Genomic DNA, 72,087 nt, shown 5'->3' on the forward strand with positions numbered 1-72,087 from the left:
GGGTGTCCCATGGTACATGAACCGCCTTCCCTGAAGGACTGTGAGTTCGTTTTTCTGCGAAAAGATTCCCATCGCGCCCCGTTGCAGAGGGTCTATCAAGGGCCGTTCCGGGTTTTGCGTAAGGGAACAGCTACCTTCACCTTAGACATGTGCGGCAAGAGTGAGCTCGTCTCGGTGTCCCGGCTCAAAACTGCACATTTGGATCCGGATCAACCAGTCCTGGTCAGTCAAACCCCTAGGAGAGGCCGACGTCCGTTAGTTCCGCTCAGTCCAGGACCCCCCGTTCCGACAGTTCCTCCAGGACCTCCCGTTCCGGCTGTTCCGCCAAGTCCGGAACCCCCGGCTCCTGTGGTTCAGGCTGTCCCTCTCCGTACTCGTTATGGTCGCGAAATCCGGCTCCCTGCTAGGTTCCGCACCTCGGGTTCTGGGGGGGGTCATGTAGCGACCATAGAGAATGGTCCAGGTCGTCGAACCCTCGGATTGGCCAGCGAGGTCACGTGTGAACGCGACCATGGGGATTGGTCCAGGGAGCGACATCGCTGATTGGCCAGCGATGTCATGTGCGCGTTTGGCGCCCGAAATAGCCAGTTCGGCGAAGTCTTCGAAGAAGACAGTAAGTTTTTGATGGTTGTCCTTTACCTTGTTGTTTAACTCTGTATTCGAATATTGCTGCTGCAATAAACTTCCTTTACAACCAACAAGTTTTCGGACTCGCCATAATAGAGTGCCCATTTAGGGAGTATGGAACTTGTTGTCTAACCATCCTGGCCACCTTTACTAAGACTGTAAAACTATAGAAGGTATTGTCCCCACTCACACTAGTTTTCATCCTCACATTCTCATCCACTAATGTTGGATCATTTACCCTTCCAGTGGGTTTGGAAGATTTTGCAGGAAAAAAATAGCCACGAATCTTTCCAGTGCCTTGAGATATTAGCAGTAGTCAAGGTCCCAGAACAATAGAAGCGGGCAGAGAACACTGCCCTCAAAGGTGACAAGAAGGCTGTGCTGCTGCATTGAATGTGCAGGACAATGTCTCATATTTCGCCTGGGCAGCTTGCAGCCCAGTGGTATGAACATCGACTTCTCCAACTTTAGATAGTTCCTCTGTCCCTCCCTTCCCCTCCCCCTTCCCAGATCTCCCTCTATCTTCCTGTCTCCACCTATATCCTTCCTTTGTCCCGCCCCCCTGACATCAGTCTGAAGAAGGGTCTCGACCCGAAACGTCACCCATTCCTTCTCTCCCGAGATGCTGCCTGACCTGCTGAGTTACTCCAGCTTTTTGTGAATAAACCCCTTTGATAAAAGGTGGTTGTCAAGACATGCAAAGCGGTCCAGTGTTTTCATAGGGTCTCGCTCTGTGCTTTTAATGTCAAAGCGTAAGTTGGTTAAGGACTTTGTCCTGCTGCTAATGAGTGTAACCCTGTCTTCTTGGCCTGGATGGATTGGATGTGGAGATGAGGTTTCCACGAGTGGGAGAGTCAAGGACCAGAGGTCATAGCCTCAGAATAAAAGGACATTCCTTTCGGAAGGAGACAATAAACAATAGGTGCAGGAGGAGGCCATTCGGCCCTTCGAGCCAGCACCGCCATTCAATGTGATCATGGCTGATCATTCCCAATCAGTACCCCGTTCCTGCCTTCTCCCCATACCCCCTGACTCCGCTATCCTTAAGAGCTCTATCTAGCTCTCTCTTGAATGCATTCAGAGAATTGGCCTCCACTGCCTTCTGAGGCAGAGAATTCCACAGATTCACAACTCTCTGACTGAAAAGGTTTTTCCTCATCTCAGTTCTAAATGGCCTACCCCTTATTCTTAAACTGTGGCCCCTTGTTCTGGACTCCCCCAACATTGGGAACATGTTTCCTGCCTCTAACGTGTCCAACCCCTTAATAATCTTATACGTTTCGATAAGATCTCCTCTCATCCTTCTAAATTCCAGTGTATACAAGCCGAGTCGCTCCAGTCTTTCAACATATGACAGTCCCGCCATTCCGGGAATTAACCTAGTAAACCTACGCTGCACGCCCTCAATAGCAAGAATATCCTTCCTCAAATTTGGAGACCAAAACTGCACTCAGTACTCCAGGTGTGGTCTCACTAGGACAACTGTACAATTGCAGAAGGACCTCTTTGCTCCTATCCTCAACTCCTCTTGTTATGAAGGCCAACATTCCATTGGCTTTCTTCACTGCCTGCTGTACCTGCATGCTTCCTTTCAGTGACTGATGCACTAAGACACCCTTTTCGTCCCCTTTTCCTAACTTGACACCATTCAAATAATAATCTGCCTTCCTATTCTTACCACCAAAGTGGATAACCTCACACATCCACATTAAACTGCATCTGCCATGCATCCACCCACTCACACAACCTGTCCAAGTCACCCTGCAACCTCATAGCATCTTCCTCACAGTTCACACTACCACCCAGCTTTGTATCATCTGCAAATTTGCTAATGGTACTTTTAATCCCTTCATCCAAGTCATTAACGTATATTGTAAATAGCTGCGGTCCCAGCACCGAACCTTGTGGTACCCCACTAGTTACTGCCTGCCATTCTGAAAGGGACCCATTTATCCCCACTCTTTGCTTTCTGTCTGTCAACCAATTTTCTATCCATGTCAGTACCCTACCTCCAATACCATGTGCTCAAATTTTGCCCACTAATCTCCTATGTGGAACCTTGTCAAAAGCTTTATGAAAGTCAAGGTACACCACATCCACCGGCTCTCCCCGGTCAATTTTCTTAGTTACATCCTCAAAGAAATCCAGAAGATTAGTCAAGCATGATTTCCCCTTCGTAAATCCATGCTGACTCGGAACAATCCTGTTACTACTATCCAAATGCTCCGCATTTTCGTCTTTTATAATTGACTCCAGCATCTTCCCCACCACTGATGTCAGACTAACAGGTCTATAATTTCCTGTTTTCTCTCCCGCCTTTCTTAAAAAGTGGGACAACATTAGCTACCCTCCAATCCACAGGAACTGATCCTAAATCTATAGAACATTGGAAAATGATCACCAATGCGTCCACAATTTCTAGTGCCACCTCCTTAAGTACCCTGAGATGAAGACCATCAGGCCCTGGGGATTCATCAGCCTTCAGTCCCATCAGTCTACCCAATACCATTTCCTGCCTAATGTGGATTTCCTTCAGTTCCTCCGTCACCCTAGGATCTCTGGCCACTAGAACATCTGGGAGATTGCTTGTATCTTCCTTAGTGAAGACAGATCCAAAGTACCGGTTCAACTCGTCTGCCATTTCCTTGTTCCCCATAATAAATTCCCCTGCTTCTGTCTGTAAGGGACCCACATTTGCCTTGACTATTTTTTTCCTCTTTACATACCTAAAAAAGCTTTTACTATCCTTTATATTATTGGCTAGTTTACCCTCGTACCTCATCTTTTCTCCCCTTATTGCCTTCTTAGTCATTTTCTGTTGCTCTTTAAAAGAGTCCCAATCTTCTGGCTTCCCACACGTCTTTGTTTTGTTGTACTTCTTCTCTTTTATTTTTATGCTGTCCTTGACTTCCCTTGTCAGCCACGGGTGCCTCTTACTCCCCTTGGAATCTTTCCTCCTCTTTGGGATAAATTGATCCTGCAACTTCTGCATTATTCCCAGGAATACCCGCCTTTGCTGTTCCACTGTCTTCCCTGCTAGGGCCTCCTTCCAGTCAATTCTGGCCAGCTCCTGCCTCTTGCCTCGATAATCCCCTTTGCTATACTGTAATACTGACACTTCCGATTTTCCCTTCTCCCTCTCAATTTGTGGAGTAAAACTTATCATATTGTGATCACTGCATCCTAATGGCTCTTTTACCTCGAGTCCCCTTATCAGATCAGGTTCATTACACAACACTAAACCCAGAATTGCCTTCTCCCTAGTAGGCTCCAGTACAAGCTGTTCTAAGATATATATAAGAAAATAACTGCAGATGCTGGTACAAATCTGTACAAGCTGTTCTAAGAATCCATCTTGGAGGCACTCCACAAACTCTCTTTCCTGGGGTCCATTACCAACCTGATTTTCCCAGTTTACCTGCATGTTGAAATCTCCCATAACCACCGTAGCATTACATTTGCGACATGACAATTTTAGCTCCTGATTCAACTTGCACCCTATGTCGAGGCTACTGTTTGGGGGCCTGTAGATAACTCCCATTAGGGTCTTTTTACCCTTACAATTCCTCATTTCTATCCATACTGACTCTACATCTCCTGATTCTATGTCACCCCTTGCAAGGGAGTGAATATCATTCCTCACCAACAGAGCGACCCCACCCCCTCTGCCCACCTGTCTGTCTTTTCTATATGTTGTGTACCCCTGAATATTCAGTTCCCAGCCCTGGTCCTCTTGTAGCCATGTCTCAGTGATTCCCACAACATCATACTTGCTAATGTCTAATTTCTTATACTTCGCGCATTTAATTACAACACTTTAATTTCGGTATTCACCTCCGCTCTCATGAGGAATTTATTTAGAGGGTGTTGAATCTGTGGAATTCATTGCCACAGAAGGCTGTGGAGGCCAAGTCAGTGGATATTTTTAAGGCAGAGATAGATTGTTGATTTGTGTGGGTGTCAGGGGTTACGGGGAGAAGTCAGGAGAATAGGGTTGAGACGGGAAGATTGCTGCCAATACTGTCCATTTAAAGGAATTGTTCCTTTGAGTAGCATGCCTGCTGAATGGCCATGTTAATGCCACACTGCTGGAGGAATGCTACTTCAGGACACAGTTGGGAAGAACACTGGTCAAGAAGCCAACAAGCGCGGGCCGAGTGACCACCCGCTGGCCCCGCCCACCGATCGCATCCTCACGTGATCCAGCCTGCCCCTCGCGTGGCCCTGCCCATTATCAGCAGACCCCGCCCACCAACAGCGCGCTCACGTGACCCCGCACACGTGATCCAGCCTGCCCCTCGCGTGGCCCCGCCCATTGTCCACAGACCCCGCCCTTCTCTGGCTCCAGAAGGCAGCAGCAAAGATAAAGATACTAGAGGAGCAAGATAGACCACTCGTCTCCAAAAAACTGTACCGTAGGGCATGGATAAACCAGCACCATTTTAGTATGCAGATTGTGTGTGCTGGACTGGGCAGCATTCACAGCTCTCTGCGATTTCTTCGTATATAAAATGTTTGCAAACAATTATTTTTGTTCATCTTCATGGGTAGGTTGACAGTTGACATTTATAACTATTTCTTGAAGAGTTGCTGATTCGTGATCTTTAAACTTTGGATGTTACTAATTGACTATTTGCACTAGAGATCCACTCTGTCTGTATCAGGCCAATTGATCATATTTAATGAACTGTTCTTTGCTTTCTCTGATAATTTTAATTTCACCTCCACGAGTTGTATCTCTTTTTCTTTTATTTTAAAAAGTCATGGAAGGAGAGATTAGGCATTGGCAAACAACAGAACTGTATCCACAATATAATTGAAAAGACATTTAACTTTATACTGAGAGCCAAGAAAATTTGAATTGGTGAATCGATTAGTTAAAAACCCTTGACAGCCACTTAAATGACCGATGCTGCCTGACGTGGTACAGAAGCACGAATCCAATTCAAATAGGCACAGTGGTGGAGTTAATCACCGGGTCAGGCAGCATCTCTGGAGAAAAAGGATGAGTGATGTTTCAGGTTGGGTCCCTTCAAACAAGGGAGGGAAGGTGAAGAGCTGGTATAAATCAGGACCTGGTCTTTTCATTGGTTAGCTGATATGCGAAAGAGCAACCCTGTATAACTCGCACACAAAATGATGTAAATCTTACCATGAACGACAGAAATAAATAGTGTTATCCTTGTTTATGAAGCGCATTTTTGAATGATTTAACAACATTTAAAAGACTTGGCAGGTATGTGGATAGAAAAGGTTTCAAGGGATATCGCCCAAATGCAGGCCATAGGGGCCAGCTTAGATGAGGCTTCTTAGTCAGCATGTACGTGTTGGGACAATGGGCCTGTTTCCGTTCTGTATGATTACAAATCTATGACTGCAACTTGCATTGGGGATGGATCATCATGGTGATATTGGGGTACATTAGTGATATATAGGATGGCACAAATGCAGGCAGGTTGCACTAGCGTAGCTGGGACATGTTGGCCGGTGTGGGCAAGTTGGGCCAAAGGGCCTGTTTCCACGATGAATGACACAGTGGCGCAGTGGTAGAGTTGCTGCCTTACAGTGCCAGAGATCCTGGTTCATTTCTCACTACGGGTACTGTCTACATGGAGTTTGTACGTTCTCCCTAAAAGCCTCTTAAACAACATTCTCCTACCCATTCTCCGGGTGATCCAGTTTCCTCCCACATTCCAAAGACATGCGGGGTTTGTAAATTAATTGGCCTCTGTAAATTGTTCCTAGTATGTAGGATAGAACTAGTGTATGGGTGATCGCTGGTCGGCGTGGACTTGGTGGACCGAAGGGCCTGTTTCTGCGCTGTATCTCTAAAAACTGGAACAAAAAACTAAAAGAGGGGAGATATGTGCAACACTAAGATTGGGATGCAAAGAAAAATGGGCATTTGGAGGGGTATGATGGGAGGAAATGAAACACTGAAGGACATTCTAAGTACAAAACGTCCTGCAAGCTGACAGACATTGAACTTCATGGCAACAGAACAGGCAGAACAGGTAATTCACCAGCTGAATTAATGTACAGTAAACCCTCCCACCATTAGTGGGACTAATGGTGTTGAGTGAGTGGGTAGGTCTCAATTAACCTGCTGGACAACGTGGGGTTAGCTGAGGCTTTGAATTGACCAAGGTCTATTGACCAATGAGGAGACTAATTCCTTCCTTACAATAGACTTCACTGAAGAACCTCACCAGGTCAGGCAGCATCTCTGGAGAAAATGGATATGTAACGTTCTGGGTCAGGACCTTTCTTCAGTCTGGAGAGGAGATAGTTGAGGCAGAGACTATCCCAACATTTAAGAAGCAATTGGACGGGTACATGGATAGGACAGATTTGGAGGGATATGGACTAAATGCTGGCAGGTGGGATCAGTGTAGCTGGGACATGTTGGCCGGTGTGAGCAAGTTGGGCCGAAGTGCCTGCTTCCACGCTGTATCACTTTATGACTCTATCTATGACATTAGCTCCACTCTCCGAGGAAGTTGAATTGAATTGAAAGATACAGAATGGAAACACGCCCTTCAGCCCACCGAGTCCATGCCAACCATCGATCACCTGTTTACGCTAGTTCTATGTTATCCCACTTTCACATCCACTCCCTTCACACTAGGGGCAATTTTATAGAGTGTTGGTTAACCTACAAAGCCACACATCTTTGAGATGTGGGAGGAAACTGGAGCACCCGGAGGAAACCCAAGCGGTCGAAGGGCCATTATGTAAATGCCACACAGGCTGTGGATCTTAGTAACTGAAGCAATTCAATGCCAGATATTGGGCTATGTGGAAATATTTTTAGTTTAGGTGGATCATGGCCTTATGCCAGGCCTTGTCCCGCCCCCCCCCCCCCCCCCCTCCCCACCTATTTTCCAGCTCCCTCCTTCCCCCCCCCCCCCCCCAACCTGTATTCAATCTGAAGATGGGACCTGCTGCCTGACCCGCAGAGTTACTCCAATGTTATGTCTTTGCTTGTACTTGTACTTGACACTAGGTGGTGCTATTAGCTACATATGACAAACAAAGTATTGCCTCCTGGAGATGCCATTGATGGTGGAGATTTATTCACAAAATGCTGGAGTAACTCAGCAGGTCAGGCAGCATCTTGGGAGAGAAGGAATGGGTGATGTTTCGGGTCGAGACCCTTCTTCAGACTGATGGTGGGGAGGTCACTATCTGGCCATGACCCTGAACCTTAAAGGATCCTTAGACTTGTTCGCCACAGTCTCTCTGTTCCTTCATATTCCTTGGGACCCATCCATTCATCGTAGCCTCATTAATCTTCAGAAAACCAGACTGAAGAAAGGTCCTGACTCAGAACATCACATATCCATTTTCTCCAGAGATGCTGCCTGACCTGGTGAGTTTCTTCAGTGAAGTCTATTGTAAGGAAGAATTAGTCTCCTCATTGGTCAATAGACCTTGGTCAATTCAAAGCCTCAGCTAACCCCACGTTGTCCAGCAGGTTAATTGAGACCTACCCACTCACTCAACACCATTAGTCCCACTAATGGTGGGAGGGTTTACTGTACATTAATTCAGCTGGTGAATTACCTGTTCTGCCTGTTCTGTTGCCATGAAGTTCAATGTCTGTCAGCTTGCAGGACGTTGTGTACTTAGAATGTCCTTCAGTGTTTCATTTCCTCCCATCATACCCCTCCAAATGCCCATTTTTCTTTGCATCCCAATCTTAGTGTTGCACATATCTCCCCTCTTTTAGTTTTTTGTTCCAGTTTTTAGAGATACAGCGCAGAAACAGGCCCTTCGGTCCACCAAGTCCACGCCGACCAGCGATCACCCATACACTAGTTCTATCCTACATACTAGGAACAATTTACAGAGGCCAATTAATTTACAAACCCCGCATGTCTTTGGAATGTGGGAGGAAACTGGATCACCCGGAGAATGGATAGGAGAATGTTGTTTAAGAGGCTTTTAGGGAGAACGAACAAACTCCATGCTCAAAACCTATTTCTACTCCCTAGCGTTTGAGGCTCATTGAGGAGGCGCTGTGAACTGTTTTGTATGTGCTGTTATGTTTGCGTGCTACTGTATGTTTCATTTTTTCCTTGGTACCTAATCAGATGTACAGCACTTTGGTCAACGTGGGTTGTTTTTAAATGTGCTATACAAATAAAATTGACTTGACTTGACTTGAGTACCTGTAGTCAGGAACGAACCAGGATCTCTGGCACTGTGCGGCAGCAACTCTACCACTGTGTCATACGTCGTGGAAACAGGCCCTTCGGCCCAACTTGCCCACACCAGCCAACATGTCCCAGCTACACTAGTGCCACCTGCCTGCATTTGTGCCGTCCTATATATCACTAATGTACCCCAACACTACACCATGATGATCCATCCCCAATGCAAGTTGCAGTCATAGATTTGTAATCATACAGAACGGAAACAGGCCCATTGTCCCAACTCGTACATGCTGACTAAGATGATGCCTCATCTGAGCTGGTCCCTATTGCCTGCATTTGGGCGATATCCCTCGAAACGTTTCCTATCCACATATCTACCAAGTCTTTTAAATGTTGTTATAGTATGTGCCTCAAATACCTCCTCTAGGCATCATGCTTGATAAAATTTATCTCTCGGACGGCTTTAATAGGCCTTTGCAAAGACAAAGTGGAAGAGTTTAAAAATGTTTTAATAATTTGCCAGCCTGCGTTACTATAACTAATAGACATATTTACTGGTATGTTAATGGAAAAATGTTTATTACAGCCAGCTGACCCAAAGAAATAATTTACATACTTCAAAATAATTTTGTACAAAAACAATACAACTGACCTTGTTAACTTCAGGATACATTATAAGTATTTAATCTGGTTTATACAGTTTTTTAAAATAGTTTATCCTAGGTAATTATAACAATTGTTCATACATTGAAGTCAAATATTTTTTCGGCAGATTACAGGTTATGGAATGGGCATCACACAGCAAGTTATACCTGGTGCCTCTTGCAAGCGGGCTCGGTAGAATATTTCTGTACACTTGCTAATGTGTTTAGGTATACTGTACTGGACTACATGTAAGAAAATAATTTCACTGTGCGTTTGCACACGTGACAAAAAATGCTTCATTTAACCATCGACCTCTGTAAACTGTCCCAGCTATGTAACACAGTGGTAGAATCTGAGAGTAGTTGATGAGAATAATTTGAGATTAAAAAATGGGATTAATGTCAAATTAGGGTAAAGGGGTAGTTTGATGGTCAGTCTGGAATCGATGGACTGAAAGGCCTGTCTACATGATGCATCTCTTTATTTGGGTATCGGGTGAGAAAGCCTAATTGCTCATCAGACATTTTGCATTTGGTTTAATATTCCCTCGATGAAGCAGGGGTGCACAATAGATTTTGCCTCCTCAAGACTAGGCAGAGCTCTTGCCCTTGGTCTTTGTTGGAATCTACTGGATGTAAAGGCGCGAGGAACTAAAGATGCCGGTTTAGCAAAAAAAAGACATAAAGTGCTGGAGTAACTCAGCAGGACAGGGATGCAGGAAACTGCAGTGAATTGTGGATGAAGCCCAGACCATCACACAAACCGACCTCCCTTCTATGGACTCCATTTATAGCTCACACTGTCTCGGCAATGCCAGCAGCATAATTAAGGATGAGTCGCACACTGGCCACTCCCTCTTCTCCCCTCTCTCATTGGGCAAAAGATATAGAAGTGTGAAAACGCACACCTCCAGATTCAGGGACAGTTTCATCCCAGCTGTTATCATGCAACTCAACCATCCTGCCGCAACTAGAGAGCAGTCCTGAACTACTATCTACCTCTTCGGGGACCCTCGGACTATCTTTGATCGGACTTTACTGGCTTTACCTTGCGATAAACGTTATTCTCTTATCATGTATCTGTACACTGTGAATGGCTTAATTATAATCATGAATTGTCTTTCCGCTGGCTGGTAGCAGGCAACACAAGCTCTTACTGTACCTCAGTACATGTGACTATAAACTAAAACTGAATCTACAACCCAATGGTATGAACATTGAATTCTCCAATTTTAGCTAACTAAACTGCACCCCCTTCTCCGCCTTTCGCCCCACCCCATTTTTTTCCTTTCTCTTCACTGTACCCCACTTGGATGGACACCCATTTCTCTACTTCCCCTAGACACAAAATGCTGGAGTAACTCAGCGGGACAGGCAGCATTTCTGGAGATAAGGAATGGGTGACGTTTTGGGTCGAGATCCTTCTTCAGAATCTCTACCTCCCCTTCCTCTTCCCCCATCCCCTTCCAAAGATATTCCTTCCTCTGGCTTCACATTTTGCATCTCTTCTATCCATAATATCCTTATCTCACACAATTTGTCTTTCCATCTCTAGCCTTTGTCCCACCATTTGCCAATGAAAACCCTCCCTTCACCTCTATCCACCTATCACTTGCCAGAATTTGTCCCATCCTCCCATGTCACTTCAGTTTTTTCAGTCTGAGGAAAGGGTCCCGACCCGAAACATCACCAATCCTCGTTCTCCAGGGATGCTGCCTGACCCGCTGAGTTACCCCAGCATTTATGTAAACCAGCACCTGCTGTTGCTTACACCTCTTCAACATTGTTGTCAGGATATTTTCTTCCGTGGCAAATTTGTCTAATTTTTAGCAATTCTGACATAATATAAGTAAAGCAGTAATATTATATGGCTCAATTTTACTTTGTTAAACTTCTTTGAATCAATGTCTAGAAAACACATCATTATTATTTTCATATATTTTGCTCTCTAAAATGAATAACTTTTCAAAAGAACTGTGTCACTCAATAGTTGTAAATCATATAGCAAAAGGAAAACATAAATAAGAATTTCAATAAAGAAGCTTTGATAGACATATAATGCAAGTGAATTACAAACTATGAACCAATGGACAATATTTACCACCTTTGATCAATAAACAAAAACCCTAATCAGTTAGCACCAGAAACGCAAAACCGCAATAAAGAATTAACAGGAACACCATTCCAGGGCAGGAAGAGAAAATATTCTATTCAAATACTTGTGAACATTAACATTTAGATTAAGGTCCAGTTGCGATCTTCAGTTTTTGGTCCAGAAAACAGAAATAAAAGTTTTTATCATTGAAATTGTAACGTGGAAAACAAAATGGAGGTTTTGGACGAATGTGGATACATGCTGTTTCTTCACGAAGAAGGACGTTATTGTCACGGACAACCTACTTCATTACAATGATCAGGAATTTCAACCCGCAAAATTCCGGCTTTAGAATTGGCTTGCCATCTCTGACTCCTCTGTCATGTAGTACTGATTTTGTGCACAATCTCTGCCCCAGTACTGCACGTGTCTCTGTGAAAAACAAGAACAAAACGATAAATAAGTTCATGTTCATAAGTCAGAGGAGCAAAATCAGGCCATTCGGCACGTCAAGTCATTCAATCATGGCTGATTTATCTTTTCCTCTCAAACCCATTCTCCTGCCTTCTCCGCGTAAGCCTTGACACCCTTACTCATCAAGAATCTGTCAATCTCTGCCTTAAAAATACTGAAATGACTTGGCCTCCACGGCTGTCTGAAATGCATGAAATCTGCTTTTATTGTAACAAAAAGACACAAAGTGCTGTAGTAACTGGGTGGGTCAGGCAGCATCTCTGGAGAACATGGATGTGATATTTCGGGTTGGAACCTTTCTTTAGAAACGTCATCTATCCATGATCTCCAGGGATGCTGCCTGACCATCTGCAGTTCCTTGTTTCTACTTATTGTAAAGAAGTTTCAGTAAATCCTACTGCATAGTTTCAGTTCATTTTGTGCCTTATACATTGTAAAGGCAACTGAGATTTAGTGGTGTCAGAAGGGTGCAGTGTGAGAATGCGCTGTCAAAGTGAAGCTTATTCCTTTTGCGATCACCAATTGTAAACTATATAGTTCTTTAAAAAAATCACAAGTGCTAGAGTGACTCGGTGGGTCGGGCAGCATCTCTGGAGAACATGGTAGGTGACATTTCAGGTCAGTCTAACATCTTCTTGTTCCTGCTCTCCCCACCCAAAATGACCAGGGGTGCTGTCTGTACGGGGTTTGTATGTTCTCCCTGTGACTGTGTGGGTTTTCTCTGGGTGCTCCAGTTTCCTTCCACATTCCAAAGATGTACAGGTTTGTAGGCTAATTGGCTTTGGTAAAAACTGTAAATTGTCTTTGTGTGTTGGCACAGACTCGACGGGCCGAAGGGGCTGTTTCCTGCTGTATCTCTAAACTCTAAATTCTAAACTAAACTGTAACTTGAAGAGTTTTAATTATGAGATCTCTGGTGCAAAAGGATAATGTTACATATCCATGTTTGTTATTATTGCATAATTACAATTCAGCCAAACCTGACTCAAATGTACTTATCTGATGTTACAGATCATTTTCTTGATTGATTGAAAGAAAGATGCATCATGGAAATTGGTTCTACAGCTCCCAGAGTCCATGCCAACCATCCATCACACGTTCAGACTAGCTCTGTTATCCTGCCTTCACATCTGCTCCCTAGTTTAGTTTAGTTTAGTTTATTATTTTCACATGTACAAAGATACAGTGAAAAGCTTGTTACACACACTCGGGGCAATTTATAGAGGGCCAATTACAAACCCGTAAGTTTTTGGGATGCGTGCGGAAACCGGAGCGTCCGGTAGAAACCCACACAGTCATAGGGAGAACGTGCAAACTCCACGCAGAGAGCATCCGAGGTCAGGATCGAACCCGGGTCTCTGGTGCCACTAAGCCGCCTTCCTTTATGTACTGATCCAGATGAGCTTTCCTATCAGAAAACCAGACATGTAAAGTCTTTTTGTTGCATCTAGATTAGGAATATGTTATTTGATTAATTTGCAAATTACTGATTTCACAGGTTAAATCAGCAGTAACCCCAAATCTCTTCACTCTATTTCTAGTTTCTGCTCCTCATTGCATGAAAGAGGTTCTTCTATCTTACACTTTGCAGTGCCCTCTAACCTGGCTCTCAGCATTTCATCTAATGTTATGGGCACAACAACAGGATGTGGTTGAGATGTGGACAGTTATTATGAGTCATTATTTGCAAAAATGCTGATGAGCACACATATAACTGTTTTTTTTTTTTTAAACTTGGATTTTTACCCGCATTAAATTGCTGCAACTACAGATCAATTGTCATCAGTTGGAAAAAGTCCATTCAGAACCGAAACAGTAAAGCAGGAAACATGTTCCCAATGTTGGAGGAGTCCAGAACCAGGGGCCACAGTTTAAGAATAAGGGGTAGGCCTTTTAGAACGGAGATGAGGAAAAACTTTTTCAGTCAGAGAGTTGTAAATCTGTGGAATTCACTGTCTCAGAAGGCAGTGGAGGCCAATTCTCTGAATGCATTCAAGAGAGAGTTAGATAGAGCTCTTAACGATAGCGGAGTCAGGGGGTATGGGGAGAAGGCAGGAATGGGGTACTGATTGAGAATGATCAGCCATGATCACATTGAATGGCGGTGCTGGCTCGAAGGGCCGAATGGCCTACTCCTGCACCTATTGTCTATTGATGTGGGCAGCGGCAGAAATGGCGAAACCAAATTGGTTGACTTGTCCATTAAACATTAAACCTTTTTAGTTTTTAGTTTTAGAGTTACGGCACGGAAACAGGCACTTCGACCCATCTAGTCCACGTCGCACATCGATCTCACATTCACACCAGTTCTATGCTATCCCACTCTTCGACCCATCTAGTCCACGTCGCACATCGATCTCACATTCACACCAGTTCTATGCTATCCCACTCTTCGACCCATCTAGTCCACGTCGAACATCGATCTCACATTCACACCAGTTCTCTACACACCAGGGGCAATTGTCAGAGGCCAATTAACCTACAAACCCGCACGTCTTTGGGAGGTGGGAGGAAACCCACAGGGTCACAGGGGGATCATGAAAACTTCACACGGACAACACCCAAGATCAGGATTGAACCTGGGACTCTGGTGCTGTGGGGCAACAGCTCTACTGGGTTTGAAGAGACCTCTGGTGTTTGGGGAGATAGGATGGTCGAGAGACAGGATGGGTTATAGAGGTTGGTAATGATGGGCTAGCAGCAACATCAAAAGTCGATCTGATGCTTGATTAGTGCAGATGTCAGAGGTTATAGGGAGAAGGCAGGAGAAATGGGGTTAGGAGGGAGAGATCGATCAGCCATGATTGAATAGTGTAGACTTACTTGATGGGCCGGATAGCCAAATTCTACTCCTATCCTTTATGACCTTACGATGCTTGGTTGAGCGTAACGAGTTAAGTGAAGCATTAAATGTACAGGAATCCTAATCTGACATTGCAAATACCCAGTCGGCCTGGGAGCATCCAGTTCCCCAAATCAAAGTGGTCCAAGTTCTCCCAGAGGAATTTTGCACAGAGAAGGGCATAATGCCACACAATTGTGGTGCAAATTGTGGGAGGATGAAAACATGATTTAAGGTAACAAGTGCCATGTTGAATTTCTAACGTGATGTTTACGATCTTGAAATGATCATTATTGTATTGCACTCTGAGAAATCCATTTTTCAATTGCACTTTTGTTGCCAAAACTGCCACGCAATTTAAGTTCTCGCCTATTCATTATGTCTACAAATAGTCAAGAACAATGCAAGAAAATTATCACTGTCAGGATATAGATTTTGTTCTGTGGCGTTAAACAAAATTGAAAACAAAAGGTCCAAAATGATTTATTGCATTATCTTAATGAAAGAAATGTGTCCTCATTTATATCCAAAATGCATGAGTTATCAATATTTAGATCAGAAGGTTTAATAAAATTATGGGCAGCACAGTGGCACAGCTGGTAGCAGCAGAGAGCTGGGTTTGATCCCGATCTCAGGTGCTCTATGTGAGGAGTTTGCACGTTCTCCCGGTGACCGTGTGGGTTTTCTGTGGGTGCTCCGGTTTCCTCAGACATCCCAACGATGTGTGGGTTTACGGGATAATTGGCCCGAGTGTGCAGAGAGTGTATGAGAAAATGGGATAAACAGAACTAGAGTGAATAGATTATCGATGGTCGGCATGGACTTGGCGGGCCGATGGGTCTGTTATTTTAAACTAAACGACATTATCACTGAAAAGGTATAGAGTTTGTTCTACAGCGACAAGCAAGATTGATAAAAATGATGACCTATGATCTTTTCTTGCACTAACTTAAAGAAACACAGGTACTCTGATATAAATCCAAAATTCTCGATCATTAACTCATTGAGTTTTCAGTATTTAGATCAATAATATTTTCAATATTACAGATAAAATTTTGCATTGTAGGACCATTCTTCAATTAGAACATAGAACATAGAAAAATACAGTGTAGGGAGGAACTGCAGATGCTGGTTTAAACCGAAGATTGACACAAAATGCAGGAGTAACTCAGCAGGACCAGCAGCATCTCTGGAGAGAAGGAACGGGTGACGTTTCAGGTCGAGACCCTTCTTCAGACTGAAGGAGTTCTCGACCCAAAACGTCACCGGTTCCTTCTCTCCAGAGATGATGCCTGTCCCGCTGAGTTACTCCAGCATTTTGTGTCTATCTTATAGAAAAGTACAGTACAGGGCAGGCCCTTCGGCCCACAATGTCTGTGCCAAACATGAGGCCAAGACAAACTAATCTCCTCTACCTGCACATGATCCACATCCCTCCTATCCATGTGCCTATCTGAAAGCCTCTTAAACAATATTCTCCTACCTGTTCTCCGGGTGATCCGGTTTCCTCCCACATCCCAAAGACATGCAGGTTTGGAGGTTAATTGGCCTCTGTAAATTGCCCCTAGCATGTAGGGAGTGGATGAGAAAGTGGGATAACATAGAATGAGTGTGAATGGTGATCAATGGAGCTTGTGGGATGAAGGGCCTGTTTCCACGCTGTGTCTTGAAATTAAAAAAACTAAAACACTGATTGGGAACAGAGCAGCCAAGAAGATTAAAAAAGAATAAAAGACCTGGATGGGGAAGAGCACACAGTCAAAGAGAAGGGGTTTCCCCCAGGTTTTTGAAACCAGCTGCAGGGAGTTGGACCAAAGGGGAAGACCACGGTACTGTAAGCAAAACCATCAAAGGTTGCTGATGAACAAGGAGCGACTTGTAGTTTGAGAAACAGTAAATGTTTCCAGGGATATGCACCTGGAGAAGATCACCAGTGCAGGCTGTGGAAAGATTTTATTGTCACAAAAAAGGATTTTGAAATGAAAGAAGGTGAAAAAACATGGTGGTGTTGAATCTTATTCGTTGCATGTCTAAGCAGATGCCACAAAACAAAGATGAACTCAAATGACCCTTGAATTTTAATGCAGGCTTTGGACTTTTAAAATGGTTTGTACTGATATCTCTATTGAACACATTATGTCGACACAGATCTCCTTATCTGGGATAAAGCTATACTTCGTTCTTCGTCTTGTCAATGTGCAAGACGATTAATCTTGAGTCATGATGTTAGTCAAATAATCAAGTACTCGAGATCATTTAAGTCTGAAACTTTTTCTTTGAAGGATATTTCTTCCCGATCAACAATTGAAGTATGAATTAGAGTCAAAAAGTCATACAGCGTGGAAACAGGCCCTTCGTCCCATCGGGTCCGTTGATCACCCGTTCACACTAGTTCTATGATATCCCACTGTCTCATCCACTCTCTGCATTCTAGGGGCAATTTACAGAGGGCAATTAACCTGCACAGACCAATTAACCTGCACAAATGCCCACCCCGACCAACATGCCCATCTTCACTGGTCCCACACTGCCTACATTTGGTCCATATCCCTCTAAACATATCCTATGCATGAACCTGCATAAATGTCTGAATTAATTTTGGTCTGGCTGCTTCACTCCATTATTTTTATTCCAGCAACAAATCCCTCACTGATTCCCCCTCCATTTTTGGTTAGAATTGCAGCTAATTATCACTCCTGAGTAGCTGCCCCGGTAATGTTTATATAATTCCTGCAAAATCTTGTTTGTTTCGGCAATCCTTTGACAACTACACAATCATTTGATATACTGTTTCCTGTCATGCCTTGTAGGCTGCAAAGCGTTGTGCCTTTGCATTCATTCAAGGCTGATCTAGTTACATTTACAACAGTCAATATAATGGGACGTAATATAACTACTGTAGGTAATGTAACACCATTCCTAAAATGGTGAAGACCACATTTGCTTGACTTCTAGTTTCAATGGGATGTTTCTCTGTCCTAACATGTTATGTATTCAACTTCTTTAGGCAGCTGATAACACAGCAATTTCTAAGCATGTAACAAAACCCACATGAATTGAGACGAGATGACAACCTGATCAAATACTAACTTGCCTGAACACAAAATCAACTTTCTACTTGAATTAAATAGGGAATTCCCAGGGGATGTTTCGGATCGAGACCCTTCTTCAATAGTAGTTTATCAAGTCTATCAATACGCACAGTGTCTCTTGCCCAGAGTAGGGGAATCGAGAACCAGAGGACATAGGTTTAAGGTGAAGGCGGAAAGATTTAATAGGAACCTGAGGGGTAACGTTTTCATACAAAGGGTGGTGGGTGTATGGAACGAGCTGCCAGGGGTGGTAGTTCAGACAGGTACTATTGTAACGTTTAAGAAATAATTGAACAGGTACATGGATTGGATAGGTTTTGAGGAATATGGGCCAAACGCAGGCAGGTGGGACTAGTGTAGCTGGGACATGTTGGCAGGTGTGGGCAAATTGGGCTGAAGGGCCTGTTTCCACAATGTACGACTATGACTCTAAATCTGACCATCATGTCCTGACCCGAAACGTCGCCTATCCATGTCCTTCAGAGATGCTGCCTGATCCATTGAGTTACTCCAGCACTTTGTGTTCTGCACAAGATTCCAAAACCTGCAGTTCCTTGTGTCTCCAATGAACTAAAAGAAGCAGGTAAAGCCAAATATAATGTCAGTAAAATTAATCATGAGAATTTTTAGTATACAGTTCGGTGCAGTTTGCATTTCAAAGTGGCTTAAAATTGTGCTCTTTGAGTTTAGTCTAGTTTAGAGATACAGCGCGGAAACAGGCCCTTCGGCCCACCGAGTCCGCTCTGACCATATCCCCTTACACGAGCGCAATCCTACACACTAGGGACCATTTTTACTGAAGCCAATTAACCTACAAACCTGTACGTCTTTGGAGTGTGGGAGGAAACCGGAGCACCCGGAGAAAACCCACGCGGTCACAGGGAGAACGTACAAACTCCGTACAGGCAGCACCCCCATGGTCAGGATCGAACCCCGGGTCTCTGGCGTTCATTTACCAGATTTACTGCGCACTTTGAAAATTCATTCGGATGGTCTCACCTGCAAGGGTAGAGCTGGCCAACGCATGTACTGCTCTCTGCTTCTGCTGTGAGATCTCGGACCCCGGAAAGCCCCCTGTCTGTCCAGCGAGTGGGGATGGCCATTTCTCTGCCTGGCCCTCTCATGCCATGACTGAAGCTCTTCTGACACAACATCCTTGTACAAGGTTCTGTTGGGGTACTCTTTAAGTGACGGAGTTCGCACGATCCTGCAGAGAGATGTGGTAATTCGCTGCAGTGGCAGTGAATTGTTCTCATCGCTGTAGTGGCATTCTCGGTAGAGTGGAGGGTTGAAGTAGTGCACTGCATTATACTGGCGATTTGGGTCACTCTCCCACATATGACTTGGTGCATTCCCCTCTCTGTACTCAATGGCTCTATAATGTGAGAAAGGCTGGCTTGGATTACACTGGTAAAATCCATTACCTGGTAAGACAGATGCTTCCAGGTTTGCAGGCAAGTTGCACACTTGCCAGTGTCTGCGTTCTGCAGGTTTATATTTAAGAGGTGACTGAATATATTGTGAAGTGGAGGTACCAGAGCTACTAAACTCAGAGCCGCCATATCTACTCAGAGAATATGGCCTCGTGTGTAAATTCTCATTGGCCTTATTTCCACGATTATTTGGCACAGTAACAGTATCATTTGTCGTTCTTCTCTGAGGAGTCAAAGGGCGACCTCTTTGATCAGGAGTTGCTGCAAAAGGGCTCACATCCAAATATCTGTTTGGCATCAAACAAGGTAAAATAGGTTAAGTTATTAGCTCTACATTGACCCGTCAAACTCTCCAGCCTTTCAGCTGTCAGCTAATCATGAATACAAAATATTAAAGAATTGATTTCAAGCTTAGAGTTTGTTTAGTTTATAGATACAGCATGGAAATAGGTTCACCCAGTCCACAACACCCAACGATCATCCCGTTCACACTAGTTCTACGTTATCTGACTTTCTCATCCACTCCCAACACACTAGGGGTAGGTTACAGAGGGCGATTAACTTACAAACCCGCATATTAGAGTTTAGAGATACAGCGTGGAAACAGGCCCTTCGGCCCACCGAGTCCGCGCCGACCAGCGATCCCTGAACACTAGCCCTATCCTACACATCAGGGACAATTTATCATTTTTGCCGAAGCCAATTCACCTACAAACCTGGGCGTCTTTGAGATATCAGAGCACCTGGTTAAAAACCACGCAGTCACAGGGAGAACGCATAAACTCCGTACAGACAGCACCCATAGTCAGTATCGAACCCGGGTCTCTGGTGCTGTAAGGCAGCAGCTCTACCCCTGCGCCACCCCTTATGACCCACACCACTCTGGCTACACTCTCATCTCGGTACAGGAGCCTGAAAATCATGACATCCAGGTACAGGATCAGCTTCTTCCCAACAACCATCAGGCTCTTGAACACTGCACAACCCTACCTCAGCAACTATTACTCACTGTGGACTTTGTTTCGGTTACACACTACTTCAGTTTAGCACGACTATGGTCTGGTTACCTAGTATTATCAATTATCATTTATTGCATTACCGATTATTGTACATTTATCTGTGTGTTGTTGTGCTAATGGGCAAGTAAGAATCTCATTGTTCTGCTGCAGGAACATAGGACAATTATAAACACAGTTGACTCTCATCTCTTGTGCCTTGTGTAAGGTCAGGCATCGCTGAGGGTTAAGCCCCATCCACAGTAGGGGTTCCAGCACATCACTGGTTTAATGTGTAGAAGAATTTGCAAACCTTAATCCTGAAACAGGTTATAACCTGCACAAACTAGCAATCCCAATCAGAGAATGTTTTAGAGAGGATGTAACAGGAAACACGAAGAATCCTATTCATGAATTGAGGGGAATTATTTTATTTCTATCAGGGTTATAACATCAAGGAGGAAACATACCCAACTCTGCCAGATCTGACCTGGAAGTACTTGATATTAGACACAAAATGCTGGAGTAACTCAGCAGGACAGGTGATATTGTCATAAATCACTTGCTTACAGTGATAATTCCCCCAGCCCCCTTTAGTTTGATTTACACAAAATGAATTGTAGAGCAAATATGCTAGTAAAAGAACACAATGTACTGGAGTAACTCAGCGGGTCAGATAGCATCCTTGGAGAACATGGATAAGTGACATTTCGGGTTGGGGCCCTTCTTCAGACCCGTTCTCTCCAGAGATGCTGTCTGACTTGCTGAAATACTCCAGAACTTTGTGCCCTTTTTTGTAAAATAGCATCTGCATTTCCCTGTTTCTACATCACAGTATAATAAGTTTGCTTTCCAAAACAAGTGTTAATGTGTGTCAGAAACATGTATTGTTGAAACAATATCAGTTGAAACATAAAATGGAAATAATGTTCCACATTGCTGATCAGGTTTGTTATGGACATTTTGTTGCCCAGATTAAGGAATATGATTGAAGTTTAATTGTTTGATTTGGGGTGTAATATTTTGGATGATTTATTACTGCTTCACTCAAATGTCAGAAAGTCATCCTCTAATTGATGTGTGGTGATGATGATGAATTTATGGTTTGTTTGAAGTCCCTTTGTATTTCCACATTCACTGTCTGCCTAGATTGGTTTTGCATGTCCAAATAATTCTGTAGGCATTAAGAACAGATTCAAATTTCACAAATAGGAAATGATTTACCAGTACATCCTTTCTGTGTATGCATCAGTGAATGCAGAGTCTTTTACCCAGAGTATGGGAATCAAGAACAGAGGTTTAAGGTGAGAAGGGAAAGATTTAATTGAAACCCGAGGAGCATCATTTCACACAGAGAGTGGTGGGTACATGGAACGATCTGCAACATTTGAAAAGACATTTAGCCAGGTACATGGATAGGAAAGGTTCAGAGGGATGGGGGCCAAATGCAGGCAGGTGAGACTATTGTAGATGGGGCCTCTTGGTTGGCATGAATGAGTTGGGACAAAGGGCCCGTTCCTGTGCTGTATGACTCCAGTCTTTTGATGAAGGAAGGATGTTGTTAAGCTGGAAAGAGTACAGAGGAGATTTACCAGGATGTTGACAATTTTTAGGGTCTGAGTTATAAGGAGAGTTTGGTCAGGCTAGGACTATATTCCTTTGGAGTGCAAGAGGCTGATCTTGTAGAGGTGTATAAAATCATGATGGGAATAGATGGGGTGAAAGCACCAAGTCTTTTACCCAGAGTAGGGGTATCAAAAACCAGAGGACATAGGTTTAAAGTGAGGAGGAAAAATAAGAACTTTGGGCAATTTTTTTCACTCTGTGTGTGGAAGATATGTGGAACGAACTGCCAGAGGAGATAGTTGAGGCAGGCACTATGACAGCATTTAAAAGCTACTTGGACAGGTGCATGGATGGGAAAGGTTTAGAGAGATACATGAAGCTAGCTTAGATGGGGCATCTTAGTTGGAATGGATGAGTTAGGTTGAAGGGCCAGTTTTCATGCTGCATGACTCTATGACTTTTGACTCTATTCCATAAATGGGTTGTTTCGCTCTCAAAGAGTTTTAGAATATTTCGTTTTGTTGAGTTTAGAGATACAGCATGGAAACAGGCCCTTTGGCCCACCCAGTCCATGCCGACCAGCAATCACTGTACACTAGTTCCATCCAACATACTGGGGACAATTTACCAAAGCCAATTAATCTACAAACCTGCACGTCTTTGGAGTGTGGGAGGAAACAGGAGCACCTGGAAAAACCCATGAGGTCACAGGGAGAACATATAAACTCTGTACAGACGGCGCCCGTCGTCAGGAGTGAACCCAGGTCTCTGGCGCTGTAAGGCAGCAACTCTTCCACTGCTCCCCTGTGCCTCCCTACACCTTTTGAGTGTAGTTTTTGTTCAGATTAGAAATGATTCTAGTTACCAGAGAAAATACACCATAACATTTTGTCATCCTTCTTACCTGCCTGTTGGATGTTGAACACGTCCTCTCATTTCTGGTGTAGAGGGCGCACTTGCTAAGTTTTGATTCTGGCAGTGACTGCTCCTCATTTCAAAGTGCTGAAAGGGTGGCAGATCATTCAGTACAGACTCCACTGGGGTCACTGCTGGGCTGCTGAAAAATGAACAAAAGAAACAAATCAGTGACAATAGAAAAAAAAAGACGCAAAGTGCTGGAGTAACTCGGTGCGTCAGGCGGCATCTCTGGAGAACATGGATAGACGATGTATCAGGTCCTGAACAGACATGTCACCTTTTGAGTCCGAGAAAGGGCCCTGACCCTAAAACATCATCTGTTCATGTTCTCCGGCGATGCTGCCCGACCCATTGAGTTATACCAGCACTGTGCACCTTTTTTGGGGTAAACTAACATCTGCAGTTACTTGTTTCTCCAAACCTTCTTAGATGCTTATGTACAGTATGCCAGTAAATGTATGTCTGCATTATCTTATTTAATGATATCATGACAGGAATCAAGAAATGCATGGTTTGTACGGCAACACTAGGCAGAAATAGAACTAATATTAAGAAAACTATTCACTTCATCTCTGAAAGATTAATTTAGTTTAGTTTAGAGATACAGCACGGAAACAGATCCTTTGGCCATCGAGCCCACGCCGACCAGCGATCACCGTACACTAGCACTAATCTATGGCACACGAGGGACATATTTTTTACAATTTTACCAAGCCAATTCACATACAAATCTGTACGTCTTTGGAGTGCGGGAGGAAACTGCAGCACCGAGAGAAAACCCGCGCAGGTCACAGGGAGAACGTACAAACTCCGTACAGACAGCACCCGTGGTTGAGATCGAACCTGGGTCCCTGGCACTGTAAGGCAGCAACTCTACCGCTGCACCACCGTGCCGCCCTATTTATCAAGGTAAATATGTTAACGGACATTCCATCTTGGTTAGATTATATATCAGTTCAACTGATTCAGGAATCATAATCCTCAAGAATGTTACTCACAGATTCCACCTGAATATACGATTACAAATAAGCTGTCAAGCATGTAAAACTGGTTCACATCTCAGAACAAGCAAACATTGTCAGTTCAGACAGAAACCAATAATCTGTTAGTTTCTATTTGGCGATGCACGTTGTTAGACAAATTTGATGTGATTGGCAATGATTTCCGATTTCCAGAGTTTGAGTTTAGTTTAGTTTATTGTCACATGTACCGAGGTACAGTGAAAAGCTTTAGTTGCCTGCTAACCAGACAGCAAAGGACAATACATGATTACAATAGAGCCGTCCACAGTGTACAGATTCACAAACTTTTAGTGCAAGATAAAGTCTAGTAAAGTCCAATCAAAGATAGTCTGTGGGTCTCCAATGAGGTACATAGTAGCTCAGGACTGCTCTCTAGTTGGTGATAAGATGGTTCAGTTGCCTGATAACAGCTGGGAAGAAACTGTCCCTGAATCTGGAGGTGTGTGTTTTCACACTTCTATACCTTTTGCTTGATGGGAGAGGGGAGAAGAGGGAGTGGCCAGGGTGTGACTCATCCTTGTTTATGCTGGTAGCCTTGCCAAGGCAGCATGAGGTGTAAATAGAGTCAATGGAAGGAATGGTGGTTTGTGTGAAACGTGCGGGTTTGTAGTTTAATTGGCCTCTGTAAAATTGGCCATGGTGTGTAGGGAGTGGATGAGAACGTGGGATAACACATAGAACTAGTGTGAATGGGTGATCGATGGTTGCCGTGGACTCGATAGGCCGATAAGCCTGTTTCCATGCTGCGTTTTTCAATCAATCAATATATTTTTGATCTATGTTCTAACTTTGCAAAATGGGAGTATCAAATGCACTTTGTTAGGTTGAGGGAACCCTGCCAATGATTTTAGCAACTCTCCAATTGAGCACCGATCCTCGTGAGATAATAAACGCAAGCTGTACCTTGACTTGCTATTTAAAGAGCGTCTTTTCACTCTCTCGTAGGGTTTGTCCAGATTAGATTCCATCCATGCAGTGTCCGTAATGGGTGATTTGTCATAGTCACTGCACTGATAACGGCCCAGGTCAAGTCCTTCCAGAGTTTGGGGTGGGGTGGGTCTACGGGACTGCAGAAGAAGCAGCGGTGAGTTACTTCTCTGTAACGGATGGGTCGCAGCCAAGAATTCTGTGGACGAACATTGACTGTGATGCTGTTTTGTGCCTGTGGAAATCAAACAATAGCATGGGTCAATGAAAGAGGAAAAAAAAATAGATTTAGCTTAGTTTAGTTGAGAGATACAGCGCGTAAACAGGCCCTTCGGCCCACTGAGTCCCTGCCAACCAGCGATCCCCGCACATTAACACTACATTTGGAACAATTTACATTTATACCATGCCAAAATTAGCCTACAAACCCGTACGGCTTTGGAGTGTGGGAGGAAACCGAAGATCTCGGAGAAATCCCACTCGAGTTTGTGCGTTCTTACAAACTCTGGACAGACAGCACCCGTAGTCAGGATCGAATCCGGGTTTCTGGCACTGTCAAGCGCTGAAAGGCAGCAATTCTACTACTGCGCCATCGAGCCGCCCGATATTTCAAAGAATTCGATAAACATAGAAACATAGAAAATAGGTGCACGAGTAGGCCATTCGGCCCTTCGAGCCTGCACCGCCATTCAATATGATCATGGCTGATCATCGTACCTGCCTTCTCTCCATACCCCCTGATCCCTTTAGCCACAAGGGCCACATCTAACTCCCTCTTAAATATAGCCAATGAACTGGCCTCAACTACCTTCTGTGACAGAGAATTCCACAGATTCACCACTCTGTGTGAAAAAAAACTTTCTCATCTCGGTCCTAAAAGACTTCCCCCTTATCCTTAAACTGTGACCCCTTGTTCTGGACTTCCCCAACATCGGGAACAATCTTCCTGCATCTAGCCTGTCCAACCCCTTAAGAATTTTGTAAGTTTCTATAAGATCCCCCCTCAATCTTCTAAATTCCAGCGAGTACAAGCCGAGTCTATCCAGTCTTTCTTCATATGAAAGTCCTGCCATCCCAGGAATCAATCTGGTGAACCTTCTCTGTACTCCCTCTATGGCAATAAACAATGACTTCTTTATTTGTTCATGAGATATCAACATTAACAGTGGGCCCAGCATTCAGTGTCCATCCCTAATTTCTCCTGAGCTGAATAGCTATTGCAGAGGGCAGTTAAGAGACAACTTCAACGATGGGGCAAGAGAGGTATGGGTTGGACCAGGCAGATCTTACAATAATTACAATAGGTTTTCATTACCGATACTGCCTATTTATTCCAAAGTTATTTAATTACTTAAATTACTTGCTGCTGCAAGTAAGAATTTCATTGTCCCATTTCGGGACATATGATAATAAAATACTCTTGACTCTTGCCTCTCAAACTCCTTGGTTGCACCTGAATTCAAACTTATCTGTCCAACTCAATATTCCAGGCTTGTGCTGCTTACAAAAGCAAAACACAAAACTGGGCGGCACAGTGGCGCAGCAGTAGAGTTGCTGCCTTGCAGTGCAAGAGACCAAGGTTTGATCTTGATAATAGATGCAGTCTTTACGGAGTTTGTACGTTCTCCCTGTGACCACGTGGGTTTCCTCCCACACTCCAAAGACGTATAGATTTGTAGGTTAATTGGCTTTGGTAAAATTGTACATTTTATTGTAAATACAGGGGAAAGGGTGTCAGATAATGGTGTCATGGTGCCTTTATTCTTAAATGTGCAAACGCACAGTGAAATTCTTTTCATACAAGAGGGAAGCGAAGGTGTGAAATGTAAAGCTGGAGGGAGGGATTTGGGCGCAAGTGGACAGAAAGGATGGGAAAGGGGGGGATAATAGGTAAATGAGGGACTCGGGATGGGAGTTGAGTACATCAATAGACAATAGACAATAGACAATAGGTGCAGGAGGAGGCCATTCAGCCCTTTGAGCCAGCACCGCCATTCAATGTGATCATGGCTGATCATTCTCAATCAGTGCCCCGTTCCTGCCTTCTCCCCATACCCCCTGACTCCGCTATCCTTAAGAGCTCTATCCAGCTCTCTCTTGAATGCATTCAGAGAATTGGCCTCCACTGCCTTCCGAGGCAGAGAATTCCACAGATTCACAACTCTCTGACTGAAAAAGTTTTTCCTCATCTCAGTTCTAAATGGCCTACCCCTTATTCTTAAACTGTGGCCCCTTGTTCTGGACTCCCCCAACATTTGGAACATGTTTCCTGCCTCTAACGTGTCCAACCCCTTAATAATCTTATACGTTTCGATAAGATCTCCTCTCATCCTTCTAAATTCCAGTGTATACAAGCCTAGTCGCTCCAGTCTTTCAACATATGAAAGTCCCGCCATTCCGGGAATTAACCTAGTAAACCTACGCTGCACGCCCTCAATAGCAAGAATATCCTTCCTCAAATTTGGAGACCAAAACTGCACACAGTACTCCAGGTGCGGTCTCACTAGGGCCCTGTACATCTTGTTCGATTTCCCTGTTTTATTCCACCAAGCAGGACCAATGTTACCCCCTTTATGTTGAGAACTTACCATCTTCCAGAGAACTGTCATCAGAAGCACTCGGTTCTAAAAATAAAACATAAGAAACGAAACCTTTTTGCAAACAAATAAAATCTAATGTTTGCAATTATAACTTAATGAAACAAACTAAGTAATCCGAAGATAGAAGGTCTCGACTTGAAACATCACCCATTCCTTTTCTCCAGAGATGCTGCCTGTCCCGCTGTGACTCCAGCTTTTTGTGTCTATCTTCGATTTAAACCAGCATCTGCAATTTCCTCTTACACAAACTAAGTAATCCGATTGTAATTTTGTGAAACAGTTCCTCTTCACTTCACGTTTACATAGTTATATAGAGTAATGGCAGTACAGCAGGAAAAGGGCCCTTCGGCCCATCAAGTCCATGCTGACCCGCTAGCCCAAGTCCCAAAAACCTACAGAGTATCAGAGAACACAGCTACCCAATAAACTGTGATATTTGTCACTACTTGTGAAAGGAGAACCAGCTAATATTTTTGATATGGATCCCAGGCCTAAAATATTAATTATTTCTCCTTCCACAAACTGAAACAGGCCCTTCAGTCCACTGAGTCCATGCTGACCATCAAAAACCCATTCACACTAGTTCTATATTATCCTACTTTTCACGCACTCCCGATATGTTGCAGGGCAATTTACAGAGGCCAATTAACCCCCAAACCCACAGGTCTTGGGATGTGGGAAGAAACCGGAGCACCCAGAGGAAATCTAAGGGAGAACGCGTAAACCCCACACAGATGGCACCTGGGTGTTTTGACATCCTCCCACATCTCATGGATGATTAGTATGTTAATTGGCTGCTGTAAATGGTGTGTGGTATGTAAGTGAGTGTTAGACGTCAGGGTGTTGAGGGCATTCATTGGAGACACTAATCATTGGATTCAATGATTAGTGTAAATGAGTGCTGATTACTTGATGGTCAGTGTGGACTTGGTGGGTTGAAGGGGCTGTTTCTGTGCTGTATAACTCTATGGTTCTAAGATTAGGAAAGTGTAAAAAAGTCAATTCATTGCAGCCCAAAGAAAATAACATCTCTTCTATCAAAGACCAACTCTAGTAAGGATTGGACCAGAATTGTTTACTGTGTATTATATTTACATATCTGTTGTGCTGCAAGTAAGAATTTAGTTGTTCCGTTTCTGGACATATGACAATAAAACACTGTAGACTCTTCACCCATGAGAAGAGTCAGTAATGTTTCTTGGGCCCACAGAAGGAACTTGGGTTGTTGGAACCAAGAGTTCCTTTGGCCATCTTCCAAATTCCAGGAATGACTTCTCAAAACTCAACTACACCCAACAATTCCCCGTATACGTGTGAACTTCCCATTAACCGGGAACACCCCAGCATTACGGTACAAGGTCAGACTCTGAGAGTCTTGAATCACTATATCCATCCCTAAAGAAATACTTATAATTATTGTCAGCCACGTCCATTATAGAAAGCCCTGAGTATGGTTACATTGGTCAGTTGTCTTACTATTACCTCTCTGTCTACAAAAGCAGTCCTACATTTAAATCCAGGATGCCTAACATTACAAAATGAAACAGTTATGAACTGACTGTTCACATATCTCATAGAGTCATGAAACTACACAGCATGGAAAAAGGCCCTTCACCCCAATTTGTCCATGGCGACCAAAATGCCCCATCCAAGCTCATCCCACTTCCCCACGTTTGGTCCATATCCCTCTCAATCTTTCCTATCCATGTGCCTGTTTTAAATGCTGTTATTGTACCTGCTTCAACTACTTCATCTGGTAACTCTTTCCATATACCCAATGCCCTCTGTGAAAAAGTTGCCCCTCAGCTTCCTATTAAATCATTCTCCTCCCACCTTAAACCTATATTCAAGGATTCCCCTACTCTGCGTAAAAGAATGTGCATTCACCCTATCTATTCCCCTCATGGTCGTATACACCTCAATAAGATCGCCCCTGATCCGCCTGTGCTCCAAGGAATAAAATCGTAGCCTGTCCAACATCCTCATAAATCTTCTCTGCACTCTTTCCAGCTTAATGACATCCTTCCTAAAGCAGGCTGACCTAAACTGAAGGCAACACTCCAAGTACGAACTCTTTAATGTCTTGTAGAATATGTTTACAGAAAAGTTAAATCTCTTCATTTGTAAAGTAGTCATACTGAACAGTATAAAGAATATTAGTTAAGCATGTAATAAAGTTTGTAATGTGACAATTTTTCAAAACGGGCAGCACGCTGGAGAGAAGGAATGGGTGACCTTTCAGATTGAGACCCTTCAGACTGATCGAAGATAGACACAAAATGCTCGAGTAACTCAGCGGGACGGGCAGCATCTCTAGAGAGAAGGAATGGGTGACCTTTTGGGTCGAGACCCTTCTTCAGACTGAGTTACTCCAGCATTTTGTGTCTATCTTCGATTTAAACCAGCATCTGCAGTTCTTTCCTACACAGTCCATCTTCACCCTGCTCCTGTCTGGAACTGTCTATAGAACTGATTTGTTACAATGCTGAGAACTATATATCCTGCACTCTATATCTTCCACTCTGCTCTATCTATTGCACGAGTTTGACTTGATTGTATTTATATATAATATTATCTGATCTGATCGGATAGCATGCAAAACAAGTTTTTCACTGTACCTCGAATAATAAACCTAAACCCAAACCTTCAGCTGAAACATTAGCTCCCAATTTGTTGCACATCTGATTTATAGTGTTCATAGATTCTGCCATCTCTGTTCAGATGGTTTTCCTTTACAAGCATACAAAATCTTGACAGCAATAATTTGGGTAAACGCAGAGTCTCTTGCCCAGAGTAGGGGAATCGAGAACCAAAGGACATATGTTTAAAGTGAGTGAGGAAAGATTTAATAGGAACCTGAGGAGTAACTTTTTCACACAAAGGGTGATAGGTGTATGGAACGAGCTGCCAGAGGAGGTAGTTGAGGCAGGGACTATATCAACGTTTAATAAACATTCAGAAAGGTACATGGATAGGGCAGGTTTAGGGGGATATGGGCCAAACGCAGGCCGGTGGGACTTCTGTAGATGGGACATGTTGACCGGTGTGGACTATTTGGGCCCTGTTTCTACGTTGTAAGATTCTGTGACTCTACACGTCTGTTGGAAACTAAAGTGTTAATAAATATCTTGCAACATGATTCAAGAAAGTTCTACCACCAAGAATAATAAACGGCACAAATTGGACTAATTAGTTGGTTGCTACATTAATCATCACATCAACACTGATATGTTTATTCCTGTTGGTACACAATTATGGTACGATTGAGTTTAGTTTAGTATAAAGATAATGTGTGGAAAGCAGGGCCTTTGGCCCATCGAGTCCGCACCTACACACGAGAGGTCATTTACAGAAGCCAATTAACCTACAAACCTGCACATCTTTAGAATGTGGGAGGAAACCTGAGCACTCAAGAGAAAATCCACGCGATCACAGGGAGAACGTACAAACTCCCCGTACAGACAGCACCCGTAGTCAGGATCGAACTCAGGTGTAAGGCAGCGGTTTTACTCCTGCACCACCCTGCCCCTCCTAAAAGGGTAATGCTTAAATGAGATGTGCTGAGCAAGTTTTATTACATGGGGGGGGGGGGGGGGGGTGAGTTCCTGGAATGTGCTGTCAGGGGTGGTGGTGGAGGCAAATAACATAGTGGCATTTAAGAGACTTTGGGACAGGCACATGGATGTGCAGGGAATGGGGGGATATGGATCATGTGCAGGCAGATAAGAGATGGTCTTGGCATTATGTTTGGCATAGACATTGTGGGTCGAAGGGCCTATTCCTGAGCTTTACTGTTCAAAGTTCTATGTCCTATGACTCTATGGATTCTCGTCCTTGGCTCTTGAATCCACACTGTCAGATGGATCATATAATGTGTATGAACACTGATGTTTTCAAATATGAGCTGATTTAATGTTTCCTGCAGAAAATCTATCCAAAGAAAGATTCGGACATCCACTGTCTGTTATCACAAACCTGCCCCTATTAGCAATACCTGAGGTAAAACTGTTCCACCAGTATGACAGAAAGCACTTAATGATGTTTGCCGTGACAAGTAACATATTCCACATTTATATTAAGAGTCAAAGTCGTAACTTACCTTCAGCCACATTACTTGTCTGTGCTGCTCTTTCATCAGGTATAACTTTAAGTTCATTTAATGCTTTTTTGATTTCATTTAGTTTCTTTTGTTCTTTTTTATACTCGTGTTTTCTGTGATTTCTGATGTGCCTGTTCAGATTTCGTTCTTGAGAAAGGCGTTTGGCTGCCTCCACAAACTGTAGCTGTAAAGTAAAGTCTCGTTCCAGATAGTCCAGTTCAGTGTCCTATCAAGTAGTAGAATTAAAACAAGTTTCAACCTGACCAATATTTGCACATGAAAATCCAACTTGCTCCATCAGGTGTCCACAAACCCTCCTTGTAGGTGAACAATATCATATCATATCATATATATACAGCCGGAAACAGGCCTTTTCGGCCCACCAAGTCCGTGCCGCCCAGCGATCCCCATACATTAACACTATCCTACACCCACTAGGGACAATTTTTACATTTACCCAGCCAATTAACCTACATACTTTGTGATTATATTCTACTCTTTTTTTAATATAACAAACTGTCCATTGGGTTATAAGAACTAGAATCCCAGAGACTTTAGACTTTATTATACACCTTAGACTTTAGAGATAAAGCATGGAAACAGGTCCTTCGGCCCATCGAGTCCGCACTGACCAGCGATCCCCATACACTAGCACTATCCTATATACTAGGAACATTGGAACAATGTACAATTTTACAAAAGCCAATTAACGTACAACCTATACGTCTTTGGAGTGAGGGAGGAAACCGGAACAAACCCACGTGATAACAGGGAGAATAACAAACTCCATACAGACAGCATCCGTAATATGGATGGAATCTGGGTCACTGGCGCAATGAGGCAGCAACTCTACCACTATATATACTCTGTAAATACCATAATTACCAACAAAGTTCATTATATATATATTGGACTTTGTTGGTTATTATGGGATTTACAGAGTAGATTTAGATTTTTGTTTTTTAGATTTTTTAGATTTAGAGATACAGCGCAGAAACAGGCCCTTCGGCCCACCGGGTCCGCGCCGCGCAGCGATCCTTGCACACTAACACTATCCTACACCCACTAGGGACAATTTTTACATTTGCCCAGCCAATTAACCTACATACCTGTACGTCTTTGGAGTGTGGGAGGAAACCGAGGATCTCGGAGAAAACCCACGCAGGTCACGGGGAGAACGTACAAACTCCGTACAGACGGCGCCCGTAGTCAGGATCGAACCTGAGTCTCCGGCGCTGTATTCGCTGTGAGGCAGCAACTCCAGCGCTGCGCCACCCGCTATGTTTACATATCTGTTGTGCTGCTGCAAGTAAGAATTTCATTGTTCTGTTTCAAGACATATGATAGTAAAACCCTTGACTACCTCTCCTGTGGGAGTGATTGCCAGCTCGTCCAGCTGGAAGGTTGTCCCCACACGGCGGCGAACGCTGGGCGGCTCCTCATCCTCAGCTAACGGATACTCCTTCGGCAAATACCCGGTCAACTCCTGAAGATTGAACACAGTGAAACATAAACAGAGTAATCCATGCCAATAATGACTGCAGGTATTAATACCATTCATAAAGCAAGGAAATATAATGGCCTCAACAAAATCAAATCAAATCAAATCAAATTGCTTTTATTGTCATTCAAAAATAAATTTGAACGAAATTGTCATTACCATGCAGTCACAAACAATAAAGAGCACAAGACACACAACCACACAAGTTTAACACAGACAACCATCACAGTGATTCCTCCAGGCACACCCTCACTGTGATGGAAGGCAAGAAAAGTCTTATCTCCTCCCCCATTCCTCTCCCGCGGTCAGGAGTCAGACTGCCGCCTCAAGGTGATCGAGGCTCCCGACTCCCGAAGCCCCCGCCGGGCGATGGAAGGTCCCAGGCCGAGCCGAGCAGGCCGATGAAGGTCCTGAGCCCCCGCCGGGCGATGGAAGGTCCCAGGCCGAGCCCAGCAGGCCGATGGTCCTGAGCCCCCACCGGGCGATGGAAGGTCCCAGGGCCGAGCCGAGCGGGCCGATGGTCCTGAGCCCCCGCCGGGCGATGAAAAGTGCCGCGGCCGAGCCACGCCTGATGAAGGTCCTGCGAACGGGTCGATCGAGCCTCGCGGTTCAGGGCAGTCAAAGCTGCTAGGGCTGGAGCTCCCGAAAGCCGGTCGCCAGCCAGGGACCTGCGAGCTCCCGATGTTGGGCCCGTGGCTGAAGCCTCCGAGATGGTAAGTCCAGGCCCCACGACCGGAGCCTTCAAGGTCGATCCCAGCTGGAGGCCACTAACTCCCCATTCTTGTCTTTAAATGCATTCTTGTCTTTAAATAATATCGTAAGCAAGATGAATTTTTGCTGAGTGATATGCCCTAAAGGTTACTTAGTTTAGTTTAGTTTATTGTCACATGTACCAAGGTACAGTGAAAAACTTTTAAAATATTTATAATAATATAATAATTATTTACATAATTTTTAAACACAGCATAATTTATTAACGTGATTTGAACACTTATCATTGTTCAATCTAGAAATTAAATATAATCTAGAAATCAAATATAATTATATATATATATATAAAGTTCTCAAATGCATAATTTGTCTTTGAACAATAACATAAGCAAGATGAAAGTTTGTCAAATAATATGCTGTGCCGGTTATTTTTATAATACAGGTTGAACAGAATAATTCATTAATGTCAGTTAGATACTGATATCATTGCTAAATCTAGAAATTAAAACCACTGCAATACCAATACTCACTGATTCGCGTAAACACAGTTTTTTCAGTTCAGTCAAACAAGCCTCAAGCGTTTCCTCCAGCACTTGTTTACGTAAAATGAATGAAGAATAGCGATCTTTCATCATGGATTGTGGACTGTCTGACCCTGTAAATACAATGTAAAGCAAAGTGATGAGCTAAATTAATACACTACATCATTTCAACCTAAAGAATCCAATATGAATGATGATTATACTACAGAAACAAATACAAGTTAGCTAGATAGCTAGATAGATAGCTAGATAAATAGCTAGACAGATAGCTAGACAGATAGCTAGACAGATAGGTTGATAGACAGCTAGATAGATAGCTAGCTTGATCGACCGATTGATCGATCGGATGATTAATTGATTGATTGATCGATCGATTGATTGATTGATTGATTGGTTGGTTGATCACCCATTCCAAAATAATTTGGCTAGGCACAAGCTGTTAATCATTAGCTAATATTAATTTAAAAACAAGGCATTGAAAGTGGACAAATGTTGGCTTGACTCGGTCTCAAAAAATGGAATATTCTTCTGTTATTACTCTATGAAGTCTCATCAACAGCAATTGCAACTCTGAACTTGCAACCATCTTGAAATAAGTTCAGTATCCCCCCGAGGGTGCTAGATGGCCGGCATGGACTCAGTGGGCCAAAGGGCATGTTTTCATGCTGTATCTCACAATAAAAAATGTAATCCATATTACGTTAATTGAACTCAATCAATTTAATAATGGCAGCCAAAATAGTATGGCTTGGTGCAGGTGGCGAATTAGCAGTTAATATTAATTTAATAACTAGATATTGAATGAATACAAATGTTGCCTTTATCTCTCGAAAATTGAATAATCTTCTGACATTTATTGCTTTATGAAGTTTCATCGACAGCAATTGCAACTCTGCAATTACTTGACCTTCTTGACCTAAGTTTTAGTTTAGATTTAGTTTAGAGATACTGCATGGAAACAGGCCCTTCGGCCCACTGAGTCCATGTTGATCATCGATCATCCGTTCACCGAAAATAGACACAAAATGCTGGAGTAACTCAGCGGGTCAGGCAGCATCTCTGGAGAAAAGAAATGTGTGACGTTTCGGGTCAAGGCCCTTCTTCACACGTTCATCCATTTACACTAGTTCTATTTATCCCACTTTCTCATCCATTCTCACACACCAGGGGCAATTTACAGAGGCCAATTAACCCACAAGATATTGAACTTTATTGAAAACCTAAGGACTTAGAACAGTACAGCACGGGACAGGCCCTTCAGCCTATAATGCCTGTGCCGAACATGATGCCAGGTTAAACTAATTTCCTCTGCCCATTGATATTGAAATTGGAGCACCTGGAGGAAACCCACGCGGTCACGGAGAGAACGTGCAAACTCCACACACAGACAGCACCCGCGGTCAGGATCGAACCCGCGGTCTGTGGCGCTGTGAGACTGCAGGTCCACCTGCTGCCGCCTCGAGTTCTGCTCCTGTGCTGTCACTTACTGACATTCAGTCTGAAGAAGGGTCTCGACCCGAAACGTCACCCATTCCTTCTCTCCTGAGATGCTGCCTGACCTGCTGAGTTACTCCAGCATTTTGTGAATAAAGACATTCTAGTTCACTACTATTCTGATTGCACAACCAGCACTGCTCCCAGCAGACGAGTCAACAATAACAGCTAAGAACACACAGAAAACTGATGACAATTTATGTATCTTTTATTTATAATGAATGATCTCTTGCTCTCTTGCTATCCAGTTTGCTGCTGTAACACTGTAAATTTCCCCGGTGTGGGACGAATAAAGGAATATATTATTATTGCAGAATCGTCCTCCACTCCCTGCCATTCCAAACTCCATGCTCTACACAATCTTGAGTACAAGTCACAGCATGTTCCCACTGCCCTTCCCATTATCTCCCCTTGTAGCCACAACTTACTTGCACTTTGTAACCTTAACACATTCCGGCTAGCTACACGTCTCTGAGCTCCAGAAGTGGCTTTGAACTCTAAATCCTTCATCATGCCTTCCTGGGCAGCCCCCAGTTGCAGCTAAGTGAACGACTACCTCACGTTCGAGTTGCTGTATAAATGTTACTGCCGCAGCAACTGCGTGCGTGCTAAGCTTCAGTGCTACACGTTTCACCGCTGCCTCCAGGTGAGGAGGGGAGAAGGCAATGGCAAATTAGGAACTTGAAAACAATGTTCAGCAAGGTGACTGACAAAGGCAGCATTTACAATGCATTCCGGTGAGAATGTAATGTGTTCTGAAATGACTCATTGTCTTCATGCCCTGCCCTGTTGTCTGAACATTTCTGGATGTTGTCATGTCTGAGCAAGACAATTTTTTTTTTTTTTTTTTTTTTAAATGGTCAAACGTACTATTTTAATCCGGTACAAATCAATATATCCATAGTAAAACAAAAAAATACTATAACATTAATGACAATAATGGTCCCCGAGAGGAGCCCTGGCACAAGAGGGCCCCAGTAAAGACCCCGCATCGGGGAGCAGACGGTGCGGGTTGGTCCCGGGTTGAGCTGGTCCAAGGTGGGCGACGCCACCTTCAGTGGCAGCAGCTGCACTTGTCGCCGGCTCCTTTGCAGACGCAGCCTTGGGCGCATTTGCTGCAACCCGCGGGGCAACAGGAGCAGCAGCTCTTCTTACACGATGTGCATTTGCAGTCTTTGCATTTACAGCTGTCTCCGCAGGAACATGAGCCGCCCTGGTTACACGTGCACGGAGCGTCAGACATCTTCTGGGTTTCTTTCCTCGGCCGTTTCTCTGGCAATTCGCTTCTGTTCACTCAGAGACAATGGCAGCTCTGCTCAGAGTCATCGGCCAGTAGGAACTCAGTCAGAAAACTTCAGCTTTTTATATCACAAGCACCACTACCTGGCGCTTCCCCCCTCCCCACCCCCTTCCAGATATATTCCTCCTTAGGCTTCACTTCACTCCTCTTCCCTCCTAATCAACACCCTTTCATATCCTTGACTCCTTTTCTTTCCAATACGTTTTCAGTGAGTTTCAATAACTCATCCGTCCAGTAAGTACAGGCCCAGAGCCTTCAGACACTCCTCATATGTTGTCCCATGGCAGGTAGGTTGAAGGGATGGTTCTTGACCAAGAGCGGCCCATGAAGGAGGTCTCGATGGTGGAACAGGCGGAGGATGGAACACGACACAATGGTTGAGAAGGTGGGAAGAAGTCTACAGCAAGGAGAGACTCCAAACCATGGTGGAGTCCATGCCTTTGGACCTGGGCCTGTCTCTGTCAAGGACTGTGTGGTGGCTACCTGTGTGCCAGTTTCCCCACGTTAGAAGATGTCACACATAGGCGTCCATCTGGAGGGAGATAACACACAAGGGACACACCCGTCGGAGGGCGTGGAGGGCCGTTGGAGAGCGAAGAGGGCTGGCTTGTATGAGGAGGAGCCGCGGCGGGGGGAGGGCCGCCGTGAACAAAGAGGGGACCTGGCAGGGTGCTGCCGAGAACTTTGGGGGACTAATGAAGGCACGTGGCGGCGGCGGCCATTGGATAGAACTGTTCGGTGAACTTTCGTAACTGTCAGTGGCAAAACGTGGTGACACCTGTGCACTGCCCAGGTGAGGTCTGCTACATGATTTTCTGGGTTGTATGCAAAACAAAGGTTTCTGCTGTACCTACTGTAGGTACATGTTACAATGAAGTATCATTGAATCATTGAATTGAGGATGGACAATTATACTCAACCTCGAGTGATTGCAGACGACGATGAATTCATTCACAAATAATCACTGCATTCATGAAAATCATTTTGCCCCAATTTAGCAACCAACAGTAGTTGTAATCGGATAAAAATCTCTTAAAACAGCAGACATTTCATATTCTTCTGCTAATATTTGCCTCTGTTAAATTAGAACAAGTTAAGTTCACATTGTAATTTCAGGATCAACATTTAGCTGATGACAGGAATTTAGATTAGTTTCTTAGTTTAGTTTAGAGATGCAGCATGGAAACAGGCCCTTCAGCCCACCAAGTCTACGCCGATCAGCAATCACCCGTACACTAGTTCTATCCTACACATGCTGGAGACAATTTTTTTTCACCGATGTCAATTGGCCTTCAAGCCTGCATGCCTTTGAAGTGTGGGAGGAAATGGAGCACCCAGAGAAAGTGCACGCGGTCGCAGGGAAATCGTACAAACTCCGTACAAACAGCACCCAGAGTCAGGATCAAACATGGGTCTCTGGCGTTGCGAGGCAGCAACTCTACCGCTGCGTCACTGTGCTCCCCATTTAATTTAATTCTTGTGCAGTCAGAAATCCAGAACATGCCAATTCTAACATATTTGTGGTTGGCTTGCAGGTTAGAACACAGAACTGAAACAAACAGGACTCTACTGGCTAATCTGTTGACAGATCAAACTGTCTTTCATATTACATATGATTGTAAAAACAAGGACGTGCTCTAACTTGTATGTATTGCAAATATGTTAAGGTGATCAGAAGATTCTCAGTTGTGAAATGAATTAACGAATTGCATAGTTAATGAAAAATTGGGGATTGATTAAGGCATGGTAATTATCACTTAATTACGAACCCAATTTTGCACGCCCAACACAGTGCATCATCCATGGTGGAGTTTGCACCTTCTCCCTGTAACCACGTGGGTTTCCTCCAGGTGCTCTGGTTTCATCCCACATCCCAAAGACGTGCGGGTTTTTTGGTTAACTGGCCTCTGTAAAATTGCCCCTAATGTGTAGGGAGTGGATGAGAAAGTGGATAACATAGAACTAGTGTGACTGACCATAATGTGATTGATGGTCAGCGTGGACTTGGTGGGCCGAAGGGCCTGTTTCCAAGCTATATCTCCTGGGTTCCACTCATCTCAATCACTGGCTTCCCCCACTCCTCGCCCATCTGCTACACCCCCCATAATGGTTCCTATTATCACCGTCATTACTTGTCAGAGTCCAGCATTGGCAGCCTTTGTGTTCCTGCTTATTATTTTACATCTTCAATAAACTGCCATCCCCTCACCCATCTCCATCTGCTTCCTTTCTTTTATCTGATTGATGTGCAGAGGGATCTTGGGGTCCTAGTCCACAGCTCACTGAAAGCGGCAACACAAGTAGATAGAGTGGTAAAGAAGGCATATGGTACGCTTGCCTTCATCAGTAGGGACACTGACTATAACAGCCAAGAGGTCATTTTGCAGCTTTATAGAGCTTTGGTTCAGCCACATTTGGAGTATTGCGTGCATTTCTGGTCACCCCAATACAGGGAGGATGTGGCTTTGGAGAAGGTGCAGAATTGGTTTAACAGGGTGCTGCCTCTATTAGAGGGTATTAAGCTTAAGGAGACTCCCCCTTCAGCTTCAACTCCCCCTCCCACTCCCAGTCTGACCTTTCTGTCATGGGCCTCCTCCAGTGCCATAGTGAGGCCCACCGGAAATTGGAGGAACAGTACCTCATATTTCGCTTGGGCAGCTTACAGCCCAGCGGTATGAACATTGACTTCTCTAACTTTAGATAGTTCCTCTGTCCCTCTCTTCCCCTCCCCTTCCCAATTCTCCCACCTATATCCTTTATTTGTCCCGCCCCCCCCCCCCCCAACATCAGTCTGAAGAAGGGTCTCGACCCGAAACGTCACCTATTCCGTCTCTCTAAGATGCTGCCTGGCCTGCTGAGTTACTCCAGCATTTTGTGATACCCAAGCTTAAGGAGAGGTTGGACAAAGGATTGTTTTCTCAGGAACGCCGAAGGTTGAGGAGTGATCTGCTAGAACATGGGCAGCACAGTGGCATAGCGGTAGCGTTGCTGCCTTAAAGCGCCAAAGACCCGGGTTTGATCCTGACTATGAGTGCTGTCTGTAGGAAGTTTTACGTTCTCCCTGTGACCGCGCGGGTTTTCTCCGGGTGCTCCAGTTTACTCCCACACTGCAAAGACGTACAGGTTCATAAGTTAATTGGCTCCAGTAAAAATGGTAAATTGTTCCTAGTGTGTAGGATAGTGCTCGTGTACGGGGAGATCGCTGGTCGGCACGGACTCGGTGGGCCGAAGGGCCTGTTCACGCACTGTATCTCTAAAGTAAAGTCTACAGTATATAAACATGAGAGATATTGATAGGGGGATAGTCGGAGCATTTTGTCCCAAGATGGAAATATCAAACACTCTCGGCATAGCTTTAAGGTGAGTGGGGCAATGTTTAAAGGAGATGTGCGGAACAAGTTTTTTTTACAGAGGAAACAAAGACATCCTCTCCATCTGCTCTTACAAGTGAGATTTCTTAAGCTGTGACCAGATGGAGTTGTCAGGCTAATTAACAAGAAAGGACACCCAGCCATTCTCAGTCCCTCTGTAGCAGAAAGCAAGGAGTGTGGTAAGTAATCCCTCAAATATAGTCTACCAGACAATGAAATCATGTCTCAAATCCTCCTTTGATCTATCTCCCCATTTTAAAGTGTTTCATCCATACCAAAAATCAATTATCTAAGGCTTAAAACTGATTTTTGACCTAGGGTCAATGGTCGTTTCCAAAAGAGAATTTCAAATTCCACCGTTCTTTGATCATCTGTGGTCAGCTCTGTTTTGTTCTGGCCTTTTCTTACCTCCAGTTCCCTCCCCTCTACTTTCAGTCTGAGGAAAGGTCCCAACCCAAAATGTCACCCATCCTTTTTCTCCAGAGATGCTGCCTGACCCGCTGAATTACTCCAGCATCTTGTGTCGACGGTTTAAACCAGCATCTGCAGTTTCTTTCTACACATCCACATTTCTCACAAGGTTTGCGTGTAGACTGGTTTCCAAATTTCACTCCTTGCTTGTATTTTTAGGCCATGTTCCAGGCTCCCATAAGGATCTCTGCCTCACAGCGCCAGAAACCCGGGTTCGATCCTGGCCTCGGGTGCTGCCTGTGTGTGAGGTTTGCACTTTCGTCCTGTGACTGTGTGGGTTTACTCCAGGTGCTCCGGTTTCCTCCCGCTTCCCAAAGACTTGGGGGTTTGTAGGTTAATTGGCCCTCTGTAAATTGCCCCTAGTGTGTAGGGAGTGGATGAGAGAGCGCGATAACACGGAACTTGTGTGTAATAAAAATGAACTACTGGTGCTGGTTTATACCAAGGATAGACATAAATGTCTGGAGTAACTCAGCGGTTCAGGTAGCATCTCTTTGGGTTTTGGGTCGGGACCATTCTTTGAACTGATAGAATTAGTGTGAACAGACAGAACAGATAGGACTAGTGTGATAGGGTGATCGATGGTTGGCATGGACTCGGTGGGCCGAAGGGCTTGTTTCCCTGCTGTACCTTACAATCTTTCAACAACATTTTCTAACTAGCAAAAAATAATTTTCGTCCATCAACCCCATCAGTATTCCCTGAGAATAATGAGAATTCTGAGTAAATCAGTTTTCAATCTTCCAAACTCTGGGAGGTACAACTCTGTCTTGTGAAATCCCTCTTTATGACTTCACCGACTGTTACTGTGGTGATTCTGCGTGGCACACCTTCCAAAACCAATGTACTTGTTGAACAAGGCGTGGTGGTCATTACACAATGCAATATTCCAGGTGTGGCCTGGGCTTGGCTGCCTGTAGCAGTAACATGACTTCATGTTTCAGCTGTTAGTCGGAAAAACACTCACACGTCCTCCATCCCCCCAACCCCCACTTACATCTATCTTTCAGTCTGAATAAGGGTCCCAACCCGAAACGGCACCCATGACAACATCTGTCATGATTGAAGAGTGGCAAATTGTGAAGCTAGAGGAAGGAATGTGGGTGAGGTTAGAGCGGGAGGGGAGAAATAGGAGTGAGTCCAGATGGGATACATGGGAGTGGGGTTGGGAGGGGAAGGGGGGGGGGGTGGACACCTACAATCAGTCAGATGAAGGGTCCCGACCCAAAGTGTCCATATTTTCCAGAGATGCTACCCGACCCACTGACTTTACTAAAAACATCTTGTGGGATGGAACTGCAGAAGCTGGTTTAAACCTATGATAGAGACAAAATGCTGGAGTAACTCATGGGGACAGGCAGCATATCTGGATAGAAGGAATGGGTGACGTTTCGGGTCGAGACCCTTCTACAGGCTCCAAAAATTCAGACTCTTAAGACTAAAAAATCTTCTTGATTAGTACGGGAGGCAAAGATTATGTGGAGAAAGGGGTTTATAAGAAAGGATAGATCAGCCAGGATTGAATGGCAGAGTATACTTGATGGGTCAAATGGCCTAATTTAGCACTAATGACTTATGAACTTATGAAAGCACTTTGTGTCCTACTCCTAAGGTCTGATGCAGGCGGCTGTTTTATGCATCATGGTTTCTATGTCATGTGCAAAATCAAAACATTACCCTCTCTATTCAACCCCATACATAAAATGAGCATTGGAACTAATATGGCCCATTCAGTTGTTTATATTTCCATCACTGTTTCCTGACTCTGATCATAATGCTAATTTTGCAGCCAGGTAACATGAACACAACAGGATTCAATTTTCAGAACGTCGTTAATGTGAGATAGATCATCGAGCATAAAACGCCTAACAGTACAGAAAAGGACACCAAGTGCTGGAGTAACTCAGCGGGTCAGGCAGCATATCTGGAAAACATGGGTAGGTTATGTTTCCGGAAGACCCTTCTTCAAACTGGCGTCATCTAAACATCACCTATCGATGTTCTCAAGAGATGCTGCATGACCCAGAGCCAGAGAGTCATAGAGATATACAGCATGGAAACAGGCCCTTAGGCCCAACTTGCCCGCGCTGACCAACATGCCCAATCTACACCAGTCACACCTGCCTGCATTTGGCCTATACTCCCCCAATCTTATCCCATCCATGTACTTATCTAAATGCTTCTTAAACGTTGCATTATTACCTGCCTCAAATACCTCCTCCGGCAGCTCGTTCCATACATCCACCCTTTGTGTAGAAAAGTTACTCCTCGGGTTCCTATTAAATATATACCCCTAAATATATCCCCCCTCATCTTAAACCTATGTCCTCTAGTTCTTGATTCCCCAACTCTGGGCAAAAGACTCTGCGTTTACCCGATCTATTCCTCTCAAGACTTTGCATAAGATCATTGTACTGCCGAGTTACTCCAGCACTTTGTGTCCTATTTTGTATTAACCAGCATCTGCAGTTCTTTGTTTCTACTTAGAACAGTGCAGCACAGGAACATGGCCCACAATGTCTGTGCCGAACATGATGCCAAGACCAACTCTTATCTGCCTGCACATAATCCTTCCATTTCCTGCATATCCATGTGCGTATCTAAAAGTCTCTTAAACGCCACTCTGGTATCTGCCTCCAACAAACCCCCTCCCCCCCTCCCCCCGGCAGCGCGTTCCAGGCACCATTGATCACAAAGGTTGCAGCCACCGTACCTGCCGTTCTGCGGCCTGCCCTTTATCACGGCACCATGCAGTACAATGCGGACACAATGAAATCGTTGTTGTCACTCCCCCGCTGGAGATAAACCAGCCTTCACTCCCCTGGCACTCCCAATAATACCGTGTTTCAACTTATTTTTACAGAAAAAATATCTTGGACACATATCAAGCATTTTTTGTGATGAAAATAGTTTATAGAAAAAAACTATTCTAGCTTGTTACACATCCCTCATCTAGAATGATATACCCCTCATTGATAAAGTCTTTAAAATTATAATATGGGTTCTTAATATCTGAATGTTAAGACTTTTGCCTGGAGTATCTTTTGATGAAATCATAGCCTTTGTCAGAACATGGAATTTCAATTTCTTAAAGCTAAGCTTTGAAAATAATCATGGATACAATGCAACGGCAAAATTGTTCATACACTTCTTGCTAAAAAAATGTACTGAATGAGTTTAAGTAGGCACTAATATATATATCCCTTACATTAAGAGAAAACAAGCCCTCTGTACTAATGCAATACAATAACATTGATGTGGAGAGGATGTTTCGATTAGTGGGGTGGTCTAGGACTAGAGTTCATAGCCTCAGAATTAAAGGACGTTCCTTTCGGAAGGAGATGATGAGGAATTTCTTTAGTCAGAGGGTAGTGAATCTGTGGAATTCTTTGCCACAGAAGGCAGTGCAGGCCAAGTCAGAGGATATTTTAAGATAGATTCTTGATTAGCATGGGTGTCAGGGATTATGGGGAGAAGGCAGTAGAATGAGGTTTTGCAGGAGAGATAGATCAGCCATGATTGAATGGCGGAATAGACTTGATGGGCCGGATGGCCTAAATATGCTCCTATCACTTATGACCTTATGAACACCATGTCCTGTAGACTCTGCACAGGTTGCAAGAGAAGCTTTCTATTATGTTAACATCCTTAATCACAGAGTGAATTACATGTGCAGGAAGGAATTACAGATGCTGGTTTAAACCAAAGATAGACATAAAATGCTGGAGTAACTCAGCGGGACAGGCAGCATATCTGGAAAGAAGGAATGGGTGATGTTTTGGGTCGAGACCCTTCTTCAGGCTCCAAAAATTCAGACTCCCAAGACTAAAAAATCTTTTTGATTAATACGGGAGGCAAAGATTAGGTGGAGAAGGGGTTAACAGAATCAACAGAGTGAATAACATGTGTAGGAAGGAACTGCAGATGCTGGTTTAAACCGAAGATAGACACAAAATGCTGGAGTAACTCAGCGGGACAGGCAGCAACTCTGGAGAGAAGGAATGGGTGATGTTTCGGGTGGAGACCCTTCTTCAGAAGTGATTCTTCAGAAGTCTGTCAGAGTGAATAACACATTTTGTCTTTGCAGAACAGGAGGTCATAATTTGATGTGCAGGTCCACCACCGATTTTCTGGCCACTTTGCTTCCAGAGCCTTTACTGGATTATCCGTTTTGCTGGGCCAACAGAGGTCACGGCCTTGGGGGGCTGAGACAACGGCCTGCACAAGTCGACAATGGGAGTGGATCTGCTGGCTCCAGCCTGGCCGGAGTTCCAGAGCCCTGGCCGCAGGGGGCAGGTTTGACCCGCTGATGGGCTGCAGAAGTCCTGATGTGGTCAAGATCGGCTGCCTCACCCGGTCTAGGCGAGGCGCCACATTTTCGGGGGGACTTCGAGGGGGGATTTCAAGGGCACTCTCGTAATTTTGTCCGGATTAAAGGGGGTGCCGTACTGCCAGTTGGCAGAAAATCAGTGGTGGACCTGTATTTATTTTGATTTTTCAACCTTTTTTTGAATGACTTTGCATTTCCATTTGCAAATGACCATCGCATCCAATAATCAGATTTCCACCCCATTTTAATATTTGTGGACGAAATATCAAAACATCTAACCGAAACCTAACCAGAACTCTGCACTGAAGGTAAAGGTTGTTTAATAGAAACTGCTTATTTGCTACTGATAACAGTTATTGACGTGCAAATAGTTAGCATTGTAAATGCAATGTTAATCATGTGCATCCATTCCTAATATAGTTACGTGTAGGAAGGAATTGCAGATGCTGGTTTAAACCGAAGATAGACACAAAAAGCTGGAGTAACTCAGCGGATCAGGCAGCATCTCTATAGAAAAGGAAGAGATGACGTTTCGGGTCGGGACCGTTTTTCAGACTCACTTCTGATTTTTATTTCTGATAATTACTGATTTACAGAGTCATAGAGTCACAGAGTGATACAGCGTGGAAACAGGCCCTTCGGCCCAACTTGCCCACATCGGCCAACATGTCCCAGATACACTAGTCCCACCTGCCCGCATTTGGTCCATACTCCTCCAAATCTGTCCTATCCATGTACCTGTCTAACTGTTTCTTAAATGTTGGGATAGTCCCTGCTTCAACCACCTCCTCTGGCAGCTTGTTCCATACACCCACCATCCTTTGTGTGAAAAAGTCACCCCTCAGATTCCTATTAAATCTTTTCCCCCCTCACCTTAATCCTCTGGTCCTCGATTTACCTACTCTGGGCAAGAGACTCTGTGCATCTACCCGATCTATCCCTCTTGTGATGTCTGCATTTATTTGCACAATCCTAATCTATCCATAGTAATACAAGGTAGTAAATTTATAATAACTAACAACTGAATCTTTCTAAATTCGGAAGATTGATTGATTAATTGATTGATCTACGATCGTACATGAAGAGAGAATTAAATGGCAAGGAAATACTAACAAGAGTTAATAAAGGAACAATAAAGGGATGGTTTGCTCTGATCAAATAATATTACAAAGGAAAACTAAATGGTTTACCTGATTGAAGAATAACTCCACTATCAGAATCACTGATTTCATCTTTGCTCTCCATCTCCAATGGATTATTTCCTGGTCTTCCTTTAGTCTGCAATGATTAATTTAATAAAAATTCAATTTAATTATGTTTCAATTGTAGACATACCCAAATTGAAAACACACTTTTATGTTCCAAACGTTCTGTATAAAACATATGAATGCCCTCTGAACATTGCCCCTCATGTGTTGGGAGCGGATGTGTAAATGGGATAACATAGAGCTTTAAAAAGCAACTTTCAATAACCATTTTTCTTATTTCTCGCCATATTAATCAGCCTCATGTCGATCTGATTACCAACCTCAACAACAAATGCCCTACAAACTAACAACCAGACAGATGTTATATGAGAAATCAGTGTCTTATTTGTGCTGTAGGATTTTCATCTTGCATCCAAACAAGGGAAATCACAATCCTTTGAAGTGAATGTAAAAATAGAAGATAGATAGACCATGGTATAGCACAGGACCAGGCCCTTCAGTCCACAATGTCTATGCCAAACGTGATGTCCAGATAAGTTAATCTCCTCTGCCTGCAAGTGATCCATATCTCTCCATTCCCTGCATATCTATGTGCCTATTTAAAATATGAATATTGATTCATTAAACATCAAACAACCCATGCTTTCCCTCTCTGTCCGTCCCTCCCACATCCGAGGTCTCCAACTAGTTTCACTGTCCTGATTAAATTTTACTAATTGTATGCCTCGTTATCACCTTTTGCTCAGCTAACAATGAACTGAATGAGCCACATTCTCCTTGACCATCGTCCTCATTTGATCTGTGTTTTCACACCTTACCCTTCCATATCTCTATGCCTCCCTCTCCCCTGACTCTCAGTCTGAAGAAGGGTCTCGACCTGAAATGTCACCCATTCCTTCTCTCCAAAGATGCTGCCTGTCTTGCTGAGTTACTCTAGCATTTTGTGCCTATCTTCTGCCTATCTAAGAACCTCTTAAATGCTATTATCGTAGCTGTCTCCACCACCACTGGGTGAAGGCGTGTAAGGCACCCACCCACTCTTTAGACTAAACTAAAAAACTAAACTAAACTAAACAAGAACTGTAAGAGAGTGAGGTAATAATTTGTTTATTCGAATCAGTAATGATAGTTTAGTTTAATTTAGAGATACAGCGCAGAAACAGCCCCTTCACCTTCACTAACACCATCCTGCATCCTAGGGACAATTTACAGTTTCTTATTGAAGCCAATTAACCTACAAACCTGCACGTCTTTGGAGTGTGGGAGGAAACTGGAGCACCCTGAGAAAAACCACGCGGTCACAGGGAGAAGGTACAAACTCCGTACAGACAGCACCCGTAGACAGGATCGAACCCGAGTCCCTGACATTGTAAGGCAGCGACTCTACCGCTGTGCCACCGCAGGCCTTGTCTGTCTTCACCACAGGTATTTATTCTCCATGCTACGGATCTGTCTTCTGTCAAATTGCAGGAAGGATTGAATTCCTAGAAGCATGTTATTGTGTGAGATCGTTCAACATATTTAATTGTCAGCAAAATCTGGCTACCAATGTTTGTTATTGGTTGGAAATGACTACTATTGGGGTGCACAATTATTTAAACTGAAACCCCTTTATTCTGAATGCACTTTAACCTTTAAAAAACGTGCCCTTTTTTTGCGTGGACAGTGGACTCTGCAAACGAGAAGTGATGGGAAGGTTTTGGGTAAAGGTTTAGGTTTATTATGAATCCAGGCCATAAAATTAGTAGGTACCGATCTTATTAATAGAGTATTTTTAAAGTCAATTCAAACAACTTGCTAATCCAAAGAACAATCTCTTTAATGTTTTGTGATTATTACATTAACAACTACTTGCACATAATTTTTAGTTTAGAGATACTGCATGGAAACAGGCCCTTCGGTCCATTGAGTCCATGCCGACCATCCATCACCCGTTCACACTAGGCAGGAAACATGTTCCCAATGTTGGGGGAGTCCAGAACAAGGGGCCACATTGGGAACATGTTTCTGAATAAGGGGTAGGCCATTTAGAACTGAGACGAGGAAAATCTTTTTCAGTCAGAGAGTTGTGAATCTGTGGAATTCTCTGCCTCAGAAGGCAGTGGAGGCCAATTCTCTGAATGCATTCAAGAGAGAGCTGGATAGAGCTCTTAAGGATAGCGGAGTCAGGGGATATGGGGAGAAGGCAGGAACGGGGTACTGATTGAGAATGATCAGCCATGATCACATTGAATGGCGGTGCTGGCTCGAAGGGCCGAATGGCCTCCTCCTGCACCTATTGTCTATTGTCTATATTATCCCACACTCTCATCCACTCCCTACAACACACTCGGGGCAATTTAGAGGACAATGAACTTATAAACCCACGCATCTTTTGGATGTGAGAGGTAAAAGGAGGACCCAGAGAAAACAAACCCTCGCGGTCACAGGGAGAGCATGCAAACTTCACACCGACAGCACCCGAGGTCAGGTTTGAATCTGGGTCTCTGGCGCTGTGAGGCAACAGCTCTACCCGCTGCGCCACTGTGCCGCCCTACCGACCTGGTTGTACCTTCCCTGCTGCAGAAACAACCGCTTCAACAACTAAAACGCAGTAAAATGTTTGCTCTGTTTACAGACTGCCCTTTGATGTGTCTGTGGCAGCAAATGCCTGTTGGTATTTGGACTTCTGTGAAACAATTAACATTAAGTGTCAGGCACGTAACCTGGACGTACTACCAGTGATAAGGACTTATGAATAATTTACCATGAAAAGTGTAAACGGTGTCTGTTTGACGCCTGATGTTTTGAACATTCAAACACTCCCCTGCCCCCTCCCCTCCTTGCTCCCCTTCCTCTATTATAAGCCCATTAACCAGTTCCACAGTTCGCAATGATGTATCTCTCAGGATCACACTGTCCCGAGCCAACAATCGGCTTATCAGGGAACCACCCTACCCGAGGTCATCTGTTGTCGGCCCTGATTTGCCCTGGTCACTTAATACTTCCAATTCACCCCCTCCCCTACAATCAGTCCAAAGCAGGGTCCCAACCCGAAACGTCACCAATCCATTTTTTCCAGAGACGCTGCCTGACCCGTTGAGTTACTCCAGCATTTTGTGTCTATCTTTGAGGCCCGATGTTTATTTGGTTAAGAGGCCTTTGCTAAAATGACTCATTCACAAACGTTAACAAGATTTGTTATCTGTATTAGTGTGAGACAACATCAGGCAACAATAGTCCCATCTGCAGCACTTCATGAGAGTCATGCAGCACGGAAACAGGCCCTTCAGCCCATCTTGCCCATGCCGACCAACATACCCCATCTAACCCAGTCCCATTTGCCTGCGTTTGGCCCATATCCCTCAAAACCTTTCCTATCCATGTACCTGTCCAAATGTCATTTAAATGTTGTTATAGAACCTGGCTTATCTGCCTCTTGATAGAAATACAAATCATAAAAACGCCCTTTGGCCCACTGAGTCCACGCCATCCACCAATGCCCCTTTCACACGTTATCCCACTTTCTCACCCACTCCCTACACACAATTTTACAGAGGCCAATCAACCTGCAAACCCGCACGTCTTTGGGTTGTGGGAACGTTCCTGGAGGAAACCCACGCGGTCACAGGGAGAATGTGCAAACTCCACACGCAGACTAGTAAGGGTGCCAAGGGTAATGGGAAGAACGCAGGAGAATGGGGTTGAGAGGGAAAGATAGATCAGTCATGATTGAACGGCAGAGTAGACTCGATGGGCCGAATGGCATAATTCTCCTCCCATGACTTGTGAACTTATGAACCATGACCTTTCAGGTAGTTCAGTGCCAGCTGTTTCTTAACTACATGCACATCTATCATGCCCACATGAACATCTGTCATGCCCACATGAACACTCCAAAATGTCCTTAAGTGGAATTCTAAGATAATTTACTCATTCATTTGAGTCATTGTCTAGTCAGTGACTTTAACTTCACAGTAATGCAGAAAGTAACTAACCAACCCCCCCTCCCCCCCCCCCCCCCCCCCCCCCCCCCCACTCATTCTTCCCCTCCCTTGCCAGTTTGTAGATTCATTGGTTTCTGTAAATTGTTCCCAGTGTAGGATAGAACTAGTGTACGCAATGATCGTTGGTCAGCACAGACTCAGTGGGCCAAAGAGCCTGTTTCCACACTGTGTCTCTAAACTAAAGTTATAATCTAGGTCATGAAATTAAGAAGTTATGTTATTTGGTTTTTCATAGGCACATGGAAAAGCAGGTATTGGAGGGTTGTGGATCATGTTCAGGCTGTATAGATTAGTCTAACTTGCCATCATGTTTAGCACGTACATTATGGACTGAAGGGCCCGTTCCTGTGCTGTATTGTTTCGTGTCCTGTGTATTTCTCTGAAGATGATGGATAAGGATAACTTATATTCATAAAGGAGACGAGGAGGAATTTCTTTAGTCAGAGGGTGGTGAATCAGTGGAATTCATTGCCACAGACGGCTGTGGAGGCCAAGTCATTGGGTATTTTTGAAGCGGAGACTGACAGATTCATGACTAGTAAGGGTGTCAAGGGTCATGGGTGGGAAGGCAGAAGAATGGGGTTGAGAGGGAATGATAGATCAGCCATGATTGAATGGTGCAATAGGCAACGGGCCGAATGGCCTAATTCTGCTCCTATGACTTATGAACTGTTGAGCTCACCGTTCAACGGACAGGGAGATCCATTCAGTCGCTCAGCCAAGAGAACTGTTACTCTTAGATGGACACAAAATGCTGGAGTAACCCAACGGGTCAGGCAGCATCTCTGGACAGAAGGAATAGGTGACGTTTTGGGGTCAAGACCCTTCTTCAGACTTCAGGCAGAGATGCTGTCTGACCCGCTGAGTTACTCCAGCTTTTTGTGTCTACCTTCGGTTTAAACCAGCATCTGCAGTTCCTTCCTACACGAACTGTTACTCTTGGTGAATAAAGATCCCTGTAAGCCTTTGGGTTAGTTTACACCGCTGCTTTATGAATCATGTATGTTTAGGATTAAGAAACAATACTTATACAAACATGAACCACACCAGTGAAAATTCAAGACCACATTCATACCAAATTCCCAAGGAATCAAGTGGACCAAACTTAAAGAACTGAAACGGGCCAACCTGGAATTCTGAAGAGGGTTCCCCAAACCCCTCCATGTCCTCCACAGATGCTGCGTGACCCGCTGTGTTACTCCGGCACTTTGTGTCTTTTTTTGTAAACCAGTTCCCTGTGTCTACTCTCTAAAATGTAATGGTTGTTCCAACACTAACATACCATTCCTTAAACAATAATCCTCCTTTAAGTTGTCCCCCTTTCAAAGCACACTTGTGAATAATTCGAATTTTTCCAAAGTTCACATGAAATCCACACCCTTATTGTCTGAAGAAGAGTCTCGACCCGAAACATCACCCATTCCTTCTCTCCAATGATGCTGCCTGTCCTGCTGAGTTACTCCAGCAATTTGTGTCTATCTTCGGTTTGAACCAGCCTGACCTGCTGAGTTACTCCAGCATTTTGTGAATAAATCTGTAGTTCCTTTATAGAAACACCCTTATTCTTAAATCTTGTCACTGTAAACTTCTTTGCCACAAATCAGATTTATTTTATTCTCAGTTTTATTCTGACCTTTTGCTATTGTTTTAACACAGCCCTTAAAACACGAGAATGATTCCTGACTGCTGATCTTTCAAGGTGCCTGCACTGTAAAATGTCCAAAGTTATTTTATCTGCTTCAGGCTGAAGCACTGAGGTGAACTGGCAGAGACATAGTTACACACCCTGAAGGTGTGCCCGATTTGTGAAGGCAAACAGTCTTTAGAAGCCAACGTGAACAGGGATAAGGCAAATAAATAGACTTACCTGCTATGGGTAAACCGTGGCTTTAACAAAAAAATCTTCAAATAATGTATTCCGGCAGGAAAAGAAAACTAGACAACTTTTTTTCTCTCTGAAGAGTAGTTCTACATTAATCCTGGGCAAATAAACAATTGAGGCGTTCTAATTCACTGTCCCTCGTCTGTACGCTTTTGAAAGTCGGTAACCTGTTTCAACTTGAGTGGGAGGGAGGAGCAAAACGTAAAATGTTATCAGTACTAAATCATCCAACTAAAACTGCAGGATTAGGCAGTGGGATCAGCCAGTAATATCCAAGGACTTTGTCGTTCCTTTCTTCGTGGAACAGCACAACTCCGACAAGCTCTTTATCACACTGTCTGCTGCATGTCACAAACGCACCTTTAAAGGGAGAAGGTAATCCAAACAATCAGCCCTGTACTCAGGTGCTGTGTCATACATTCCGAGCTCTGTCTCTCTCCCCAAATCAGCAAACTTGCGCAACGCCATGCAGTCAGTGAACACTGCCAACTAGAAGACTATAATTTTTTTTCTCTCCACAACAGGATAATAGCTACTGTAGAGTTTATTTAATGAGTGTGGATTTCTTTTCAGTTTCAGGTAAGCATCTACACACATGGAAGGCGGTGGCAAAGCTACACTCCCACAACCAGACGCCTAAGGAGCATCAGACATTGAGAGAAAGACCAGGTGTGTGATTCACTGAATGTCCATGAGCAATGCTGTGACGTTATTGCAAAAGCAAATAGTATTAAATGACAGGAGAGTTAAATATTATATAATATTTTTAACCTACGACGATAAGGGCAAAGATAGACACAAAGTGCTGGAGTAGCTCAGAGGAGTCGGGCAGCATCTCTGGAGAACATGGATGGGTGACGTTTCGGATAGAGAGCCTTCTTCAGACTCATTTATCTCCAGAGGTTCTGAGATCAGAGATAGACCTGGAGATAATGGCCTGGTGCTCATCAGTGGGGTCATGGTCAAGGGGTAGGTGAGAGGAGGTGTCCGAGAGCTGGCGTCTGACCTCAGAGCGGTAGAGGTCAGCCCGCCACACTACAATGGCACCTCCCTTGTCGGCGGGTTTGATAATAATGTCGGGATTGTTGCGCGGTGAGCAGAGGGCTTGGCGTTCAGAGGAGGTGAGATTAGAGTAAGTCAGGGGAGTAGAAAGGTCACGGAGGTTGATGTCTTGCCAGTAGTTAAGAGATAAAAAGCTGCAGAGAGGACTGATGGCCATCTGGGGGTCAACCACGACAAGGGCAATCCTTGAGGTCTGATGCTGCCCGACCCGCTGAGTTACCCCAGCATTTTGTGTATGTCTTTAGCCATAAGGAGAGATGGGACAAACTTGCATTGTTTTAACGGAGACAGATATTTATAAAAATTATGAGGTGTGTCAATAGGGTAGACAGTCAGAACTTTTCTCCCACGGTGGAAATGTCAAAGACGAGAGGACATTGTCAGAAGGTGAGAGGGGAAAAGTTAAAGGGGAAAAGTTTAAGGGGATGTGCGCGACAAGATTGTACAGAGCATGGTGAGTTCCTGAAACGTGCTGCCTGGGCTGGTGGTGGAGGCTGACATGACAGTGGTGATTAAGAGGCTTTTAGGATATGCAGGAAATGGAGAGATACAGATCACTTACAGGCAGAGGAGATTAGTTTAACTTGGCATTAAGGACATTGTGGGCCGAAGAGCCTGTTCCTGTGCTATACTATAGTATGTTTATGTTAAGTAAATTGAATAAAATTGATATTAATGCAGCTTTTTAATACACCATTTTAGACAATGCTTACATGACCTGTAATGTAATCTCATTTAAAATCTTCTGCAACTTCTGCCTTATTCTAAGCCATGAATGTTAGTTGTATTCTTGCTCATCAGTGGGGTCATGGTCAAGGGGTAGGTGAGAGGAGGTGTCCGAGAGCTGGCGTCTGACCTCAGCGCGGTAGAGGTCAGCCCGCCACACTACAATGGCACCTCCCTTGTCGGCGGGTTTGATAATAATGTCGGGATTGTTGCGCGGTGAGCAGAGGGCTTGGCGTTCAGAGGAGGTGAGGTTAGAGTAAGTCAGGGGAGTAGAAAGGTCACGAAGGTTGATGTCTTGCCAGTAGTTAAGAGATAAAAAGCTGCAGAGAGGACTGATGGCCGTCTGGGGGTCGACCACGACAAGGGCAATCCTTGAGGTCTGATGCTGCCCGACCCGCTGAGTTACCCCAGCATTTTGTGTCTGTCTTTAGTCATAAGGAGAGATTGGACAAACTTGCATTGTTTTAACGGAGACTGCAGGGGAACTAACAGATATTTATAAAAATTATGAGGCGCATCAATAGGGTAGACAGTCAGAACTTTTTTCCCACGGTGGAAATGTCAAAGACGAGAGGACATTGTCATAAGGTGAGAGGGGCAAAGTTAAGGGGGATGTGCGCGACAAGATTGTACAGAGCATGGTGAGTTCCTGAAACGTGCTGCCTGGGCTGGTGGTGGAGGCTGACATGACAGTGGTGATTAAGAGGCTTTTAGGATATGCAGGAAATGGAGAGATACAGATCACTTACAGGCAGAGGAGATTAGTTTAACTTGGCATTAAGGACATTGTGGGCCAAAGAGCCTGTTCCTGTGCTATACTATAGTATGTTCATGTTAAGTAAATTGAATAAAATTGATATTAATGCAGCTTTTTAATACACCCTTTTAGACAATGCTTACATGACCTGTAATGTAATCTCATTTAAAATCTTCTGCAACTTCTGCCTTATTCTAAGCCATGAATGTTAGTTGTATTCTTGCCTTTTGGAAGGTAACCTTTTTACCAGATCGGTTTGAAGAAGGATCTCGACTTAAAACGCTACCTATCCATGTACCCAAGAGATGCTATCTGCTGAGTTACTCCAGCACTTTGGTCTTTCTTTGTAAACCGGCATCTGCAGTTCCTTATTTTTCTATCATTTTACCAATTATTCTGTCGCTCTCCACATGCGTTTGAAGTATTCACAGTGGCACAGTTGCTCGGGTTATAAATTGAAAGTTGTACGGGTTTGATGCATGCTTACATTAGACGCTAGTGTGTAGTTAAGAACTACCTTCATCCGAAAAAAATGTTTTGTTTACAACTCTACCTCTTTATTTGCAAAAAAAGCAATAGACTTACAGACTCTTAGAGTCTCTTAGAGACTTACACAGTCTTACAGACTCTCCAAATTGATGGCATTCTTGTCTGTGAGTTTAAAGACTGGGAAATTTGAGAACCAAATTCCCAGCTAACTTTATTGTATTTCACTGTTGAAATGAGCTTTCAGATCTGAAACCTGTTTGTTCAGATTAATGTAAAATATCCCAGGCAGTATCGCAGTACAGAGATGATGGGGTCCTATCCCCATTGTCTTACGAAATAGACATCCTTAACTTAACATTATTGAAACAGATTATCTTTTCTCTATCTCCTTGCTACCACATTGCAGATGACTATCTGCGGCACGGTAGCGCAGCGGTAGAGTTGCTGCTTTACAGCGAATGCAGCGCCGGAGACTCAGGTTCGATCCTGACTACGGGTGCTGCACTGTAAGGAGTTTGTACGTTCTCCCCGTGACCTGCGTGGGTTTTCTCCGAGATCTTCGGTTTCCTCCCACACTCCAAAGACGTACAGGTATGTAGGTTAATTGGCTGGGTAAATGTAAAAATTGTCCCGAGTGGGTGTAGGATAGTGTTAATGTACGGGGATCGTTGGGCGGCACGGACTTGGTGGGCCGAAAAGGCCTGTTTCCGGCTGTATATATATGATATGATATGATATCTACACTTCACGCTGCCACGACAAGGCCACCAGCATAATCAAGAACCAATCTCACCCTGGACACTCCCTCTTCTCCCCTCTCCCTACCATCTGCCTCATTGGAGACCCTCGGTCTATCTTTAATCTGACTTCACAGGACTTTATTTTACACTAAACGTTATTCCCTTTATCCTGTATCTGTACACTGTGGTCGGCTCGATTGTAATCACGTACAGTCTTTTCGCTGCCTGGACATGTGATAATAGTAAACTAAACTAAACTAAACAAAATAGATCAAATGTGTAGGAAGGAACTACAGATACCGGGTCACACCGAAGGTAGAGAGAAAATGCTGGAGTAACTCAGCGGGACAGATAATACGTGGAAATAATTTCAGTGGGGCAGGAACAAAAAGCTGGAGTAACTCAGCGGATCTCGACTCGAAACACCACCTGCTTACTTTTCTCAGAGATGCTGCCTGACCCATTGAGTTACTCCAGCTTTTTGTGTCTATCTACGGTTTAAACCAGCATCTGCAGTTCCTTCCTAAACACGAGTCTGCCAGGGCAGTTCTGTTTGTGGGTTCTGGGGAGAAGGTAGAACTGGGCTGTGTGGGACTGGGGAACGAAGAAGGGTCTCGACCCGAAACATCACCTATTCCCTCTCTCCACAGATGCTGCCTGACCCGTCGAGTTACTCCGGCATTTTGTGTCTCTAAACAAAATAGACATTGTTTTTCTCAACATTGAAACAGATTAACTTGCCAATATCAGGTTGCCATTTGTAACATGCTGAGATGTACAAACATTTGCCATGTTTCTGAAAATACCGCACCTTTTCTCTTTAGCTGTGAAGTGCTTCAGGACATGCGGAATGTTATGTGAAAGATAATGCATATTCGAGCAAGATTGAATGCAATCACCAGATGATCAGACCTGGCTTAATGAGGACTGGGGAAGGGTGTGTCAGACACGACACCAGGAGTGCCTGCACACAAGGAAATGCTGATGCCTGTTTACACTGAAGATGGATACAAAATGCTGGAGTAACTCAGCGGGATAGGCAGCATCTGTGGAGAAAAGGAATGGGTGATGTTTTGGGTCGAGACCCTTATTCAGACCTAAATCTTCAGATTTAGTTTAGTTTAATTTAGAGATAAAGCGTGGAAACAGGCTCTTCGGCCCACTGAGTCCGTGCCAACCAACGATTCCCATACACTAGCACTATCTCACACACACTAGGGACAATTGTCTTACAATTTTGCCAAGCCAATTAACCTACAAACCTGTACATCTTTGGAGTGTGGGAGGAAACCTGAGATCCCAGAAAAAACCCACGCAGGTCACGGGGAGAACACACAAACTCCGTACAGACAGCACCCGTAGTCAGGATCGAACCCGGGTCTCTGGCGCTGTGAGGCAGCAACTCTACCGCTGTGCCACCATACCACTTACTGTTGTACTGAGGAAAAATACACAAAATGCTGGAGTAACTCAGCAGGTCAAGCAGCATCTCTGGAGAAAAAGCCTGAGCCACTCAGTTACTCCAGCACTTTGTGTCTATCTTTGGTATAAACCAGCATTTGCAGTTCCTTGTTTCTACAAGTGTTGGAGTATCTCAGCAGACCAGACAACATCTCTGGAGAATATGGATAGGTGGGCTGGGGGTGGGGGAAGGAGTGGAGAACGGAGGGCTTGTTTCTATGTTGTATCTCTAAACCTATAAACTCTGCACTGCAGGCTGATAATTTGCACTAGTAATAACAGTGTGCTTCAGATTTAACTTTATTTATTAACGCAAAATTGTGAAGTGATTTATTTATAAGAATCCAAACTGGAATGGAATATTATAAGATGGCTCACATTTAAGATGTAAAACACTGTATATATTTTGAACGGGTAACTTTATAATTTGTTATTTGAGGAACCTAAAGTAAATTATTACCCATTAGATTGCCATCAATCAATAAGCATCTGCCAACTTAATAGAAGAAATTACAAACCAAAGTCTCTCACTGTCTCTCACTGTCTCTCGGTACACGTGAAATAATAAACCCTAAACCTGAACCTAATATAAGTAATATTTATTATGTAAGAAATTACCTACTTAAACAGAATAAAAAATACTGCACATTATCATTATTAAGAACATTATCTCTCTTCTTTTGTCTTCTGTTGATAGCTTAACTGGGAATATTCGAATACAACAGGTCACAAGTTTAGTTTAGTTTAGTTTAGTTTAGAGGAAACAGGACCTTCGGCCCACCAAGTCCGCAACGACCAGCGATCCCCGCACATTAACACTATCCTACAAACACTCAGGACAATTTACACTTATACCAAGCCAATTAACCTACAAACCTGTACGTCTTTAGAGTGTGGAAGGAAACCGAAGATCTCGGGGAAAACCCAGGCGGTCATGGGGAGAACGTACAAACTCCTTACGGACAGCACTTGCAGTGGGGATTGAACCCAGGATTGAACTCTGGCGCTGCAAGCGCTGTAAGGCAGCAACTCTACCACTGTACCACCGTGCTGCCTTACAAGGACAACTTTGTTCCAAATTCACTACCTATCTTTCCGGTTCTGGTTCTGGTTGATTACTGCGCAAACACCTCATAAGTGGTTATCTCGCACAGATTTCTCGAAGGTCATGGGCTACAAGTGACCCAAGATAACCACTGTATTTCAGTGAGTCGAGAGTACAAGACCCCCTTTGTTCAGTATTGAAACAGAGAGATACAAGTAACTTTCCTGCAGCAACACAATGACATGCACTAAGTTACACGGAGAACTTTTACGTAATAAATACTACTTATTCCAGAGAAATATGTTCAGGTTCAGGTTATTGTCATGTGTACCGAGGGACTGTGAAAGGTTTTGTTTTGGAATTTCTTCTTTTAAGTTGGCAGATGCTTATTGATTGATGCCAATCTAATGGCTAGTAATTTACTTTAGGTTCCTTAAATGACAAATTATAAAGTTATCTGTCAATACTCGAATAATCAAATAGGTAGTGTGACCAACCCTGTTCAGGGCAGCACTGTGGTGCAGCATTAGAGTTGCTGCCTTGCAGCGCCAGACACCTGGGTTTGATCCTGACTACGGGTGCTAACTGTACGGAGTTTGCATGTTCTCCCTGTGACCGTGTGGTTTTTCCCCCGCTTGCTCCGGTTTCTTCCCACATTGCAAAGACGTGCAGGTTCGTAGCTTAATTGGCTTCTGTAAATGTTGTCCCCAGTGTGTAGGATATAACTCGTGAATGGGTGAAGGTTGGTCGAAGAGATTGGTAAATTAAAAGAAACACAGGAAAGATGAATGCGTTAGAACATTTTAGATTTTAGTTTTAGGGATACAGCATGGTTACAGGCCTTACGGCCCACCGAGTCTGAGGCCACCAGCTATCACCCACACATTAGTCCTTTCCTATACACCAGGGACAACTTACAGGGGCCAATTAACCTACAAACCTGTACCCTCATTGGGATGAGGGAGGAAACCAGAGCACCCGGAGAAAACCCACGCGGTCACAAGGAGAACATACAAACTCCGTACAGATAGCACCTGTGGTCAGGATCCTACCCGGGTCTCTGGCGCTGTGAGGCAGCAACTCTACCGCTATGCCACTGTGCCACCCATGTTTCAGAAAACAAAACAGACTTGGGCCCCGTAGATTAACAGTGGAGAAACACGATGGGCTGATAAACAAACTAATAAGTTGCCCATTTAACAACCAAGCTATTTAGACTCAAAAGTAGCAGCATTAAAGAATATCCATGTCTTCCAAAGAGGCTGCCTGACCTGTTGAGTTATTCCAGCACTGGGTGTGGGTATTAGAGAATCCCTGTGAATGTGTTTGTCCGTGAGACTACAGATCTTAAGTACTTCACTGTGGGTTAAGAAAAAGCTGTCTTTGTTTACACCCCCCCTCCCCTCCCCCCACCCCCCTCCCCCAGCTCTGTGTACACTGACTGATCAACCGATATCATCCACAAACTGATGTGCCTTCAGGGCTTTTCAAAGGTCAGCTTTACTGATATTCCTTCTCGGTTTTAATGGAGCTCTGTCAAGCCAACGTTCTGCCAGCCCACCTCCCCCAGTAAGCCACAAGTGAAAGACAAAAGGGCATTGTACTTGCACAAAACTTTCAACGGCTGGACAATAAAAATATCTTTTAGTTTAAGAAATGCTGAGATATCTGCACCAACTGAAACTTCTCACAAACATCTTTGTCGCTTAAAGATAAACCTGGACTTGAAAAATGTGGGTAATATTTATAGTTAATTTTCTGAAACAATCAGATCTTCTCTATCACAGTCACGCATTTAGTTTCCATTCATTGATTACCAGCGAACAGCACTTTCTCCACAGGCAAGAAAATGTCACCGTGGAAAAATGTCTCGACTCTGACACACTTACCTGACGCACTTACGATATTAGTTGAAGGTTGCCATCGAAGTTTTGTTGAGGGGAGAAGAAGCTTTCACATCACTGAGCCAGGACATTGGAAGCGCAGTTGTTCCTATGCTGCATCCCAAACTGGTATATGACTCCAGACATCTGTCTCTGGAATGCACCTTGTCCCAGAGGGAGGGGGATGGGACCTTGTGTGAGTGTGGCTATGCGTGCAAACTTGTGCACACTCACGGTCGAAAGGGCAACAGCCCCAAGGTCACCACTTCATTAACATTCCACAACTTGTCGGAAATGCATCCCCGCCTGAGGAATTGCCAGGAAACCTGTCCCTCTGCGTTCACTAAAAATCTCCCGCTCCACAAGAACACGACTCGCTGACTGAATGACCAACCCTCCAGGCAGCACTTGGGTCCCCTGGGCAGAGTTGTTCAATGCAAAAAGAATGACATCTCACAGGACCATTGAAAGCTCTTCCCTCTGTGTATGTGTTGTGAGATGTGATTGGGTTCAAGAAAGACTCGACCAACATCGAGAGCTGTATAAGAAAATAACTGCAGATGCTGGTACAAATCGAAGGTATTTATTCACAAAATGCTGGAGTAACTCAGCAGGTCAGGCAGCATCTCAGAAGAGAAGGAATGGGCGACGTTTTGGGTCTCGACCCGAAACGTCGCCCATTCCTTCTCTCCTGAGATGCTGCCTGACCTCGAGAGCTGTATACATTTCTGTGCCCTTGTGCAATATATCTTTGTGGATGATTCACAAAGTAATGCATGCCGTCGTAATCCAGAGATCACAGCGGTACACTGACCATCCCAGTGGCCCTTCAGAAATCTAACGTTGCACTTTTAGTGACGTGTAGTGTCGCTGTGTTCTTGCAGTTAGAAATGCATCAGCGGGTCAGGGCTGTGGCCAGAGTGGGCGACATCAAAGCACACTCACGCTGCCCCAGCAAGGCGACCAGCTTGTTCAAGGACCAGCCTCACTCCCTCTACTCCCCTCTCCCTTCAGGCAAGAGGTACCCTGTGGATGGCTCAATTGTAATCGTGCACTGTTTTTCTGCTGACCGGTTAGCACGCATCAAAAGCTTTTCACTATACTTCGGTACACATGGCAATAAACTGAACGAAACAGCTGTAAATAACTAAAAATTAAATCCGGAATAATTTTGGCAGCCCAGTGGCGCAGCGGTACAGCGCCAGAAACCTGGGTTCAATCCTGACCACGGATGCTGACTTTATGGTGTTTGTACGTTCTCCCTGTGACCGTGTGGGTTTTCTCCGGGTGCTCCGGTTTCTTCCCACATTCCAAAGAAGGTGCAGGTTTGTAAGTTAATTGGCTTTGGTAAAATTGTAAATTGTCCTTAGTGTGTAGGATAGTGGTAGTGTAACGGGTGATTGCTGGTCAGCACTGATTTGGTGGGCCAAAGGGCCTGTTTCTATACTGTATCTCTAAAGTCTAGTCTAAAGTCTTAATCATTTTCCATCACAATAATTAATTTATCTTTCTTGAGAAAAAACCTGGTGGAAATAACTTTATAGTGAACATCAACTTATTCATCCAATTATAACTTCACAGTGTGTTTTGTTTTAAATATGGAGATAGGGAATTCTAGCTGATTAAGAAATTTGGCTACATTTTGTGTCTTAATTGGTATTTGGTTCCTTGTCCAGCTGGAAACATTGTGAACAATATTCACTGCACCAGTACAATTATCTATTCAAAGCACTGAGGCATCAAAAGGGAAGTGGAATGGAAAATCAACTTCAAGTGGATGCAGAATTTTCTCAATATGTTTAAGCTAAATCAGACACAAAGTCCTGCCTTACAGCGCCAGAGACCTGGGTTCAATCCTGACTACGCCTGCTGTCTGTACAGCGTTTGCACGTTCTCCCTTGGATCCTGTGGGTTTCCTCCGGGTATTTAGTTTTTTAGTTTAATTTAGAGATATAGCGTGGAAACAGGCCCTTCGGCCCACCGAGTCTACACCGACCAGCGGTCCTTGCACATTAACACCATCCTACACACACCAGGGACAATTTACACTTATACCAAGCCAATTAACCTACAAACCTGTACGTCTTTGGAGTGTGGGAGGAAACTGAAGATCTCTGAGAAAACCCACGTGGTCACGGGGAGAACGCACAAACTCTGTACATACAGCATCCGTAGTCGGGATCGAACCTGGGTCTCTGGTGCTGCAAGCACTGTAAGGCAGCAACTCTACCGCTGCGCCACCGTGCCACCGTGCCACCGTGTTCCGGCTTCTTCCCACATTCCAAAGATGTGCGGGATTGTAGATGAATTGGCTTCTGTAATTTACTTTAATGTGTAGGATGGAACTAGTGGTTGGTCAGTGTGGACCCGCCCGGTGGGTCGAAGGGCCTGTTTCCATACTGTATCTCTAAAGTAAAGTGAATTAAACTCAACCAAACTAAACGAAACAAAACAAAACCAAACGAAACTAAACTAAATTAAACTAAACGTACGATCGAGATGTTTAAAAAACATTTAAACAGGTACATGGATAGGGTAGGTTTAGAGGGATATGGGCCAAAAGCAGGCAGTTGGGACTAGTGTAGATGGGGCATCTTGGTCAGTGTGGGAAAGTTGGGATGAAGGGCCTGTTTCCACGCTGTGTGTCTCTATGACTAAACTAAACTAAACATTCAACTGAAAAGTCAGCCCAAGTAAAACAACAAACATCACAATACATATTCGCATGGCATTCATTACATTTAATATTAAACCTATCAACTACTTCATGCAGCATAAAATACCCATCCAGTTGAAGTTATGAAGGTTGTAATCACCAAGTTAAATTAAAAAATCAGCAAGATAATGAACAAGTTCCTAAGAGCACTGCCAGAACTCTCCACACTTGCTGATATTCAATCTTTCATTAACAGCAAGCTGGAGACTGATTACATTTTTTAGCACAATGTAGACATTCACAGTATGGAACATAGCAAGTCATCTTCAGCATGCACCTTGTATGTATGCGGGCTTTGCGATGCATACAAACTTGTTATTCAGAGCAGACTCCAGTTCCCCAGCCTGCATGTCCCAGTTTCCCCTTCTCCCCAGAATCGTCAGGTCTCCGGCACCTCCCCCGACTTATCCCTGGACCATGACCCCACAGATGAGCACCAGGCCATTAGCTCTCACACCATCTCTGATTTTGACACTTCCGGCTGTTTTCACTCCACAGCCTCTGCCTTATTATTTCCCAGCCCCGCACGGCCCGGTTTTACCTTCTTCCTAAAATCGACAAACAGAACTGCCCTCCAGTTCAGGCAGTTGTGACAAACTCTTTGCTTCCAGAAAACTATCTTGCTTTAAACTAAACGCCAAGTGTTGGAGTAATTCAGCGGGTCAGGCAGCATCTGTGAAGGGAATAGATATGCGATGTTTTGAGTCGGAACCCTTTAGTTATGTTAAGTTCAATTAGAGACTGAGTTCACGCCAACTATCGATCATCCGTTCACACTATTTCTGTTATCCCACTTTTTCATCCACTCCTTACGCACTAGGGACAATTTACAGAGGCCAATTAACCAACAAACCCACACGTCTTTGGGATGCAGGGCAGCACAGTGGCACAGCGGTCGAGTTGCTGCCTTACAGCGCCAGAGACACGGGTTCGATCCTGACTACGGGTGCTGTCTGTACGGAGTTTGTACATTCCCTCTGTGATCATGTGGGTTTTCTCCGGGTTCTCCGGTTTCCTCCCACACTACAAAGATGCACAGGTTTGTAGGCTAATTGGCTTTGGTAAAATTGTAAATTGTCCTGGAACTAGTGTATGGGGGGTCGATGGTCGGTGCGGACTCAGTGGACCGAAGGGCCTGGTTCTGGGCTGCTTCTCTAAAGTCTAAAGTAAAAGTCTAAAGAAACTGGAGAACCTGGAGAAAACCCACGCCGTCACAGGGAAAATGTGCGAAATCCGCACAGACAGCACCCGAGGTCAGGATCGAACCCGGGTCTCTGGTGCAGCAGCTCTACCAGCTGCGCCACTGCGCCGCCCACAATCTGAAGAAGGGTCCTGACCCGAATCATCGCCTGTCCATTCCCTCCACAGATGCTGCCTGACCCGTTGAGTTCCTCCAGCACTCTGTGTTTTGCTCGATTCCAGCATCTGCAGATCCTTGTGCCTCTGCTATCTTACTTGGTTTGCCAAATTGTACTTCTTTTGTTCAATCTTCCATTCATGCTGTGGCACAGAACGGTGGAGCAGCGGTGGTGGTCACCACCGACAACATCGCCAGGCCAGGCCGACCCCTGCAACTCCCACCCAGTGCCGTCACCAGGACAACGGGCCTTTACAGCCAAGTTAAGAACCGATATCGTTAAGAACTTGCCACTTGGAAGGTACAGGATGGGAACATGGCGACTCTTTGCATACTGCCTTTGAAGAATTCTACTATTTTCACACTACTATTGTTGCACTTTTGCACTTATTTATGATTGTACTTTTGCACAGAGTAAGATTTTACTGCATTGTCTGCAAAACAAAACATCTCACTGTATCCAGGTACATGTGTCAATAGAGTAAGATTCAAGATATCTTTATTTGTCATCCAAAAAACAAGTTTTTTGGACGAAATTTAGTCACCCACAGTCCAACAATAAAAGCAATAAAATAAAACATTTACTGGGTTTAAGGGATATGGGCTGGGTTTGGGCTAATGGGACCAGCTTTAATGGGGCATCTTGGACAGTATGGACGTTGGGCCAAAGGGCCTGTTTCTGTCTTCCATGACTGTTCAACTATTGAACTATTGAACATGTAGATGTCTGTGTCAAATGAAGAACTTGTAAAGATTGAAAGCTGAAGGCAGCATCAGGATTCCTGCTTAACTTGGCTGCACCTACTGTCAACACTGGGATAAATCTGCAGCCTTGTTATCTCCTCCTCAGGTTGAAACTTGTGTTTGCTTTGCAAAATTAAAATTATGGGTCTCAATGTGGCAAGATCAACTTAATATATATATATTTTAATTTGCAGTATCTAACCCAGCAGAGGAATGGGTGATTATTGTCTATCTCAACCCCTGATGCCTTCGATTCCGAGAGGACAATTTCCTCACGAGCAGGAGTCTAGACCTTTACGGCACGCTTTGAGAATTAAGAGGGTCACCTATTTAAATGTAATCTTCCCTTAAAGACCCAGGAATCTCTGGAATTCCTGGCCGCAGAGAGTTGTGACGGCCGACTCGTGGAATAAATATTCAAAACTTTGGGAGTTTTACTATTGCAACATTTAAGAAACATTTAGACAGGTACATGGATAGGATAGGTTTAGAGGGATGTGGGCTAAAAGCATGGAGGTGGGATTAACAGATGGGGCAAATTGGTCGATGTGGGCAAGTTGGGCCAAAGGGCCTGTTTCTACATTGTATGACTCTATGACTCTAAGACTAATTATAAACACCGGATGTCGTCCCAATCTCCCTATCTACCTCACTGTGGCCCTTTCACTTTTTTTTACCTGCACTTTCTCTGCAATTGTAACACAATAAAGATGCAAAACTATATTTTTGTATTTTTCTACTTACACTATTGTTGTACTTGTGTTTGGCTTGGTTGTACTCAACATGTTTTGACCATGTAGCTTGCAGTACTCAGTATACATTGCTTCCTTCTTTATCTCACACCTTTAGCCTTTTCATCTCTGGCCTTTGTCCAACCATCTGCCTTTCAAAAAAACCATCACCTCTATCCACCTATCACTTGCCAGGCTTTGTCCTGCCCCTCCTCTCTTCCAGCTTTCTTCCCCCCGACTACAATCAGTTTGAAGAAGGGCACCAACCCAATACATCACCTATCCATGTTTTCCAGAGATGCTGCCTGACCCACTGAGTTACTCCAACACTTTGTATCCTTTTTCTTCCTTCCTTCACCCCCCCCCCCTCCTCTGGGATGCCCCATCTGGAATTGTACCCATTTCTCCTCTTCCCCCCTCACTCTAACACCTTCCACCTATATTCCATCCTCTGACTTCACAATTCACACCTCTTTTCCCCTTATCTCACCCCTTTTGTTTTTTTCATCTCTGGTCTTTCTCCAACCATCTGCATTTCAAAAAAAACCCTCACCTCTATCCCTTACACTCGCCAGGCTTTGGCCTGTCCCTGCTACCTGCAGGATTCCCTCCCCTTCACCACTACAATCAATCTGAAGAAGGGTCCCAACCCGAAACGTCACCTATCCAGCTACTCCAGAGATGCTGCCTGACCCACTGAGTTACTCCAGCAATTTGTGTCTATCTGCAGTTCCTTGTATCTCACAAATCTGTTCAACTCCCCAATTTTCTTTTCTCTTTTACAACATTCTTTACTCAGACCTTTGGTCATTGCTAACATCACATGTGCCTTGATGCCAAAAATAGTTTGGTGACTCTCTTTGTAAACAACCTGGGACACTTTGTTAGGTTAAAGGTGCCATCTAAGTACAAATTGTTGTTGTTTAATGATTTAATTCTATCTTGCAGTCTTTGTAACATCTTGTTATTCTGGTCAGCTTGTCACTCGGTAGCTGTCCACGTTTAAACTTGGAGAACAGATGGTTCTGTTTCCATTCCTTTGTCTGGCTTTGTAAAGACTTGAAGGGAGTTCTCCCCCGATCTTTGCAAGTCAGCAGTCTGTCAGAATTAGCATTTCAATGGTTACTGGGAGAGTCTTCCAACATGTGCTCTGCTCCAGGTTTCTGAATAAAATAGGGTGAGAATGGAACATTTAACGAAATTTGTGTTTTTAGGAGCAAAACCTGAGATTATTTTTGTAGACAGTAAGATGCCAGTGTGTACCATTAACACACATATGTGTCATGTTGAAATACAGTGAACCCTCGTTATTGTGGACCTCTTTATAACGTTTGGTTACAGCGGACGTTCGCCGCCAGGCTGGGCTGCCATCACCACCCCCGGCCCACACCACCTCGCCGACCACTTCCAGGCCAGACCCACTGCTGCCACTGCCACCGCCCCCACCGGCCCACACAGCTTCCCCAGCCACTTCCACTGCCACCGCCAAAACCACCCCTCACCTGTACTCCAGCCGCCCGCCGGTCCGCAACCATTGACTCCGCCGATCCTTGCCATCAACTCACTTGGATTCCAGGCCCAGTTCCAGACCGAGAGTCTGAAGAAGGGTCTCGACCCGAATCGTCACCAATCCATGTCCTCCAGAGATGCTGCCTGACCCGCTGAGTTACTCCAACACTTGGTGCCTTTTTCTTTCGTAAACCGGCATCTGCAGTTCCTTCTGTCTCCATATGAACTATGAACGGTCTTGTTGCACTAAGGACCCTCTGACTAAAGAAATTCTTCCTCAACTCCTGTCTAAAGGGACGTCCTTTTATTCTGAGGCTGCACCCTCCGGTCCTAGACTGTCACACAAGTGGAAACAGCCTCTCCACATCCACTCTATCCAGGCCGTTCACCATTCAGTTAGTTTCAATGTGGTCCCCCTTCAACCTTCTAAACTCCAGTGAGTACAGGCCCAGTGCCATCAAATGCTCATCACACTCTTGACTCTTGAAGGCAAGACTGTACTAAGAACTTCTGAAACTTTGTCAGTGTCAGAAACGTGGTGACTCTTTGTCAAGTCAAGTCAAGTCAATTTTATTTGTATAGCACATTTAAAAACAACCCACGTTGACCAAAGTGCTGTACATCTGATTAGGTTCCAATGGAAAAAAAATGAAACATACAGTAGCACGCAAACAGTTCACAGCGCCTCCTCAATGAGCCTCAAACGCTAGGGAGTAGAAATAGGTTTTGAGCCTGGACTTAAAGGAGTCGATGGAGGGGGCAGTTCTGATGGGGAGAGGGATGCTGTTCCACAGTCTAGGAGCTGCAACCGCAAAAGCGCGGTCACCCCTGAGCTTAAGCCTAGACCGCGGGATAGTGAGTCTAGATTTGTGTACTGCCTAGGTGAGTTCTGCTGGATGGTTTTACTGGATTGTGTGCAAAAACAAAGAATTTCACTGTACCTGGGAACATGTGACAAGATCTCATTGAATCATTGAATTGAATTGAATTATTCTTAGTGGTTTAAGTCGTAGATTTTGTGGCTGTGTCTGTCTAAATGAGGCAGCTGATGTTGCAAAAACAAACATTCAACGAGTCACACCTTAAATAACTGGATCTACCATTTGGATTACTGCAGGGTGAACACGTCAGATACTTTTTTAAATTCAGTTTTGATATACAGGGCGGCCCACCGAGTCCGTGCCAACCAGCAATCCCTGCACTCTAGCACTATCCTACACACATTAGGGCCAACTTACGATTTTACCCAAGCCAATTAACCTTCAAACCCGCACGTCTTTGGAGTGTGGGAGGAAACTGGAGCACCCAGAGAAAACACACATGGTCACAGGGAGAACGTACAAACTCCGTACAGACCGCGCCCGTAGTCAGGATCGAACCCGGGTCTCTGGCGCTGTAAGGCAGCCACTCTACTGCAGCGCCACCGTGCCGCCCCTATTTGACCTAAAGCTGGTAAAGTGAACACCAACAATGAAACAGCTTCAGATGGTGTGCAGGCCCCACTTCATCGGCAAAAGAAACAAATACTTCATAATACAACGTCTGAGCCTGCCGTGCTTAAATTTGCATTGAGAATAATACCGTCCTGATAGTTTGGCTGAATAGCAAGCTAAAATATTCTGTGTATTTACGTACAAAGATTAACTGCTTGGATAAGGTGCAGCAGAGTGTTGAAGTAATCTGTCCAGGCATGTGAATGAGGAAGGCATTTTGAATCACAACCTCCCTTGTACTCAAAGTAAAGTCCAGGTTAGACTTCCATGAGGTGATGCAATCAGACAGGTCTGAACCAAGTCATATAGTCGTAGAGTCATACGGCTCATAAACAGGCCCATCGGCCCAACTTGTCCATGATACCCCGCCTCACCTCGTCCCATATGGCCCATATCCCCATAAACCTTTCCCATCCATGTACCTGTCCATCTACAGTCTTTTTAAATGCTGTTGTACATTTTTTAATGTATTCTGAAGACCAGAATAATGTATTCTCTTGCCCAGAGTAGGTGAATCGAGGGCCAGAGAATGGGTGACATTTCGGGTCGAGACCCTTCTTCAGACTCAGAACCAGAGGACATAGGTTTAAGATGGAGCGGTGAAGATGTAATAGGAATCTGAGGGGTAACTTTTTCACACAAAGGGTGGTAGGTGCTCATTCCATGTATCCACCACCCCCTGAGTGAAAAAGTTGCCTCTTGGGTTCCTATTAAATCTTTCCCCTCGCACCTTAAACCTAGGTCCTCTGGTTCTGAGTCTGAAGAAGGGTCTCGACCCGAAATGTCACCCATTCCTTCTCCCCAGAGATACTGCCCATCCCGCTGAGTTACTCTAGCTTTTTGTCTTCCGTTTAAACCAGCATCTGCAGTTCCTTTCTACACACTGTACTGTTCTATCTTCTGTTTCAGTGCTGCATGACTCTGACTCAATGGTGACCAAAACGACCCCAGACGCAGTCTTACCAACATCCTGTCCAATTACACCGACTAGTCCTCGTTCATACCTCTTCTCCTTATCAATAAAGCCACACACACTATTCCCTTTCCTCATTATTGTTGCATTGGCATTCTGACCTTCTGTGTGTTATTTATAAGGGATGACCTGTCTATTGCAGAATCCCTGATCTCCCTGTTTACATAAACAAATCTGATCTGAAGAATATCCATCCATCCTATCAAAATGGCTAATCTCACATTTAGTTTATAGATACAACATGGAAACTTCGACCCACTGAGTCCACACCGACCATCAGGTAGTATAAGAAAATAACTGCAGATGCTGGTACAAATCGAAGGTATTTATTCACAAAATGCTGGAATAACTCAGCAGGTCAGGCAGCATCTCGGGAGAGAAGGAATGGGTGACGTTTCGGGTCGAGACCCTTCTTCAGACTGTGGATAGTGGTTTGTCTCACACAGTTTTCTAGCTTCGTCTTAAAGTGTGGGAACATGCTCGCTTGTGGAGGGGAATAGTTTGTGGCCTTTGCAAAGATTTCTACCACTTCCTGCGCTGATGAAGAACGGCCCTCAGACGATCGATCACCTGTTCACACTAGTTCTATGTGTTATCCCACTTTCTCATCCACTCCCTACACACTGGGGGAAATTTACAGAGGACAATCAACCTGCAAACCCATGTGTCTTGGGGATGCGAGAGGAAACCGGAGCACCCAGAGGAAACTCCACACAGACAGCACCCGAAGTCACAATCGAACTTCAGTCTCTGGTGCCAGTGGTTCTACCAGCCTCTTCTCCCCCGTATTGTAAGGTTTTCGTTTTTGCAAAAACCTCAAAGGTTGAAACAAATGTAATAAATACATATAAGACTTGCAGGTTTGTAGGTCTCTGTAGAGACCCTATTGTCCCTGGTGTGCAGGGAGTGGATGAGAAAGTGGAATAGCATTAAACTAGTGGGCGGCACAGTGGCGCTGCGGTCATGCTGCACCAGAGACCCAGGTTCGATCCTGACCACGGGTGCTGTCTGTATGGAGTTTGTATGTTCTCCCTGTGACTGCGTGGATTTCCTCCGGTTTCTAGGTTAATTGGCTTCTGTAAATTGCCTCTCATGTGTAAGACATAGAACTAGTGAACGGACGATCGATGGTCGGTCTGCACTCAGGGGGGGCGAAGGGCTTGCTTACATTGCTGTACCTCCAAGCTAAGCCAAGGTAACCTAGTGTGAATGGGTGATTGATGGTCAGCGTGGACTTGGTGGGCCGATGGGCCTGTTTCCATGCTGTATCTCTGAGCTAAACTAAGCTAAGTTAGTGTGAATGGGTGATTGATGGTCAGCGTGGACTTGGTGGGCTGATGGGCCTGTTTCCATGCTGCATTTTTCAATCAATTCAATTTTAAAAAGATGAAAAATTGCCCAAGAAAGTGTCCTGATTTTGTCTCTACCCACTAGACTATACTTTGATGCCTGCAAGTTCAGTAACTGGTGTTTCGTACTGATTGCTAAACTGGTGTTTCGTACTGATTGTAGATAGTAGTTTGTCTCACACGGTTTTCTAGCTTTGTCTTAGAGTGTGGGAACATGCTCGTTTGTGGAGGGGAATAGTTTGTGGCCTTTGCAAAGATTTCTACCACTTCCTGCGTTGATGAAGAACGGCCCTCAGACGTTGGTGAGAACGTCTGGGAACCTTGCAGTGAGTGGCACAGCTTAGAGCCGAGATGACTAATTGCCAATCACTTTGTTTCACTAAGGGAGACAGATAGTCAGGAGTTCAAGAGTTCATCAGTCTGTGGAGCACCTCATGTTAAAGCTGTACAGAAAAGGAGAAAATGCTCCACAGAGATCTTGATTGGATGGAGAATACTCCAGTTGCCATAGAAACAGAGTATTACATCTTAAAATAAGACCAAGGAAGTAATACTCCTGCACTTTAAATAGCCTTCAAATATACATCAATCTCAGTTATCACTCGACCCTCCTGAGTCCAGAGTCTAGCACTTGTAATACTATTTACTTTAAAATAGAGACTAACATTGAAAAGTATACAAAAGTACAATGTGTTCACTAATAGGTGAATTTAACATTACCACCATCAAAAGGTAAGACTGTTGAATTTTTATTTCCATGAAA

The 72,087-nt window shown here is 44.3% G+C and overlaps 2 protein-coding genes across 2 annotated transcripts; both read right to left on the reverse strand.

Annotated features, from left to right (window-relative positions):
* Nucleotides 1–11,751: 11,751 nt before the first annotated feature.
* On the reverse strand, nt 11,752–60,599 carry LOC144605290 (innate immunity activator protein-like). Its single transcript, XM_078420396.1, is given in 11 exon segments — nt 11,752–11,957; nt 18,933–19,653; nt 22,832–22,984; nt 24,771–25,029; nt 27,383–27,418; nt 31,494–31,719; nt 32,857–32,979; nt 34,236–34,360; nt 46,404–46,491; nt 60,455–60,556; nt 60,558–60,599. Coding segments are annotated over 11 exon segments (1,959 nt in total). The 3' UTR covers nt 11,752–11,873.
* Nucleotides 36,605–37,038, reverse strand: LOC144605279 (metallothionein-1-like). Its single transcript, XM_078420379.1, has one exon. The coding sequence runs from the start codon at nt 36,982–36,984 to the stop codon at nt 36,796–36,798; it is 189 nt and encodes a 62-aa protein (XP_078276505.1). The 5' UTR covers nt 36,985–37,038; the 3' UTR covers nt 36,605–36,795.
* Nucleotides 60,600–72,087: the final 11,488 nt, after the last annotated feature.

This window comes from Rhinoraja longicauda, chromosome 24 (genome assembly GCF_053455715.1).
Source record: "Rhinoraja longicauda isolate Sanriku21f chromosome 24, sRhiLon1.1, whole genome shotgun sequence".
NCBI lineage: Eukaryota > Metazoa > Chordata > Chondrichthyes > Rajiformes > Arhynchobatidae > Rhinoraja > Rhinoraja longicauda.

Bases quoted from the DNA above. Each gene is read 5' to 3' on its own strand.
- LOC144605279 (XM_078420379.1), bottom strand. From the start codon at position 36,984: ATGTCTGACGCTCCGTGCACGTGTAACCAGGGCGGCTCATGTTCCTGC.